General features: G+C 37.0%; 1 protein-coding gene across 2 annotated transcripts; it reads left to right on the forward strand.

Moving 5' to 3' along the window:
* Positions 1–6,137: 6,137 nt before the first annotated feature.
* Positions 6,138–35,917, forward strand: LOC127813546 (SUPPRESSOR OF ABI3-5). 2 transcript variants are annotated; one of them, XM_052354566.1, is made up of 16 exons: positions 6,138–6,432; positions 8,288–8,420; positions 8,622–8,662; positions 8,985–9,750; positions 9,842–9,913; positions 10,001–10,093; positions 10,168–10,247; positions 10,952–11,108; positions 11,698–11,782; positions 11,857–11,948; positions 12,031–12,099; positions 28,643–28,822; positions 32,159–32,351; positions 33,902–34,858; positions 35,068–35,252; positions 35,570–35,917. In XM_052354566.1, exons 2-16 carry the CDS (start codon positions 8,373–8,375, stop codon positions 35,747–35,749), a joined length of 3,198 nt encoding a protein of 1,065 aa, XP_052210526.1. In that variant the 5' UTR covers positions 6,138–6,432; positions 8,288–8,372; the 3' UTR covers positions 35,750–35,917. The 2 variants fall into 2 exon arrangements, with proteins under 2 accessions (XP_052210526.1, XP_052210525.1); XM_052354565.1 differs by having other exon boundaries at positions 6,139–6,414.
* The last annotated feature ends 20,431 nt before the right edge of the window (positions 35,918–56,348 follow it).

Genomic DNA, 56,348 nt, shown 5'->3' on the forward strand with positions numbered 1-56,348 from the left:
CATTGTTCTCCATTTTCCTCAAGGAAAGTCATGGAGAACAAAAAATATCTTGGAGCTAGTTCATTCCAACATTTATAGACTAATTAATAAATCCTTCTTCTAAAGGGGGTAAAAGATACTTAATTACCTTCATTAATGATTATACTCGAAAAACTTGGATTTATTTTTTGCAGGAGAAATCAAAAGCTTTTAAAAGCTTATGAAATAAGAAAAAAATTAAAACTCGTCATATTGATCAGGTGGAGAATACTACTCAAAAGAATTTGGAAACTTTTATGATGATCAAGGTATTTGAAGGGAACTTACAACTGCATATACATTGCAATATAATGGTGTATTGGAGAGGAAAAATAGAACAATTCTCAAAATAGTGAGAAACTTGCTAGCAAGAGAGAACATTACAAAGGAATTTTGGCTAGAGATAGAAAATTGGAGCATTTATGTGTTGAACATAAGTCTTATTTTTTTTTTATTCAAAACATGACATCGAATGAGGCTTGGAATAGGCATAAACTAGCTATAGATCACTTTAGAATTTTCGGTTGCATTGTTTATGCACATGTCCCAGATGATAAAAGGAATAAGCTTGATGATAAGGGTGAAAAGTGTCTTTATCGGTGTAAATGAAGAGTCCAAAGCATATACATTTTATGTTAAGCTCAAGGGTAAGATAATATAATTTTGATGATAACAAAATTTATTTTATTGAGTTAAAAATAAAAATAAAGAATTTCAATCAGTTTAATGTAAAGAAAAAATGAAAATCATGCCTAAGTAACTTAAGTCGACAGATGGTTAAGCTTAAGTCGATTGAAATAAGGCAGTAAGTTGGTATCTAATCTTGCATAAGTTCAGTCGACTTAAGATGACTGAACTTAAGTCTACTGAAGTTAACTAGAATCTTAGCCTCTGATCTTAAGTCAACCGAGCTTCAAAAGTTTCTAGACAACTTAAGTCGACTGAAGTGAGAACTTTAGTCAATCGAAACTCAACAAACATCACAAATAGACTTAGTCTCTTAATTCTTTTTATGCATGTTAAAAAATAAAATCAGATAGATGTTATTCTCATATTCTTCTTTAAAATCATAATTTGATAAGTTTATCTTTCCTATTTTAAAATCTCGATCTACCTTTACATACACCTCGGTAAGGTTCTCGTTATTTTGTTAAGACATGATGGTTGGGGGTTTCCTGAAATTGCTTAAGTATAAGTGTTCGCGTTGATTATTGTAATTATCGACGACGAGTTCTTTCGAGCATACTAACCTGCGAGCTGGGAATACTCTGGGACTACCTAGACCTATGGTCGGACGATTCATTCTCAAGTTATATTTTCGAAGACTTCTTCTGAGTCAATCTCTCAAGCTAAGGTATATGGAAGTTTTCTGAAGTTGTTTTCAAGTTATATCAAGAAGATTGGTTCAAGAATTATTATACCAGGACTTCGTTAGAATTTAAGTTTAATTGGCTTAAGTTCATGAAGAAATATGAGGCAACATACACGAGTACAAAAAATGCTCATTTTTATTGGATCAAGCTCGTATTACAAAAAAAAAAAAACATATGGGAGTCCTAGCTAAGAGGGACGGCTGCTTTAACGGGTTCGACCTCGCCTCGGCAGGCTGGACGATAGTAGACGAAGTCGGTTGAGGTTCGACGACCCCGGCTTGACAGATCTCGGCAACTTCCATAGGATGCGCCTCTACAGTTTCACCAAGCTGAACCTCGACGGCTCCAGATGGCTCGACCTCGACTTGGGCAGCCTGCGTCGCGACCTCAGACTAATCAAGCGGAGTGGCATCATCAGCGTCCTCTGCGGCCTCAGCACCGTACCGTTTCACCTCCTCGACAGCCTGCGCACCAAAGAAAGAGAAATCCATCTCGGGATGGTTCACCCAAAGGGTGTATAGGAACGCCAAACAGGTGTCGGATCTGACTTCTCGGCGCAGAGAGTCCATCCGCGCTCCCACCTCCGCCTTGATATCGTCGATGGTCCTCTTCGCAAGCTGCTCGCATCGGGCAGCTCGATCATCCGCCTGACTCCGCTCCTCTCTTGCCGTCTTCAACTCTGCCTCAGCCGATTTTAGTTGGTCCTGAACCTTCCGCAGCTCCCTTTTCGCTTTATTCAGCTCGCCAGTAAGCCCGGAGTTGGCGAACTCCCACATGTTCTTCGATCTGCAAAGCTCCTCGTCGGGATCTTTATTTTTCTGAACTTCCACCCTCAGGCGCATCTTGGAGCCCTCCACCTCTTTTTGGGTAGTAAGGAGCTCAACCTGGAGAGCTTTCTTCTTGTCCGAGAGCTTCGTTATTTCAGCTTTTTGAGCATTCTTCCCGTCCTCAAGCTTCACTATTTCAGCCTGAAAGGACGTGCTCACCGTCTGAAGCTACTCCTCAAAATCCTTGTACTGAGCTCAGAGCTTCATGGCAGTAAGGGAAGCTTGTGAAAGAAGAAAGGAGAAAGGTTAGCTCGTTAAAAAGCATACTAAGGAACCAAGGTACGAAAATTTTTCACTTACCACCAGGCTATGACGGGCCATGAAATCGCAAAGAGGGATCCTTTTTAGCCTTGAGTCGTTGAGGGGCTTCGAGGTCGTGCCCAAGAGGTCAGGCATAGAGTCCAAGAGGGAGCTAACATAGACCTCTCCTGGCAGGGCCTCCAGGGCTAGCTCCTTCTTAGGGACCCTAGCCCGTTTAGCCCTGATGTCCTCCCTCTGCTGCGGCTGGTTAGGTCTCATCTTCGAACCCGCAGTAGGAGTATCTCGAACCCCCGCTGCGACCTCCTTCCCACGAGCCCCACTCGAACCGTGGTCGCGGGAGGTAGGGGCCCGATGCCCTAGCTGCTGATGGGTTTGCTTTTACTGTTGCGGTTGGTGGGGCAGAGCTCTTTGTCACCGCTCCTGCTGATCACCCTGCGGCTGTTGAGTCTGCTGTTGTTGTTACTGGGGACGCAATTGTGGCTGTGACTGCTTCGACCTACCTCCCCGCAAGCTAGAGCTCGGGGTTGTGGACGAGGTAGTCCCCGATCTTGCCCTAGATTGCTTTGGTTGGAGGAGGTTAAGGTCAACCATAATTCTGCCTTGATCGGTTTCCCCTCTTGCGCTGCTCGGCTCTGCGACCTGGAAGGCAGACGGGAGGATCTTCGCGCTAAGTCCCTAATGTGATCTCCCTTGATAGTCTTGACACCGAGGGGAGGGGCGAGCTCGTTTTTGCAGAGAAGCTCGTCAGAAAGCTCGAGAACCTCCGAACTGGAACCCGCAGCCACAAGCTGGTTGAGCACGTTGGTCTCCTCGACTGATAGAATTGGCTTTTTGCCCCCGAAATCTGCATTAAAGAATGAGCAGGTCAGATTACGTACGTAAAAAAAATAAAAAAATAAAAAAAAGAAGAGGAATGACCCACGCAAACTAGTATTCTCTTACCCGGAGTCAGTACCAAGTTATAGTTTCTGAGAAGGGAAAGCGAAGGGCAAGACATGAAAAACCAACTGGACTTGTAATCGCCCACATTGGACTTCCCCTTCGCTTTACCTTGTGGAAGAGCGGCCTTATACGGGGAAGGACGAGCTGCGAGGTAGTACAGCCCTTCTTTGGCATTTTTGAAGAAAAATAGAAATTTTATTAGTTTCGGCGAAGGAAGAGGAAGTTTATTTTTGAGAAAGAAGACGACCAAAGAAGTGAGTTGGGCATACAAGTTCGTTGTTAATTGAAAGGGGGCGAGCTTGATGTCGTTCAGAAGGGCAATAAGGTATGGAGCTACAGGAAACTTAAGGCTAGACTCAAGGTGCTGGGGGCTAATGGCTACAAAATTTGATGGTGGATAGGCTGCGTGGGAGCTCAAAGCAGGGATGTATACTCGACAACTCTTGGGGAGACGAAACTCCCGAGTACAAGCCATCACCTCGTGAGGTTTGGCTTTGGATGAGAATCTCTTGAAGATCGCGCGTCCAGTACTCCCTTCAGCGACTTGATCTTGGACTTCCAGCTTGGTTTCTAAAGAGGTCAGGATGACGACCTCCTTAGATCACGAGCTCGCACCCTCAAAGTTCTGACCCTCTATGATAAGGCAATCTTCGAGGTTCGAAATGTCGTTTTCCCCTACGATATGGTTGCAGCGCTTTTGACCTGAATTTTCGCGATATTAGTTGGACATCTACAAAGGAAAAGAAAGAACAGTAGGGTCACAAGTCACAAACCAGACCTCAAGAAACTAGAAAAACCGTAAAAATACCCCTTAAATCTTTTAGGCCGAGCGCTTTGCAAAGGGGTGCCGCCTAAGGCGGAGGGGCTGCAGCCGCAAGCCCGGTATTCCACGAGAAACTAATCCTAAGGTCCTTGTGCCCGAAAGCTTAGTGAATACTGAGCCAACCGACTCGCGTCGTTTCCCCAAAAGATGAGGGCGACATCGACAGGATCAATAAGGCCAGAGAAACCACAGACGACTAACCGACAATGGAAAGGCCTCACAAAAAGGAAAATGAGAAAATGAAGTCACAACAAATTTACCAAACGCTGGAGCTGGGCAGGAATGGTCGGCGTTTGAGAGCACGGCAGCAATGGAAGCCTCGAGAGAAGAAGATGAAAGCAAGAAGGCAAAGACTGAAGAGGATTTCAAAATAGCGTGAAATAGTGGAATGGAGGACATCCCCTACCATTTATACCAGTAGCCCGGTTGACCCCAACCGTCAGATCAAAAGATGACTTACCGCATGCTTTGCATCCAGCGGCCGCATGATAGTTTATGGGTCCCACAGGCACAATCATGCATAGTAATGGGGGAACGTGTGCACTAAATGCGCTACAGACAAGGCGTGCTGCGTAGAACGACGAGATTCAAAGTAATTGGGCAGAAGTCGGAGGGATGGAAGAACAACTGGCACGCGTCAGCTCCCAGTGCGAAGATCGCACCATGAACTGAGGGGCTTATGTTATATGTATTTCCTATATCACTCCACATGGGCTAGACTCGGTCCGATGGACTGGCCCAATCACCCGAAACCAAGAAGGCCTAGACGACATCGCCAAAGAAAGTCCAGCTACCATCAAAATTCGAAACTCGTAAAGCGAGCACTTGGCGAACTCTTAAAAAGCTCCAAGCGAGCTCTCGGTAATGCTCTTCAGTTCGCTGGACCATCTAGGTCGTTGGCCTAAAATCTCTAGCTCGCATAAGTGACAAAGTTGTTGAGAAGTCAGAGGTAGGGTCCATTTACTTTATCTGAAACAGCTCATGCTCCTCGTAATGGGGATCCCACTCCCGATTTTGTGTAAACGATAAGGACTATTTGTCCCCTATTATGAAGTTTTTATATTTCTATATATTATCTAAATTATAAGGACCCCTCAGTACAAATAGGGGTTAGAAGGACAGAAAGGATAATGAGACACTGCCATTCTGAAGGAATAATCAGAGTGCGGTCGTGGAGTAGGCATCATTCTGGCCGAATCACGTAAAAATTCTGGTGTCGATTCACGTTCGAGATTTTTGTTTTCTTCTTCTTGGCACTTTAGACTTACTCACCGCGGCCCAAGATGAATCGGAGTTGGCTGAAATTGAATGTCGGCAAATTTTTTCTTCCAAATAGACCTTATATTATTTCCTAGCCTTGTTGATTATTTACTGGGTTTTGTCAAAATAAATAAATGTTAATTATTGTAATTTGATAGCAATAATCATATATATTAAATTTTGATTAAGAATTTGATATAAAATTGAATAAAATATGTATACTAAATTTAAATTCAACAGGATAATAAATATCTAATGGGATGAATATAAGGATGGAGGGCCAAGTACATCAATCAATTAGTACAGGAAAGATACAAATAATAGGATTGGGGTATAAGTAAGAATGAAATAATATGATTTATAGTTTATTTTAGGTTTTGAAGGATAAATTTTAAAAGAATTCACATAGGGGAATGATACATTTAATTAGTAATAATTTAAATTTTTGGAAAATAAAAAAATTAAGGTCAAAATCTTAACATCAAAGTTATGTAATGGTTTATTATTTATATATATATATATAAATACGGAATTATATTATTTATATATATTGGTCAAAAATACTTTATTTTTGCATTTGGCCATAGCTACCCGATGGTCCTATCCCAATACTTTATAAATTTCCAGTCTTCACCGTTTTCATTGTATTCTAGGGTTTGCTAGCTCCACCCTGCGAGTCTGAAAGAACGGCTCTCTCTCTCCCTCTCTCCCCTTTTTCTTTCTGCGACGAACTGTTTTATGCCTATCTATCCTCAGCCTTTTCACTTTGTGTCTACAATCTTCGATCTGACCTAATTAACCAGAGATCGGTCTCTGTTATCTTTTCTGTATATTAGTGAGACATTCGGATTACGCAGGGGCCACGTCGCTGACCGGAGATATCCAGGAAGCATCCGGGCTCGGATTCAGCGTAAGATTGCAAAACCACGTGTGTATTCTTCAGTTTCTTGTCCGTTTTGTATCTGTCCATGCCATGTTCTCTGGTTTAATTCGTCAAATTAGATTCTGGATGAGTGATTTTCCTTTTCCTGGCCCAAGATTATGCAATTTCTGATATTGTAGAAGTGAGTTCGAGTTTCAGGATGTTGTATGATGAAGACGCAAGTTTTCATTTTTCGCTCTTTACGGAAATTTGGACATGTACTTTTAATTTCGATCTCACTAATAGGGGGGCTTAGCTGGAAGGATTTTATGGTGTATTGAAATCTTCAAATTAATGTTAAAGGCGAAGCTTTTAGAGTTGGGAAAATCTTCCTTGCTTGAAAAATATCATTTTAAACACTTACAGTAGTGGCAGGAGATGCGCGGACATGGATAGCCAATTCCATGGGTTTGGGCCTTTTGGTTACTATGAATTAAGAACGTTTCAGGGAATGTTTCCTCTGTTGAAGGTTTTGATTCGCGTGGTCCCTTTCTTTTTTCCTCTTTATCTTGTTATATCTTCCTTTTCCTCTTTGGGTTTGGATGCATGGAAGAGGCTGCTGATTGCTTCTACAAAGTGTAACTTATAAGTTGTTTACAACTCTTATTCATTGGTTGGAGACCATTTGTGGTACAGTATCTGCACTTGGTTGACTTGGACATGTTTGAATTTTCAATGATTATATAACTTTACATTTTTTTAAATGCATGTGGCTCAATGTTAGATAATGGGAATGCTTACTATTCATTTATAATTATCTATGTTACTGCTCTTGTATATAATTTTTATTTAGCACAAGCTTTACAAGTTATTAATACATGGTTAATTTCATGCACGTGAGTTTTACGCATATAACAAATACTTTTCTCAAGTATCTAGGGTGTGCACATTATTGTATTGGAAATGTTTAGGGGCTGCTCAGTTGTGGAAAACTGCCCCAATTTTCCAGAAAATTACTCCACAGAAAATGGGAAAGTGGAAATCTTGTCAAATACAAAAATTTCTAAATGGAAAATGGAGATTTGGAAAATGTGGTTTTCCAAAATTGAACTGAACTTTGAAAACTACAAAAATGAGTTTTCTAAGTTTTCCTTGTTAATTTGGAGATTTAGAAAACATAGTTCTCCAAAAGTTCTCCGCAAATCATCTTCATCTCATTCTCTAAAACAAGTTACATAAAAAAAAAAAATTAAAACATCTCCCCTTTTTTGAATGTATATTCTAATTTTCTGGATTGGAAATTAGTTTCTGTATTTCTAACATTTGAACATATTCTCAAAAATTTTCTACAGAAAATGAAAACTAGAGATTTTATATAAAATTGAAGTTGGAAAACTGGAAATTATTTTCCACAACTAAACAGCCCCTTATTGTTTCCTGTATATATTGACCTTTTATAAATAAATTTACATGTTGACTAAATTTTCATGTGTTAGTTAAATGACAGAATACTTTTTATGTTATATCATTCATTTAAGTGAATGTGTGGATGTAGTAGTTCTGCTGAAAGGTTGTGTGGTCATTGGTTAGGCACTTTCTGCCCTGTTGTTTCACTCTGAATATTATACCTAGCTTGCATTAGTATAGAGTGGATCGAGTTGAGGTATTTTTAAACCTCTCTTCATCCCACTGATTATACTTTGGATTACATTTGATGGTTTCTGCTATCAAGGGCATCTAAGTTTTGCGTTAAGAGAGTTTGAAGATGGATGTTTCTGGGAAGAACTATCTATAAAAAAAAAAAGAAAAAGTTTCTGGGAAGAATTTCATATTTGAGGATTCCAGTAAAGGGGAGGCCATGTTATGCGAGTTGCTTTCCTGTTCAGTAGCATAACTGTATCTGTTTGTGCATCAATTACAGGAAAGTTTTCAAACTTCCGCTCCTGAAATTTCTGAACAATCATCAAGAGCTTTGTAGGGGAGAACAACTTCAGGCCTTACAAGAAATGGATCCTGGTCGCTTTGGTCTTCAGCAAGGATGGGAAAATAACAGCGTAATTGTGGTTTCCTTCTTAATCACCTATATCGGATGATATACCAGATTTAGGGCTCATGTGATTGTCCATTTTTCATTTGGCATCTCATCCTTAAAGAACAATGAGAGAAAGCTGTGGACAGTGAGGATGTGGAATGGATTTGCGTACCTCATACATGCTTATTAGTTGCTGACATAGCTTATTCTCTTGAATCCACAGGCTTTGGAGGGGTATGGTCCAGTCCATGAGCCAAACTTCCGGTGAGTGCTTACTGATGCTTGTGAAACGGTAATTAGCTGGTTGTTGGTAAAAAGCTTACTAGAAAAATCTGCTTACATGTTTTTTTTTTTTTTTGTGTGTGTAATTTATTGCTATTAATTCCATGTTACAGTTTACCTGACTTTTATTAATGTGTGACACATTTCTTTCTTCCTTTACTTGTGTTCTTTCTTTGCTGATGCATGGTAAAAGTGATAAGCTCATCTTCTAATTTTTACTCTCTTCTTTTTCTGTATTCTCCATATTCTGTTACATCATTGTTCTTTTTCTCCTCTTTGTCTCTGCCTCATGCTCTTTTTGCAGGGTTGGTGGTTCATATGATGATAGGAGGTTTATTGATGAAAGATTCTCAAGGGATAGTATCTACTCCCGGAATGCCTTCCATCGTGACATACTGGAGAGGGAGAACTATCCACCCCCATCTGCAATTGGCCCATGGCCGCAAACCAGAAGGAGAAGTTATGAAGAAGGATATTCACTTGAGAGGGACTCTAGGCGACATGAGAAGCCCTATGATTCATATCGGGACATAGATGCTTTCCATGAAGCTGACAAATATCATGAGTTTGGTACATTTCAGGAATATGAGAAGTTCCGAGATGGCTATCATGGTATGGACAACTACCATGATCATGGATATGATAGGTCCACTAGATATGGGGGACGTGAGCGTGATGATTATGCATATGATGATTATGATTATAGATCTCGTAATCCTCATCAAAGTCGGGAGGGTCGGGAGGATAGCCATGAGAGGGATTACGATTATGGAAGGCATAGCTATGATTCTGATTACGATAGAGGCAGTAGGAGAGGTAGCAGCTGGAGTCGTCGTGAATCACGTGACAGAGATCGGGACAAGCGATGTTTGAGTAGGGAAATAGATAGGAGCCCACATAGAAGGCATGAGCGTTCTCGGTCTCGAGGACGCGATGATCGTCCCAAATCAAGGTCTCCTCGGGGTCGAAGTCATGGTCGAAGTTATCGAGAGGACAGCTATGATGATGGCCGTTATGAGAGGAGTGAGAAACGAAGGGATCGTGATCGTCAGCATGAACAGAACTCTGTGGTATGATAGATTGTGCAATGCTAGATATTGCATGCAAAACATATCCAAGTTATTATATTCAAGGGTTTGTGTTAATGCTGTTTTCTTGCAGGTTCCATCAGCTACTGTTGTTGTGAAGGGTCTATCGCAGAAGACAACTGAGGAAGATTTATATCAGATTCTTGTACTTCTCTACCCAGTTGATGCCATTTTTATTTGGAATGCCTCTGCTTTATCTCATTGTTGACGTCATTACTTCTACAATCAACAGGCTGAATGGGGACCCCTTCGTCATGTTCGTGTGATCAAAGAACGGAATTCAGGCATTTCTCGAGGATTTGCCTTCATTGATTTTCCTTCTGTGGTATCAACTAAGCATCCTTCACTATTTGATAGGCTGATTATATGTGTATCTTAGAGCTGAATTTTGTCAAACAGGGGGCTGCACGTGCGATGATGGATAAACTTGGAGATGATGGTTTTGTTGTGGATGGTAGGAAGCTCTTATTTGAGTATAGGTATATAAATTTTACTTTCAGTTTATGTCATGCTTCAATTTTACGCAAAGTTCTTTTCCTAGCATTGTTGTATGGGCTATTTATTTTCTTGTAAATATTTGTTAAATTCTTTGTCTGAAAAATTGTTTTTGGTTACTAGCTAATTAATTTTTAGTGACTTCCCTCAGTTTCCCTTCAGAAAGAAAGGTTTTTTTGGCTGCAAGTTGGCTAGTGGTGTATATTTGCTTATGCTCTCTCTGTGACTTTTTTGGAGGAAATGAAGCACATTGAACAGTGATTTGGGAAAATTTCTATAGTATTAACTATGTAGAATTATAAACTCTGATGCTTTTCTTTATATTTTTTATGACCAAATAATGCTTTCACCTTATGAAATTTGAATCATAGTTATTCTTTTTATTCTCTCTGTGTGTGAGGAATTAGGGATTGTATTCTTCTTAGTTCTTAGGTCAGATTTTCATCGCATGTATGCTTGTGACATTTGATAATATCTCATGTGCTGCTGGGAACTTGTCCTGTGGATGTTTTTTGTTTGTTATCACAGTTAATGTATTACTTGTGTTTTCTGCCCATTGGAAGCAGGATGTTTTCATCAATTGTTCTTTATGCCAACCAAAACTATTTCAGTGGCTTGTTTGCAGCTTTATGCTTTCACATATAAAATTCTGGTTTTTATTGGAATGTATCACTCTGCCATGTTGCAGTAGCAAGCCAACAGGGGGTTCTGGTGGACCATCATTTGGACCTGATAACACATCAAAATCTGGCCATGGTAACCACAGAAGTGTCACAATACCGTCTGATTGGATGTGCACCATCTGCGGCTGCATCAATTTTGCGCGGCGGACATCATGCTTCCAGGTTCTCTCTCTCTCTCTCTCCCTCAGTATACACTTTACGTAACCGTATTTGTTTCAGAGTATATGCTTTGGCTAACATAATTGTTTTTGGGCTTTTTGCTCTCTAAAATTCTGGTGTTTTTGTCTAGTACACAAATATATATGCTTTACGGAACAATGTTACTTATTCAGCAGCCAGAGTTTAAATTTGCAGCACTCCGAAGTCTGGTGCTTGTTTCTGCTTCAAAATGTCCATGCTTTACATACTGGTGTCAGTTATATGTGAATCATTTACCTATCAGTTATTCATGGTTGGTTTGTAAATGAAAACTACTTCAATGAAACATATAAAGAGTGAATATTTCATTTTCTGTTAACACAATAACTTTTACTTGTTTTTGGTATAGCTGGACAAATGAGTTATACACATTGTGACTTGGGAGGTTAACCTTTTGGCTTTAATGGAAGCCATTTTGACATATAGATACTTGGAGCATTTTAATGATTTATTTCATTAAGTTAAAAAATTGCTACCCCAACATTAAATACTCAAGGTACATTTAAGAAGTAATTACAGATGATTCTAAACGTATCATCACCCTTTCCAACAGTGTAATGAGCCACGAACAGATGATGCTCCACCAGCAGATATGGCATCATCAAATCCTACTTCAATGGGGAAGAAAGGGGAGGCAGGTTAGTTTTCTGATGCTTTCACCTGGTATACACTAGGGTTTTTCTAGACAAATTGCTGATTTGTACCTTGTTAGGTCCCACCCATGTTTTGGTCGTCCGTGGATTGGATGAAAATGCTGATGAAGAAATGCTTCGTTATGAATTCTCCAAACATGCTCCAATCAAGGTAAAACAAGCTGGAGTTGTTACTTGAATGTTGTTTGTATTTCATTTGAATGCTCAGTAGTTTTACTCATTTTATATTGCAGGATCTTCGTCTGGTCAGAGACAAATTTACTCATGTTTCAAGAGGGTTTGCTTTTGTACATTTTCGTACGGTAGGTGTACTTTGGTTATTGATTCAGTTGAATATGGGCATGATCAACTGTATTGGTGTTATGCTACAATGCTAACTAAATATGTGGATACAGATTAATTTTCTGATTAACATCAACCTCCACATGCTTTTTTCCCCAAATAATACTTAACAAGGGATGAAAGCAAGGCTATCAATGGTTGCATTCTTAACCTTTTAGATAATTATTAATCTATAGTCCTCTGATTTGCTTATATTTTTTATGTATAAGATTTTATCTTACAATATATAAATGTGATAGTGCTACTACAGAAGCACAGAAAAGAATAAGATTGTCATCCCTTACAATTACATACACATGATATGAGCCTATATGTCAAGCAATTCAAAGCTGACTAATGGAGGGGGTTATTTAGATCCCCCACAACACACTGTACCAAATATAAAAGAATCTGATCTTCCCTATTGGAAATGGTTGTGTAACATTCTGTAAAGTTTTTAGGTCTTTTTTCTTAAGCTGTTTGACATCAAGGAGAGGGGCTGCATGTTTTTAAGTAACTCTGGACGCAGAACAAAGACTTAATTCTCTTTTTTCCTCAACTGCTTGACATCAAGCAGAGAAGCTGCATGTTTCAATTTGTTCATCCTAAAAATTCAAATCTCTAACCTGCATCCAGTGATGTGGATCGGGCACTGACTGCTGGAATATTGAAGTAACTGTAGATGGAGAAGAGATACCTAAATCTCTTGACTTACACTAGTAAATAGATTCTGTTTTCTCCTACACACAGATCAATTCAAGTACTTTGTTATTTCTTTTATTTTTTTGAATCAAATTATTAAAATGAGAATCTTTTTCATGCCATGGTCACTTAAAAGGAGTTGACCAATTTTCTTTTAGTAAGAAGATCAAATTAAAAAGTGCACCTGATGTCTTATGTGATAGTAAGATTTTGTTAAAACGGAAATAAAATTTTATAAGATAGCTAGCTATAAGACTAGTTTTGTTGTATGGCATAGACTAGTTTTGTTAAAATGTTTGTAATGGAGATAAGGATGTGACAATGAACGTGTGACTGTATAAGAAAAGATAAAATAAGAAAGAGATTATTCATAATAAGATTGGAGTGACTCCTATTTGAGATAATATATCTAAGATGTTAACATGATTTGGTTATGTGTGAAGAAGATCAACAGAGGCTCCCATGAGGTGAGTATTGATGGATTGGAACAAGTCTTTTAACAAAAGAGGTAGAGGAAGATCAAGAAAAACTTGGGGGGAGGCTCTTAGGTATGACATGTGTTATAAGGCTTTACAAAAGATACAACTATAGATAGAAATGATTGGTGAGCTAGAATTCATGTATCCTAAACCCTATAGTGGGACTAAGGCTTCAGTTATTGTTTAAGATGACTAATTGCAAGTACTCGTCAATTTTTCCAGAACAATTTTAAAGGAGATACCCCATAATCTTTCTTCTCATAATTTCCTATGGCATACAACTTAAGTATTTTTTTTTTGTCCATTGCAATTTTGTCTAGGGATGGAACCTCCAATTTCAAGCCCCCACTGCAAGCATCACCCAACATGCTTGTAGTATCACATTCCATGATGATCTCTCTTCTTTGAAGTGCTATTTTTGATTACACAACTATTATAGATTTAGTAGTGTTTAGGCCTGTGAGGTTTTGGTGAAATTTAGTGATTTGTTCTTTATAGGGTTAAGAGGGGAAATCAGGGTCAGTTTTTTGGTAAGATAGACAGTGTAACAATAAGCTTGTGGTAAAGATTTTTTGTAGTCATTTTAGAGTTTCCTTTAAAGATATGACTATAGATAGAGAGGATTGGAGTTGAAATTTATGTAGCCAAGCTCGCCTAGTGGAATAAGGCTTGATAGTGCTTATTGTGGTTCTTTTTAGAGTGGCCTCTAATGAAGAAGCTATGGGGGTTGATTAATTTGTGGAGTAGTATGGTCTTTGGGTTTTAGGCAAAATTTTTAGGATTGAGAAATTGACTTGTTGCCTACTTTTCTTTACTTGGTTCAAGCTTGTGTCACAAGTCTAAGGGCATAATTGTAATAAGCATATAGAAGCATAGCTATAGTTGTAATAAACGGATGGTTGCATGTGGCTAGCGGTTATTGCTTAGGCTAATTGTACCTAGTCGGTTACATTAACAAATCGAGGGTGCTAGCCTATAAAAGCCATTGTATAAGAGGATGGAAACTATCAGTGACAAGCATTCGATTCTTTCCCCCTTTCTTTCTTTCTCCCTTTCTACTTCAAATTCTCCCTTCTTTTCCTCTCCAAACCTTTAGTTCTCTTAGAATTGTCCAAGTCTCAGATTGGAGACTTGACAATTGGTATCAGAGCTAGCGACCCTCGATGATGTTCTGCAAGTGGAAGCACGGTGAATTGTGGTCAAAAGATGGCGGAGGGAACGAGACTCAAACAACTAGAGTCGAGAATGAAAGCGCTGGGGTTTGGGATGATGCAGACACACAAAGTTATCACTCAAAGCAGAGAAGATGTAGCTGCAATTTGAGAAGGAATGTGAGAGGAATTGGCGACCTCTCGTGAGGATATGCAACGGGAATTGGAGAGTCATAGGGATGCGATGGATCAGTTCAGCCAAAGGAATAACATGTTCGACGTGTTGTCGTCCCTACCACAATTCTGTTTAACCCCAGAATTTCCCCCTCGATCTGGAGCTGGACTGAACTTGAACGGATCTGGGTATACTTCCAAGGCCTCCAAGAGGAACAAAGTCGGAAGGTGTGCAGGAAATTGAGATGGAACCTCAGGTAAGGGAATTTAATTTCCAATCTGGTAATCACACGATGCCAAGGCTGGAGATACCATTGTTTAACGGAACTAGGCCAAGGTGGTCGATCCGTTTGTGTGAACGTTTTTTTCAATACTACAGTGTGGCTAAGCCACAACGAATTACCTTGGCCACATGGTATCTCAATGATACGGCTAATTCTTGGTTCCAAGGGTGGTTTAGGTCTAGAGGGCTTGGGGTGAGATGGATCGACTTTGCTGAAGAGTTGTGTAGGAGGTTTGGAGAAAAGAACATGGTGGATGTGTGACATGACCCTAGGGTTTAGCTAGGGTCTAGGAAGGAATTTGGATAAGAGTTTGAGGAAGATAGAGCAAAGAAGAGGGAAAGGAAGAACATAACAGAATTGAGGGGGAGAGAGAAAAGCCGTGGGAGAGTATTGAGAGAGGGAATTGAGATTCAAATCATTCATTAAGCCTCTTTTTCTAACTACTCAAGCCTATTTATAGGCTTACAATTGAAGATGCTAACAACAACAACATAAAATGCAACTAATAAGGAAAACATATGACATGTATTACTAATATATCCTTGGGGTCGTGACAATCCCCACCCCTTCAAACAATTCTTGTCCCCAAGAATTGATAGTTGTTGACCCCATTACTTAGCCGATTCCAGCCTTAGCAATCTGGTTTTTTCTTCGCCTTTTCTTGTGCTTATCTAGTATCTTCCTTTTCTTTTGCCTTTTTGTGTCTTTTTCTTCAAAAACATCAGTACTATGACTTGCTGCAACAACAAGTCCAGCCATCCCCCTCATTTTGATTTCCATTGAGAATGGTTCCAATTGTTCCGTTATAGCTGCAACCATATCATTTCCAATTATAGAAAGGAATTCCAACTTCGTTGCAGGCCAAAATCTGATTTGGCATTGCAGCTCTCCAACTGAAAGAGGAATAAACAAAACAGCAAGAGTTTTGTTCCCCTCAACAAAAATTTCATTGTAATGTTCAAACTCCGGTTGGTGTAGTCATATCCTCTCCCTTTTTCACAACCTCTTCTCCTTCCTTATCTTCAATAGAGACTTCCTGGACCTCCATGTCAACTATCCCTTCTCCAATATCCGAATTTCTGAACCGCGTGGCAGCAGCCTTCTTTTCCCTCATCTTTTGAACTTCATGGTTGTTCTCTTGCTTAGTTAGTTTTAATTGCTCCTTTTCTACTAGAATTAACACCTGTAAATAATCTACACCCTTTGAAGTAACAACAAGACTATCACTCATAGCCACTGCAAGATTGTGCAAGTCCTCAGCCTCCTGCTTCTTCTGTTGGTCTAAGTTCTCGTTGTGTGGATGTCTTTCATCATTGGCATGGAACCTATCAGCAACATCATCCTCATCTTCCGAAGCTACTCTATCAGCTTCCTGCAAATATAAGTTGTGATTTTCGCTAATATCCATGTCCGATTTCTCTTTATTGATGGAGTTTTCAGTTATAATTGGCCAGTCCAGCTCCAAATTTTCCTCAAATTCCTGCTGGTCATAATTTGCAGCCTTAGAAGCTCCCTCAATCAGTTGGCTGCCCTTAATATAATTGTTAGGCTGCAACTCTTGCTTTCTAAAAATGGCTTCCAAGGCAAGTTCCTGCAGCCTTGCTTTCTCGGCTGCCTCTTTCACAGTTGTCGGCATCATCATCCTGACCATTGACCTTAGTTTGTCCTTCAAACTACTAACAAATCTTGATACAAAATAGTTCTCCGTCAGAGCTGGCTGATCACTCCACAATAGGGACCTTAACTCCTTAAATCTATCCTAATAATCTGTCACCGATCCCTCTTGACTTAATTTGTTGAACTCCTTAATCACCTTAATCATGTTCTTCTTCATCCCAAATTGGTCATGTAAATTTCCAACAAGATCAGTCCACCTAATCTCCCCCTTCCCTAGACATTGGAGTATGATTAGAAATGTGGGAAGATGAACATCTTACCTGAATTTCCGATTTCAAGGCCGGTAGTTCCTCTGCCTCTTGCAAGCCATAGGTCATAGGAAGGGTGCCTTGGCTGGGCAGAATTGGATCAGCTACTGCCCGAGGAGGAAAATTCGGTGATAACTTGAATTGAGGTGGCGAAGACAACATGTTATACATGTTGATCCGCTGGACATGTTGCTCCATCATCTCCCGATGCCTCTCCAAGTCTCTCTGCATTTCTTCTTGAGAGGCACCTATATCCTCCCTCATGTTTTCTCTGCTGGCTGCATTGTCCTTCAGGCCATGGGTCATTGCCTCCTGCATTACCTTGGATTCCTTAGCTTCCGAATTCAGCCTCTTAAAATGATCAACAACCTCCAAATCCATTGTCGAGTCCGCCTCAAACAATCTACTAGCTCTGAACAGTTTCAGACAACCCATTCTAAGCCATTTTGGAAACCTGCCACGCAACTTTTGAACCCCACACTTCCCCTTTGCAATTACTTTCGAAAATCTTTGATCTAAACAACTTCGATCAGTTTTCAAGAAATGGCAGGCTTCTGCAGTTCGCCTGAGAATTTTGTCTCAACAGATGTCCGCCTAAGTTCCAGCCAATGAACAATCAACTTCCCTTTGAGTTCGAGTTCAGAATTCAAGCCGCCGACTCTCAATTTCGTTGACTCGCCCTTCACATGCCGCAACTTAGATCTGAAATTCTGTTCCTGACTTTCGCCTCAATCACATGCAGCGAGTTTGCTGGAATCAAACTAATTTAAGGCTAGCCCCAGCAGAGTCGGCACCCAATCACCGTCCACTGTCTTGCTTTTGAAGTAACTTCCGTTGCGTAACTCCTCCTTACCTGATTTGATTTTGTCGCTCAGAGCAATAGCTTATGGCCGCATGCAGATCACGATCCTCTTGTTCTATATCAGATTCGTCGCGGATTCTAGCATTGCTTGGATTCTTATGGTAATCGCCCAAGCCTGCGTCCACTTACCCAATCACCGACCTCTGATAGGAATTCTCCTCAATTCTTGATTCGCTCAATGCTCTACTTCAATTCTTCGAAATTCATTGCTCCTTGAATCGCCTAGCTTGCTCATCCTCAATTCCGAACAAAATCACCAGAATCCTAGCCGAGCCAATCCACCTACTTCTCCTTCAAATCCGAGCCGACACTCATCGCTATCAATTTTGACAATTGAAATCCAACCGTTTGGAAATCTCCTTAGTCAGCTTTGGAACTTGCTTCTACGATTCACTGAGCTCTGCTGATACCGCTTGTGGAATTTGCTTCTGAACAAGATCGCTTAAATTGCCACTTGCGAAAATTGCCTTGATCTCAATCGTTGAAGGCTTGCTTCTGACCGCGACAACCTTCCAATTCCGAAAATCAACCTTTGGAATTCACTGCACAGAATCGCCTTTGCTACACGGAATCACACAAGTCACTGCTCAATCAATTTCGTGGCCTTATGTTTCTGAATTCAGCTATTAAAGTCGTCTTCTAATTCCGAGAAACAACAAAGAAAGTCGGCCGAGGAACGGGAGCTCTGATACCAATTGACATAACCCTAGGGTTTAGCTAGGGTTTAGGAAGGAATTTGGATAAGAGTTTGAGGAAGATAGAGCAAAGAAGAGGGCAAGGAAGAACAGAACAGAATTGAGGGAGAGAGAGAAAAGCCGTGTGAGAGTATTGAGAGAGGGAATTGAGATTCAAATCATTCATTAAGCCTCTTTTTCTAACTACTCAAGTCTATTTATAGGCTTACAATTGAAGATGCTAACAACAACATAAAATGCAACTAATAAGGAAAACATATGACATGTATTACTAATATATCCTTGGGGTCGTGACAATGTGATAGAAGAATTCAATAAACTCAAATAAGAGGGACTGTAACAGAGTATCTGGAAAAGTTTGAGGAGTCATGAGCCTTAATGTGGAGTGCTCAACCAACACTTACTGAACAATACTTTGTGTCCAACTTTATTAGCGGGCTTAAGGATGAGTTGAGATTGATGGTTAAGATGATAATGCCAACCACCGTTAGGTAGGCAATAGAGAAAACCTGGTTACAAGAATTGACGTTGGAAGCAATTTGTAAGAGAAATAAGGCTTTCTCTCGTACTATTCCCTTGATTAGTCTACCTCCTAGTGGAAACACTAGGGAGGTGGGAGTGGCAATGGCTTCAGGCCCATCAAAAGGAAATCAGTAGGCCTTGACTATCAGAAATCCCACTATGGAGCACATGAGACAGATAAGGTTGTGTTACAAGTGTGGGGACGCTTATAGTCCTGGCCATCAATGCCGAAGGCAACGATTGAACATGGAAGGAGGTGAGGAGAAGATAGCTAGGAAAGAGCAAGAGGATAGTGAGGAGATGATGGAAGAGACCCTCCAACATGACCTTGTTGACAAAGGGAGGCAAATTTCATTTCATGCACTCAAGGGGGGACCTGCAGGGAAAATCATTAAGGGGGAAGGTAGAGTGGGCAAGAGAAAGATCATGGTATTGATTGACAGTGACAGCACCCATAGCTTCCTCAATGAAGTGACTGTCACTGAATTGGGGTGCACACTCATGGATACTACTGCCTTATCAATAACCGTAGCCAACGAGAACAAGATGTACAACCATTATAAAAGTGTGGGGTTTAAATGGCTGATGTAAGGGGAGGAGTTTTCTACTGACTTGAGAATTTTGGAGTTAGGAGGTTGTGACATAGTCCTAGGGGTGGACTGGATGAGGATAGTAAGTCCTTTGACATTCGACTTTAATAAATTAGAAGTCACTCTGGATCTGAAAGGAAATAAGCTGACATTAAAGAGGAGCCTAGAGGTAGGAGAATGTAAGGTGATCACGGGCAAAAGGCTACAAAGGCTGTTATCTAAAGGAAAGGGCAGATATCTCAAATGTTTTCCATCCAAGCCATGGAGATGGATGGGGGAGAACAAGAGGGCCCTCCTGACCTCTTTGCAAAGGTAACTTACCCTATTGAATTACATCCATTACTCTTAGAATTCAAGGACTTATTTGTTGAACCACACACACTGCCCCCAAACTGACTTTTCAACCATTCCATACCCTTGAAACCTGTTGAGAGAGTTTGGATTGAATAGAAAATCTCTCTTAATTATTCCATGGGTTTGAAACCCTATATATACAAGAAGAATGCTAATAAATCTCCTAAAAACTAGGAGAGGATAACAAACTAATAATTAGGAACATAATCACCTATAATTTACAGATTTATACAAAATACTTAAACTTGATTTATCTTCATGCTTCCTTATCTTCTCATCTTTTAACCGCCATTCCTTATCTTCTAAATGATAAGGCTCTTTATCCGTAACACTCCCCCTCAAGATTGAGAATGGATGTCATCCATTCCAAGCTTGCTAGTCAACTTTTGATGCACAACTGTAGGCAACCCTTTAGTGAGAATATCTGCAATTTGTTCACAAGATGATATATATGGAGTACATATTAAACCACTTTCCAATTTTTCCTTAATGAAGTGTCTGTCCACCTCAACATGTTTGGTTCTATCATGTTGTACTGGATTGTGAGCAATGTTGATTGCTGATTTGTTGTCACAATATAGCCTCATAGGTTCCACCAAAGTGATCTTCAAATCATCTAACAAGATTTTTAACCAAAGTAACTCGCATACTCCTAGTGCCATGGATCTGAACTCTGCCTCTGCACTCAACCGGGCCACCACATTTTGTTTTTTGCTTCTCCAAGTGACAAGATTGCCCCCTAGAAAGGTGCAATAACTGGATGTAGATCTTCTGTCCATCATTGATCCTGCATAATCTGCATCAGTATAGGCTTCAAGTATCATATTCTGTCCCCTTTTGAACATAATGCCTTTCCCTGGTGTCCCTTTCAAGTAATGAAGTATTCTAAAAACCGCTTTAAGATGAGTTTCTTTCGGACAATGCATAAATTGACTGACCACCCCCACTGCATATGCAATATCTGGCCGGGTGTGTGCTAGATAAATTAGTTTTCCTACTAGCCTTTGGTAGGATTCTTTGCTTCTTTATCTTCTGGAACCTCCCCCAATTTGTGGTTAAATTCAATTGGAGTAGTCGCAGCCTTACAACCTAGCAGCCCAGTTTCTTTTAGCAAGTCCACAATATACTTTTGTTGAGAAATAAAGATGCCTTCTTTTGATTGTGCAACTTCTATGCCCAAGAAGTATTTCAGCCTTCCCAAATCTTTAATTTCAAACTCTTTAATTAGGCATTCCTTTAATCTAGTCATACCTTCTTCATCATTTCCGGTCACAACATTATCATCCACATATACCAATCGGAGGTGAGGGATTTAGATCAAGTAGAAATATAACTGGATTTTCTTCGGCAGATTTTGTGTTGTCATGAGAGTGATCAAAATAGGGAGAGTTTTCCACAAAAGTAACATCAGCCGAGACAAAGAACCTTTTGGAGGGAGGGTGGTAACACCTATAGCCCTTTTGGCTGGAGGAATATCCAATAAAAATGCATTTTAGAGCGCGGGGATCTAGTTTGCCTCTATTAGGGTTGTGAACATGAACAAATGAGACACATCCAAATATTTTTGGTGTCCAACAGCTAGACATATGAAAATCAGGAAAATGGCTGCTTAAGAGTTGAAGAGGGCTATAGGAATCAAGAGTTTGAGAGGGCAGTCTATTAATAAGGGTAGTGGCTGTTAGGACAGCCTCTCCCCAATAATTTTTTGGAACATTATGGTGGAAAAGTAGTGCCCTAGTCACAACTAATAAATGTCCATTTTTCCTCTCAGCCACCCCATTTTGTTGGGGTGTGTATGGACAAGATGATTCATGAATTATGCCTTTTTGTTGGAAAAAATGTGCCAGGGATTGATTGAAAAAATCTTTGGCATTATCAATCCTTAGCCTCTTGATTGGTACTCCAAATTGAGTACTAATCATGTTATAGAAGGTGGGAAAAATAATGCTTACTTCAGATTTATTTTTCATAAGAAACAACCACATTACCCTAGTGCAATCATCCACAAATATTATGAACCACCTTGCCCCAGAAAGATTGGGAACAGTTGCAGGACCCCAAACATCACTATGGAGAAGAGAGAATGGACTAGAAGTTCTTTTATTGGATGAAGGGTAAGACACCCTCTTATGTTTAGCAAATTCACAAATAGGGCAATGAAAGTCTTGAATATCACAACTCCTAAACAAAGCTGGAAACATAACTCTAAGAGTAGAAAACGAAGGATGACCAAGACGATGGTGATGTAACCAGATCTGGTCTTTATTAGATTGCACCAAACAAGACACAAGATTCACCTTGTCCTTGTTTTCTTCCCCATTGGATCCCTCAAGGTAGTATAGGCCAGCCCTAGCTTTAGCAAGCCCAATCCTTTTCTTCAACCTCTGTTCCTGAATTTCACAGCAAGTAGAAGAAAAATTAACACTGCATTTGTTATCTAAGGTAAGCTTTTGGATGGATATGAGGTTGGTGAAGAGTTTAGGGACATGAAGAACATCTTTGAGGGTTAGATGGTTACTAAGGATAATATTTCCTTGGCCAGCAATAGTGGTCAAAGAACCATATGCTAGTGTTATCTTTTTTGAGCTTGAACAAGGACTATAGGTGGTAAAATAATGGGATAAAGGGGTCATGTGATCTGTTGCCCCGGAATCAAGAATCCAAGAATTAGATTTGGTTGTTTCCGAAGCATGTGAGGTGAGAGAATTGGAGGACATACCTGTAAGTGCGAGGGAACAAATACCTTTTTCTTTCTTTTCAAGAGAATCTAGAAAGTTTCTTAGCTTTTCAATTTCTGCTCGGTTGAAGTTCAAGCCATCTGCCTGCTCCTTTTGTTCTCCTTGCTTGTGTTCTGTCTGCAGTTGTTGATTGTTGGCTATATAGGCTTGATTTTGGATCCCGATCTGTCCTCCTTTAGATGGTTTTCCATGTAGCTTCCAGCATCTTTCTATGGTATTCCTTGGTTTCTTGCAAAAAGTACACCATAGTGAGTCTCTATCGTTGGAAGTTTTATCTCCTGCAGACTTCCTTTCCTCCTTAGGGCCCCGATTAGGACCTCTTAATGCTATTAATGCTGACTTTTCTATAGGAGCAGTGTCTAGCATAACTCCTCTTCTCCCTTCTTCAGCCCGGATTAGAGAGATTACCTCATTTAGAGAAGGTATATCTTCTTTGCCAAGTATTTGAACCCTGACTGCATCAAACTCCATATTTAAACCTGCCAAGAAATCATAGGTTCTCTCATTTTCCACAAATCTTTTATGTAAGGCTGCATCTTCACTACATTTCATCTTTAGACATTGATAATGATCTAATTCTTGCCATAGAGTTTGCAGCATATTAGAGTACTCAGTAACAGATCTTACCCCTTGATTGGTTGCTGCAATCTTAGTTCAGACTTCATATATTTGTGCTGCATCCTTCACTTTAGAATATGTGAGATTAACAGCCTCCCAAATATCCTTAGCGGTTGTTAGAAACATTACCGTATCACTTATCTCGGGCATCATTGAATTCCAAAGCCAAGACATAACTAAAGAGTCCTCCTCATCCCATGCAGCAAACATGGGATCTCCTTCTTTAGGGCCAGTCCCTAAGAGATGGCTTATCTTACCTTTGCCTTTGAGAAAGGTTCGGATAAGCTGGGACCATTTTAGGTAGTTTCTCCCATTCAACCGGTAGGCTGCTTGGAGATTTTGTAGCTCTCCTCCATTACTTGAGTTGCTGGATCCAGTGAATGGAGCTTTTGTCGGGCTGCTTGTTTCAACCACTTCTGATGGAGGATTGGTTTCGGAGAATGTAGACATCTTAGGGAAACTTCGGATGATGAACCAGACGAATGAAGAAAAACGATGAAAGAATATCGGGTGAAGAAGAAAGTCGTAACCGACTTTGATTGCTTCAAGAAACGAAATAAAGAACAGGCCGGAATGGTATTTAGTCAGGGAAAAAAGGGCAATGAAGGCCTAAACAGAATTCCCTAAATACCAAGCTCTGATACCATGTTGAGAGAGTTTGGATTGAATAGAAAATCTCTCTTAATTATTCCATGGGTTTGAAACCCTATATATACAAGAAGAATGCTAATAAATCTCCTAAAAACTAGGAGAGGATAACAAACTAATAATTAGGAACATAATCACCTATAATTTACAGATTTATACAAAATACTTAAACTTGATTTATCTTCATGCTTCCTTATCTTCTCATCTTTTAACCGCCATTCCTTATCTTCTAAATGATAAGGCTCTTTATCCGTAACAAAACCCAACTCCGAGCCCGTCAATATCCAAGTCTACCATTACCCTCCTTACCAAAAGGCTGAAATTGAAAAACAAGTAAAAAGCATGCTCAATGCTTCAATTATTCAGCCTAGCCAGGGCCCTTTTACATCTTTCGTACTTCTTATAAAAAAGGATGGCACCTGGCGCTTTTGCATAGATTATAAACAACTAAATGACCTCATTGTGAAAAATAAATTTCCTATCCCCTTGATTGAAGACCTACTTGATGAACTAAATGGGGTTGCCATCTTCATTAAATTAGACCTCAAGGCAGGGTATCATCAAATTCGGATGAACCTTGCAGACATATAGAAAATGGCCTTCAGAATACACCGGGGCCTCTATGAATTCTGGGTGATGCCATTTGGGCTCACTAATGCCCTAGCCACTTTCTTGGCTCTTATGAATCATCTATTTGCGCCCTACCTAAGGAAATTTATCCTGATACTCTTTGATGACATTTTGGTCTACAACCCCAATCTCAAACAACACCTAACCCACCTTAAAACCATCTTTGAAATCCTGAAAGCCAACCAATTATATGTGAAACTCTCAAAGTGTTCCTTTGCAAACGGTGAGGTGGAATATTTAAGGCATATCATCTCAGGTCAAGGGATCAGTACAAACCCCAGTAAAATTGCTGCCATGTTGGAATGGCCTAAGCCTTCGTCTAAAAGGGAGTTGAGGGGATTCTTAGGGCTAATAGGATATTACAGGAGATTTATACAACATTATGGGGTAATCAGTAAACCCTTGATTGAGTTACTCAAGAAAGACAACTTCAGATGGAATTCCCAAGCCGAGACTGCTTTCATTACACTTAAAAGGGCAATGACACAAGCCTCGGTTCTAGCCCTACCTGATTTTTCTAATCCCTTTGTGATTGAGACAGATGAATGCAACATTGGGGTAGGAGTAGTGTTGATACAACAAGGAAGACCCTTGGCCTACATTAGCCAGGCATTGGCTGCTAAGCATTGGGGACTAAGTGTGTATAAAAAAGAATTGCTAGCAATGATTGTAGCTATCGACAAATGAAGGCACTACTTGGCCTACATTTAAAAGGGCAATGACACAAGCCTCAGTTCTGGCCCTACCTAATTTTTCTAATCCCTTTGTGATTGAGACAGATGAATGCAACATTGGGGTAGGAGTAGTGTTGATACAGTGAGGAAGACCCTTGGCCTACATTAGCCAGGCACTGGCTGCTAAGCATTGGGGACTAAGTGTGTATAAAAAAGAATTGCTAGCAATGATTGTAGCTATCGACAAATGAAGGCACTACTTGGATGGAGCCACATTCATAATAAGGACAGACCATGAGAGTCTGAGACACCTTCTATAACAAAGATTGCATACACATCTACAAAGGAAGGGAGTATCAAAATTACTGTGCTTGGATTATGTGATACAGTATAGGAAGGGTAAAGAAAATATTGTGGCTGGCAGATGCCTTGTTGAGAAGAGAAGAAGAAGGGGTGTGTAAAGCCATTATAGATGTGGTACTCGATTGGGTCACATAAGTTACTGAGAGCTATGATAAATCCAAATGGATTAAATCCCTACAGGCCTAGTTGGCAATCAGGCATAATAGTGAACAGGGGTACTTCATCTCCAATGGTCTAATCAGGTTAGGTTTAAGGGCAGATTAGTTGGGGGGGATGATAGACAATTAAAATCCAAGATATTGCAGGCACTACATAGCTCTCCTCTAGGTGGGCACTCAGGGGTCAGAGCTACCTATTATAGAGGTCGACAAATGTTCTTTTGGCCAAGGCTTAAAAAAGAGGTGATGGGATTTGTGGCAGCTTACATGACATGCCAATGATGCAAGCATGAACAATTGGCTTACCCGGGGTTGTTACAACCACTGCAACCACTGGCTATGCTAGAGCACGCATGGGAAGAGATATCCATGAACTTTATTGAGGGCCTACCCAAGTCTGAAGGCAAAAACGTGATCCTAGTAGTGGTTGACAAAGTAACAAAGTTTGCCCACTTCATCAGCCTCACACATCCATTCACAGCCCAGGAAGTTGCTCGAGTGTTCATTGATATGGTGGCTAAGATGCACGGGATACCTAAATCCATAGTCTTAGATCGAGACAAAATATTTACCAGCTACTTCTGGTTGGAGCTGTTCAAAGGCCTAGGGGTGGGTCTTCACATGTCATCTACATACCATCTTGAGTCAGATGGGTAGACCAAGAGAGTCAATCAGTGCTTGGAGTCCTATTTAGGATGTATGTGTTTTGCAAAGCCTAAGAGCTGGGGAAGGTGGCTATCCTTAGCACAGTGGTGGTATAATACAAGCTACCACAACTCAATCAAGAAGACCCCTTTTGAGGCTCTATCCGGATACAAGACATCTACATTGCCTGCTATGACTGACTTCATGGAGACACGAACCAATGCGGCGGAATACTTACAAAGCAGAAAGGAGATGCTCTCTATATTCAAGCAAGAGTTAGCTACATCTAATAACAAAATGAAACAAGCTGCTGATCGCAGGAGAAGTGATAGGAATCTCAATGTGGTGGATCAGGTCTTTCTAAAGGTTAGACGATTCCTACATCACTCTTTCTTTGCTACAACCCCCACCAAGCTATGTCCAAAGTACTTTGGACCGTTTCGCATACTAGAACGGATGGGTAAAGTGGCCTACAAGCTATAGTTGCCTTCGAGCGCGGAATGCCATCCAATCTTTCATGTCTCTCTCTCGAAGAAGTATGTGGAGCCTAATGCTACTGTTAGCCTTGACCCGCTGCCAGCAAATGAAGACGTAGAAGGAGAGGTGGAACCTCTAGCTATCATAGACAAAAGGGTAGTCCATCAAGGGCCCTTACCTCTCATTCAAGTGTTGGTCCAGTGGTCACACTGACACCTCGAGAATACCACTTGGGAATACCTACCATAGCTGCTGAAACAATTTCCATGAGCTGCTTAACTACTCACCTTCCTTGGGGACAAGGAAGATTTCAAGGAGAGGGGATTGTCACAAGCCTGAGGGCATAATTGTAATAAGCATATAGAAGCAATAACAAACGGATAGTAGCATGTGGTTGGCGGGGTTACCTCTTAGGCCGATTGTACCTAGTCGGTTACATTAACAAACCGAGGGTGCTAGCCTATAAAAGGTATTGTACAAGAGGATGGGAACTATCAATGAAAAGCATTCGGTTCTTTCCCCCTCTTTTTTTCTCCCTCTCTACTTCAAATTCTCAGTCCTTTTCCTCTCCAAACCTTTAGTTCTCTCAGAATTGTCCAAGTCTCAAATTCGAGACTTGACAGCTTGTCCTACGATTGGGCATGGGAGGTAGATCGGTATGGTCCGTATGGAGCCTGTTGTGGACACCTTTACTGTTCATCCTTTATATGGGGCACTATGTGACAGGGGTCTCTTAGTCTTGTCTTGGGAAGTTGTCTGAAGGACAAGCACCCTACTAGTGTTGCCTTCTTTGTGTGGATGGCTACTCATGGAACTATTTTAATTACTAATAGAATAATAGTTTGAGGAGGTGCATGCAAGTGGTTTAGAGATGTGTGCTACTTTTGTAAAAATAATGGGAACTAGTTGGCCATAACCTTCTCCACAGTCCAGTTTATTGGGAGGTTTGGAGTTCTGTGTTTGCCATTTTGGGGGTGCACTGGGTTATGCCGAGTTCTATGTTACACTTTTGAAGGAGACTCCTATCATCGATAGGGACATTCATGTGGATGACTATTCCTTTTTATGTTTGGTGAGAAATAAATAGGAGAGCTTTTGGAGCCTTAGAGAGTTTGGTTTTGAAAGAAGAACTATGTTGTTTAATCTTCTTTGCTTGGTTTGAAGATGGATTCTTGTTTTTGTATATCTTTTATACAGTTTTTGGATTATCTTTATTTTTGCTCTTAGTTTTTAAGGTATTACTTTTCATCACAGTTGATCCTGTAGCCCCAGCGAAGGAGGGTTGTTCTAGGGCTGACAGCTAGATTAAAAACCTTTGGATCTCTTGTTATGGAGGTAGCATCCATGTAGCCAGTTGCACCTAGTAGGTTGAGGCTAGATGGTGTTTTTTCCTTTTGTACGAGGGACACCTGCCAGTTGCTGTTTTGTATAAGGTTCTCCCCTTTAAGTTGCCTTCCTTTTTATACATGCATTCTTACCTCCCAAGAAAGAAAAGCAAAAGAAAGGGAATTAATTTTTTTACTTTTTTTATATTCCCCATGTACTATTGTCAAGCTTTGGACTGCACAATCACTATGTATGGTTTTACTCTTCAAAGATTGTCTCTTGTTTTTTTGGGAAAAAACTTGCCGCATCTATTTGTATGTGCATATCTCAAGTATAGTTTGAAGGAATCATTACTGTCTACATCTTTCTATTTAACCTGCGAACTCCACTTCTGAAGGCCTTCTGGTCTTTTTAGTCTTCATTGTTTTTATTCTTTTCTATATTTTCTGTTTGTTATAGAATTAGCTTTCTAGACATAGAATTTTTCTTTTGATTTTCTTGTTCTGTAGGTTGAGGATGCTACCAAAGCTCTTGAAGCAACAAATGGAACAACCCTTGAGAAGAATGGGCAGATTCTGCGAGTAGCTTATGCAAAAAGCATTCTTGGACCAGGATCAGGGCCATCAGGATCTTCTCAGTCAAGCAGTCTTGCTGCTGCTGCAATTGAGGCTGCAACATTTGCTCAACAGGTGTGCATATATTGATGTCTTTCATGTTGGCTATCCATATATAGTGACTGGCCTACTCTATATAGTCCAGTTTTTGAAAACTCTGGTTCGGTTCTAACTGGGATGACACCCCTAAATCTAAGTAGGCATCAATATGTTCTCTTGACAAAGTAGTTGTGGGAAATATATGTTATCTGGAATGTGCACAGAGAATGTAGCTATGTTATACACGCAAACAACCCTGACCAATTGACATGACTCACAAAATTCATAATATTTCTATCCAAAATTAATAATAGATTTGCTCATATTACAAAAAATTCATAATAGTACTACCCAAAATTAACAATAGATCTGCTCGCTATTATGAGCTGTTGTTAATTTTGGGTAGAAGTATTATGAATTTTGTGTGCCACATCAGTTTGTGAGGTTGTTTGTGTATGTAGCATTTTCCCAGAGAATATATGCTAAAAGGAAATACAAAAAGAGAGCAGAAGTTTCATACTTCCATTAAAAAAAACATACAATGCTCAACTCCAATAGTTCTGCTATTCCTTTCATGTCACTTTCACCACATTGCACATAGGGACAAGCTCAATCTCAGGCCAACATAAAATAATAAACAAAAATCACTATGAATGCCAAAAAGAGAGAAGCATCCACCAAACTTTCCTTGCCATTGCGTAGTGAAGAAACAAGGTGTTTATGATATTATTCTCTTTACATATAGATCACCAACCTGTCACAAGGTTGCTTCCTGCAATAGGAGTTACTACGAATAAGAACTGGAGCTGTGAGAAGGTAAAAGAAAGAGGTCACCTAGAGGAGGTTCTGTTCTGAAAATTGCTTTCTAAGGAAAACAGAAGTCCCCTGGACACAAAGGCATTGTAGAATGAGCAAAAAATGCCCGTTGATTGTTACCAAACCCATTTATTCTCCTCCTAGCTTACCATGGGATTATCACGATAATGCCTATGGAGCTGGCCAAGAACATAGTGATTGAGTCTACTATCCTTGAATCACAGGGACGAAATGATGTCACATGAACGGAGAATTCACCTTCCATATTTTCACAACATGAAATAAAATGAAACCGAACGTCATGTGTAACCTGCATCTGCATTTTCCCTCTCTATAAGTTGCACCCATAGGGAGATCCATCACTATAATTGCCTGTCCTCCCATTGATAGCCATACTCAAGGATCATTTCCCATCTTCACAACCCAATACCTCTAAGAGGATACTTTCACCATCATTTCTGCAAATTGCCCTTGTTGGAAAAACCCAAGTTTTATATTCCCTAAAACTTCCATAAACAGGGGAAGACTAAACATTATCCCAATCCAGTACATGGCATTTAAAAGTTATGATGGATTCCTTGAAATGAAAATCCTTGTGTCCTGTTTAAGTCTTTATGCCTCTTTGGTGTCTTGAATAAAGAGACATCATGTATGTATGTAGGCCCGAGTGAAGGTTCTTAACAAAGTATGCTCACTACCCTTAAAATGGTATAACATTTTCCAAGAAAACAAAGTTCTCTAGCTAGCCCGGCATTGAAAGAGGACAATCAACAGTTTGACCTTAACATTTAAACAAGCAGCCAACGAGCAGCACTCAGCTTGTTCCCTTGGTGTAAGTTTCACTATTACCCAACTTTATTATGTCCCGACTGATTTTTTAGACAAAGGTAGATGTAAACTGCTATTTACCAAGTCTTGATTTTTGGCCCCTTGAAAAAGAAAACACACTTTATTTTGGGTGTCTTCCAGGTCCTAAGAAGTAGTGCACATGGATAGGCAATGGACATGATGGGAAATATATGGACATGCCAAATAGGGTGTCATAATGTTTTAACTAATTTTTGTACATGTGTATGATGTGTCTAGGGTTAGACGTGCCTTAAGACTCAATGAGGTTCTTAGTAGAATTGTTTTTAGAATGCAAGTACAATAACTTATTTGATGAAGAATACAGAATGTGAAATTCTGCCCAAACTACAACTCCAGGGAAAAAGGTTTTTCATCTTCTTTGATTTGGTATGTTGAATGATGTTTATGGTATTATTATTATAGATTCAATGTTATCTTCATGGTGGGTTGGTGGTCTTTTTTATAATCTTTTTCAATATATTTATTACTAATAGTTGTTGAAGCAATGGTAAGATTGGTCCTTTGGGACTAAAAGGTGATAGGTTTGAATTGTAGAAATGGTCTATTTGGAAAGGTAAGGCAAGGTAGATTACAAAAACAGCTCTCCCTTGCCCCTTGCAAAGTTGAGAGCTCAAGCAACGGGAACTCCTTTTATTCATTGTATCAATTGAATGATGAGTTCATATTAGATTATTGATGTTTTATTAAATAGTTTTAGTATTTTTGGTCATTAGTCCACAAAAATAGGTAATAATATTCAAGGTATATTTTTTTTTGAGGCTCCATAGGTGAGTATCCTATATTTTCTGAATTGTTGTATTCTTTGTCTGTATGTGTTTCGGTCTCTATGTGTGTGTCTGAATGGTTGATTCTCCCACAAAGAATAAGGATGTCATTTCATAGGGGAATTTTTTTTTTTGATAATACTCTTATGGAAATTAGTGTTTTAAGAATGGAAGGGGAGAAATGTCTGATGAACTAAAAAAGGAACCTGGGGTCTTATATGCTTCCTAGGCCCTCATTTCTAGTGTGTGATAGTTTATGTTCAGCGTTTTCCAAATATTTTTCATTTTACTTGGTGTTACTGTGGAAAAGATCAAAATGTCTGCCCCATCATAATTTTTCTCATAGACAACTGCTGTTGTGTTGCTACCTGCTCTTTTTTTTTTTTTTTTTGTCGTCTGTGCTATATAACTTTGATTTCATAACTTTTATAGCATTTATTTTTTGGTATATACATCTTCTATTGTCGTTAAATTAAAAAAGGGAGTAAGGGGATGATTTTTGCTATGCCCCCCTACAAGGTGCAAATGAATCTAATCCTAGAGCACAGCTGGTGCATGGGACAGGAATTGAACTCATGATCACATGTGATTAGAAATCCTATAGGAGCAAGCCTGGGCCTACTTGGCCAACCATCTCAGTGAATGCTGTATGCATCTGTTGCTTGTCTTGGATTAACCATAGTTTGCTTCGTTTGGTTCTTTTACTGGGCTGAGTTATACTGTGATTTAGGGGAAATGATTCCTTGCAATGATAGCTCATGAAGCAAGCACTCTGGAACTGTGGTTGGTTTCGAAAGTGCTAAGAGATGCACATTATACTTGACTGGATTATATTCCTTTTTATTTGTTATTGTACTGCTTAGATGCAGTCATACTTAGTGTGCTTGACAAACCTGATTGAAAGTTTTCATCATGCTTGTAGTATGATGCTGTTGGATGGGCACCAAAGGAATATAATCCAGATGATAAGCAGTCCACTGTTGGGAAGCAGCATGGTGGTGGAGAGGTTTCTGGTCCAAAGGATGCTTCTGCTCCACAATCGGGTTTCGTATGGGATGAAGCATCTGGCTACTATTATGATGCTGCCTCTGGGTTCTATTATGATGGAAATACAGGTTTGATTTGTTAAGAATGTGTTTCTTTTCTTTTTTTTTTGTTTTTTTTGTTGTAATTGTCAAAGCTATGTGTCACAGGCTTAATTTTCCACCACCCGTGCAGCACTTAAGCTTCTCAATTCCTTCACTGGAGAAAACCTAAGTTCAGCCTTACTTTCTCAAATGTAGTGTTGGATTGAAAGAACATGGAAGAGAATGGCAAAATAAACACTCAGGGGTGTTTTGGGAAGGGCTTTGTACACTTTAAAATAGTACACCTTTCTTGGAAGCCTTTACAAATGAGGCCTTACTCTATTTATGGGCACCCCTGGAAAGAATATGTGGCTAGAATTGTGCCATATGTCAATTATGTAATGGTATATCTATAGATATTTACACAACCTACTAGAAGCATCTCAATAGCTTGTACTTCTATAGGATCTTCTACGGAGCCGTAGAACCTTCTAGAGAACTCTAGTGATCTTAAGAATTTCTAGAACCTTCTAGTATCATCTAGAAGATTCTTCATTCTTTTAGATCTTCCTACTCCCTAGGTGTGATCTTAACTAGTTGAGATCGATGTCCATTTATGTGACTCATGACATGTATCTTTGCGTTCATGTTTGTGTATCATGGAATCTAATGTTGCATCACATGGGCTGCAGGCTCAAAGCGCCCAAAATATCAGCATGTTTATGGAGGACAACATTTTTCGTTTGTTCTGCTCATTGAGTTGCAGTTCTACTGGACTTGGGCCATAGCTGGCATCCAGAATCACACAACTTCGTAATCTATTAAATATTTGAATTAATTACTTGTTTGTATTGTGCCATTCAATCTTTTTGAAGGGCCTCTTGTTTGGTCTCTTGTTGTCAGATGACCATTGCATTATATGTTTGCTTGCCCGACTTGGATTTTGGTGTCAGGGTAGGCTTGTTAATGCTCTTCACCCTGTGGATTGATTAAGAAAAAGATAACATTGGTAATTAAATTGATTTTTGTAGTTAATTTCAGGCAGTAATTTGTATTTTAAGACACCACTGAGAGTGATGAATTAGAGGCATCACTCCATATACTTTGTATTGAAGGGGAGAAATATTTTTGACTGGTGCTAGGCGAGCCATCCAATGGGATGAATAGAAGCTGTTCGGCTGCCATTTTTGGTTTTCTTAAAAATGTTTCCACCCTACAAGTTCTGCTGTTTTATTTTTTTTATTCAATTTAAGCTTGTCACATTTGTTGTTTCTTATAAACAATGATTCACATATAACCTTACTGCCCAATTTCAATAGCATTCTATTATGAACAAAGTAGAATGATGATGTGTAAATTCCAGACTCGTTGCACTCTCCCTGTTGAAAATTGTCATTGTAGTCTTGAATTATACTGTCTTTTTTGCTGTATTCTTTTATGCAAGTATTGGAATGTTGAATCTATATATGATAATTCTTTTCTGTACCAAGAAATGAAAGACATGAATTGGTGTATTTACTGTTGGTGGGCAGATGAAGATAATTGATCCATGTTGCAGTTTCTAGCGTTAATTTTGTTTTCATAATTGTGTTCTTCAGGTTTATATTATGATGGTAACAATGGGATTTGGTATTCCTACGATCACCAAAGTCAACAGTATGTCCCCTGCACGAATCAGAGTGACAACAAAATGGATGGAAAACAAACTGAAGTTTCCAAGGCATCTGATGGTTTTAGCAGAAAGGTAGTTATTTCTGCACCAGCTGCAACAATAACATCAAATGAGAAGGTCACATCATTACCAGATGCTGTACAGGCTGCGGCTAATGCAGCAATAGCAGCAGAAAAGAAAGAAAAAGAAAAAATGAAAGAGATTAGGCTTGCTTCAAAGAGCAGTATTCTGGCCAACAAGAAGAAAATGAGTAATGTGCTGACTATGTGGAAGCAGAGGAGCCATGAAGGACAAGCACCTCGTGTGGCTCTTGATGACAATCAGCCTTCTGCTTCGGCTGAAGAACGACCCAGTTCTGTTGGAGCATCCAGTAAGAGCAGGTTAAAAATGGATGTTGCAACCATGAAAGAGAATATTACCACCAATCTTGGATTTACCGCCACAACTACAGTGGCTCCATCTGTTAGTTTACAGGCTGAAGATAGGCCAAAGGCTGTTAGTAACAGCTCAGGAGGCACTTTGATGGGGGTAATTAGAGGGTCTGGAAGGGGTATAGCGAAGTCAGATACTTCATATTCTGGAGTATTGGGAGTTTCGTCCTCATCTGCCACTGCATACAGTACAAGTTCGTCATCAAGTACAGACGGTCACACAACTGTGACACCCTTTAGGACTGATGCATCTGCTTTGGGCTCTTATGTGCCACCTGTGGCTACTGGAAGTGGGAAGAGAAGGTTCTCTGAGATGCCACTGCAGCCAGGTTCTGCTCACAAGGAACAGCCTCAAACTACCTATAGGGATCGTGCAGCTGAGAGGAGGAGCTTGTATGGTTCCTTGTCTTCAATTGGGGATGATGCATCTGATGTTGGGATTAAGGATTCAAGTAAGCTTACTTAAAAATTTATTGTGCAGTAACTTTTGACATCAACTGATGAGGGTCCTTGTTGAATGTGCCTCTTAGATCTCTATTTAAAAAAAAAAAAAAAAAAGCTTGAAAGATCATAGGAACTCAGTGGTCAATTCTCTGTTTGCCTCTTGATATTTGTATTAACTTGTGGGCAACACTGTTTTGCTTATTCCTGAATTATCAAGATCGGGATACAGCATTCAAAAGGGGTTTAGCTGATTCAATGCCTTTCCCCCCTGGTGTGGGTGGAGGACGAGGTTCTGGAGATGCCAATGTACAGAGTTATGAGGTGATTACAGCAGAAAAAGCCATTGATGAGAGTAATGTGGGAAACCGGATGCTTCGCAATATGGGCTGGCAGGAAGGCTTGGTATCATTTTCAACTCATTTACATTTTTGAGTGTTGAATATGTGCTAGAAGCTCTTTATATACCTCTCCAAAGTCCTGACACCCCCCCCTCCAATGGATATAGGATTTTTGTTTCAGTCTTTTTATTCATTAGATTTGTGTTGCAAGTAGTCTTGCACATTTTCTTTGGATGACCTATTGGGTTTTGAAGTTTGCGTGTGGTATAAGGCTATAGCTGGTGGGTATTTGTATGATTTTTCATCTGATGTTGCTTGTTTTTTCTTTTGTTTTTTTTGGGTTTTTGTTTCGTGGGGTTTCCTTCCTGATTGGTTTTGCAGGGACTAGGGAAGGACGGGAGTGGAATGGTAGAGCCGGTGCAGGCACAAGCCATTGACAGTAGGGCCGGATTGGGGAGTCAGCAAAAGAAGTTGGACCCGAGCTTGGAGGTGCAGGCTGGAGACAGTTATCGAACTGTCATCCAGAAGAAGGCGATTGCCAGGTTTAGAGAGATGTCATAGTTTGAGATGAGAGAGGGGCCGGGGGTTAGGGAGGGTTGTGGGGATGGAGATAAAGCTGATTCGGTATCAGTTTAATGTAGAAAATCTCACAGGTTCTGAACTTGCCATTGTAGGTCTTTTTTTTGTATGAATTGTTAGTTTCATCAATCTAGTGAAAATTTAAATCAATTCTAGCGCTGGAACTTGTCGTGGTCTATTAGTTTCTTCCTTTCTTTTCCACCTTAAAAAGTCGCTTAAGGTTGTCCATTTCTTTTAAGAAATATTTCGTTCATGAAGGGTTAAGTTGTCATTGTAACCATTGGTTACGCTCTAGTTGATTTATTTAGAAAAGCAGTGTTCTTCTCTGGTAAAAAAGAATGTTGGAATGCACTATGTTTCTCACTGCGTAAGGATTGGGGATGAATTGATTAATTTTATGAAAAAATTAATGTAATATCTAAAATTTTAAACAATTTTGGATATTAAAAATTAATTTAAAATTAGTCCCCGGGGGGGGGGGGGGGTGTTTGGCAATAATTGGAAAAAAAATTTGGGATTTCAGAGAAATTTAAGAGAATCAAATGTAGATTTATAAAAAAATAAGGCCTAACCATAATTTTTAAAATTGTTCAAATAGGCAACTTTTAAGTTAACGAAGTGAGTTTTATGCAAAAATTTTGACTAGATCAAATTAAATTGAATATTGTAGGTAGGGGTACACCATGAATTTAAAGGAATTAAATTTTTTGAAAATTGTTAAGTGAATTAAAAATTATTTAAATTTGAAGTTGGTTTGAAATGTATAATAAATTAAAATAAATCAAAAGATGAGTATTAAAATAGACATAACTTATAACATAATATATCTAGGTTTTATCAGTGATGGTTGAATTAAAAATAATTGAGATCCAAAGATTATGGTAAAGTTGTTGGAGACGAGGGATAATTTGATTAAATCACTTTTGAGTCTTTATTTTGAGAAAATACCTTTGAATCAAATCAAACTATTTTACCATACTCAAAAAGGTCATAGAAGATACATGTCGATATTTTCGACATGAATTATCGACTATAGATGGGCAAGATATTTGATTTTTTTTTTTATCAAAATAATTGAAATGAATTGAAGAAAATCACTTATATATTGGTAAGTAATACTTAGAATAACTCTAAGGGAAGGGGTGCCATTCGAGGTGCCAACCCCATAATTGTCGAAATGACACTCTAGATTAAATTTTTTTCACGCCATCCGGGGTACCAACCCCATAACTATCGAAATGGCACTCTAGATTAAATTTTTTTCACTCCAACGGAGATGGTATCTAGCGTTGCAAAATGGTAGCAATCTTTTTGTAGTGTCATTTTTCCAACATTTGGAGAGAGAAAAAGAGAGGTACCATTTTCAACAATAAAATCTAATGGCTCTATTTCAACTTCTATAAATACATAGATTATTTAAAATATAGGTTTTTAGGCGAGGCGAGCGACGGAGCAAGAGAGAGCCAGAGAGGCAACAATTGACCAGTGAGCAACGAAGGGGCGAGCCGACGAGGGGTTTTTAAAATAAATATTTTTATTTTACTTAATTGTTAGAATTTAAATAGGTCCTTTGTTTTGCCTATATATATATTAATTTTTGTAATTTAATTTTAATTTTCTAATGTGATTTAATTTTTAAATTTTAAAATTTTTTAATTAAGGGTGATTTTATTTATTTTTTAATTGATTATAATTTTTTTTTTTTGTAGATGGATTCGCAATTTGACGGTTCTTTCACTGATTTGCTTATGAGCGACACAGATTTATATGATAATGCTATGTAGACCAAACCCGCAGTATTGGTGCCAGTACAAAATGAAATCGTTCCAAGAGTGAGAAAATTGTAAAGGATAAGGAACTTCTTTCAAAAAGAAGATAAATTAATTGTGTTTGTGTGGCTTAACACGAGTAAAATGCAATTATTGGGAATGAACAACAAGGTGGTATTTTTGGCATAGAATAGCGTTTGCAAGCTTCTATTAAAAGCAATTGGACTGATATAAATGAAAAATGTGACAAATTTGTTAGTTTTTATAGTCAAATTGAAAGACTGCAACAAAGTGGACACCGAGCAAAATAATGTAATGATGATTGAACTTTTTTAGATAGACATTACTATGATTTAATATTTAAACTATTGACTGAATGATTTCATATATTTTTTAGGTTGATGAAGCAAAATAAATATTTGCTAAGATCATTGGAAGACCATTTCAATACGAGCATTGTTGGAATATATTGAAAATGGAGCGAAAATGGACCAATAATCTCACCAGCAATAAGAGAGCAAAAATCCATTCAACTAGTAGTCTTGTTGAATCTTGTTATTCAACTCCACATTTTGGGGATGACACTGAACCCTCATCCATTCCCAACCTCAATAGGCCATTGGGCAGAAAGGCTTCGAAGAAATAACTTAAAAACAAAGAGAAGCAAACCGAGGCTGAAGATATACTATATCATTACCATTGGAATCAAAGAATGGAAGTGGAACGACAAAAAGTTGAGCGGCATGAGAAAATGTTTGCTTAATAGGAGATAGCATTGAAGCAACATCGTAGATAGTTGGAAATTGAAGAAATGTAGTTAGAAGTTCAGAAAAGATAGGTAGAAGTTGAAGAAAGGCATAATGAAATGAAAATCATGGAAACTGATATTGCTGGCATGGACCCAATTTCTGCAACATATTGGAATAACCTAAAGATAGAGATTATGAAAATATAGGGTTGTACTTTTTAGTCATTATTTGTTATGTTGCTATTATTCATGAAAAACTATGTATTAAGTTTGATTACTATGAAAGTATTTGCGGAATTGAAATACAACTTGAAATTGAAATTGAAAAAATTATTCTTCGCCATGTTGTTCCCACAAATGCTCGATAAGATTTGATTGCAGTTGAGAATGAGTTGTCCTGTCCTTAATCTGACAATGAGTTTGCATGAAGTCTTTAAATTATGGTGTATATGCATGCAACATTTCTCAGGCGGATTTGCATCACTTCCATCAATGTTATTGTTACCAATATCTCCTTCATCCCCAATGACCATGTTATGCATTTTTATGCACGCTTTCATAACATCTGCAAGTGTTTCTTCATCCCAAAAACGTGCTGGTCCACGCACAATTGCAAAACAGGCTTGTAATACCCCAAATGCTTGCTCTACATCTTTTCTTGTCTATTCTTATACTTCAATAAAATGTTTTTTCTTCAAATCTTGTGGACAGGGAATTGTTTTTCAAATGTCGACTAGTTTTGATAAATACCATTAGTTTGATAATATCTCATTGTATACTTATGACCATTAATTGTATAGTTTACTAGATGAGCATGACCATTTGCTAATAATGCAAAAACAAGAGACGTATCTAGAACATTTATGTCATTTAGCGAACTAGGAAGTCCAAAGAATGCATGCCATATCCAAAGATCTTGAGAAGCCACAGCTTCCAAAATAATTGTTGGTTCGTTACAATGACCAGTATACATACCTTGCCATGTGGTCGGATAATTTTTTCACTTCCAATGCATGCAATCAATACTCCCTAACATGTTGAAAAAGCCACGTTGTTCCCTTGTTTGTAGCAATCGAGTAATATCAAGTAATGGTCACAAAACACTACAATAACAACTTTCACAAACCTTCTCAGACTCTGTATTGCAGTGCTTTCTTCAATTCTGATGTATTCATCCACATAATCTGTTGGTGTTCCGTAAGCAAGAATTTTATAAGCAACTGTTATCTTCTAAAGGGATGACAAATTGAGAACTCCAACGACATCTGTTGTTTGGGTGAAATATATATGGATCGTGTTGTTCAACCTCATTTGCAATTTGGAGAAAAAGAAGATGACTCATTCAGGACCTCCTTCAGAAAAAACCTTCATATACATAAGGGGTAGCAAAATAGTTGTGGTAGAGTCTTTTGTGGCCTTCAACTCTACCATGATTAACTGTTTTGTGGCCTGGAACGGAACCACGATGCCTTCTTATTCGTCTATGACTAGACCATTCTAACCTTATGGTTATAACATACAACATATCCAATTCATCATCATATTCTTCCTCAATATTGAGAATCCCTCTTAAAATATTAGGATAACGATTCATATAGATGGATGAATGAAAATATGAGATGATGAAAGAATTTGTAGAGAGAATGTAATATAGATAGGTGAAAACATGAGAAAAATGATCATATTTATAGATGAATTTTACTTTTTTGAATTTTTATTTTGGCGGTTAAATTTTGAAATTTTAATTTTGATGGTTGAATTTTCTCGGACAAAATTTGAAATTTGAAATTTTGACTATAAAAATATATCCGTTAAATTACGACCGTTATAAAAACTATATCCGTTAAAATATAACCATTAAGTTTAATTATATTTTTTAATAAAAAATATTAAAATATTAAAATGACACACCTATTTTGGCATCTACCATTAGAGTAGATTTATAATTTAGAGATGTCATAACACTGTTCAAAGTTGCAAATGGGTGATTTAGCACCCTAAAATGGCAACTCCATTTGGAGTTGCTCTTAGACTGGAATCTGAGCATTAATTGCTTGGATTTGATTGCAAATATGTTAAAGATTAAAATGACGAATAAATGCGATGAAATTTGTGTGAAATCTAAAGAAATCAGACAAAAATGGATGAAATTTGGCTGATGTACGTGTGGATAAACAAATCTAAGAACCCATTGCAACGAGGAGGACGAAAATCGTGGGATTTGGATCATTGATGGAAGTGGTGATGCGACCACACAATTGGTAGATAGAACTGGCTCAACTAACTTAAGGATTTTAGGCGAAAAAATTTGTCGACGCCTTTTTAAGAGTTAATTTTCTTATAAAAAATAAATAATACACGTAAAAATTTCATCATTTTATTACAACAACAACAACATATATAGCCTTTATCCTATTATGTGGGGTTAGCTCCATGAATTCTAGACTTCTATGTGGATTACGCCCCAACAGATAGTTTATCTAGAATTCATATTTGGATTCGACTAAGTTTTACACTGGTTATCGGCTACAAAAATTTTATCATTTTATTAAATTAAAAAAAAATTTGAAGTTCAATCAATTACAAAATACGATAATCTCTTAATGATAGTGAATTTTTAACTAAAATATAACGTTTGAAAAATCAAAAGAAACCAAACAACCTATTACAATAAACAACGAAAAAATAAATATTCAAAGAAAAAGAAACAATGAAAACAAAAAGAACAAGAGTATATGATAATTGTTATTGCTTTTGATTGAAAGATTGTAATTGAGAGATTTTTTTTAGGGCTGCAATTGAAAGATTTATAATTAAAAATAGATTTACATTATGGGATATATTTAAGAAAACATAGTAAAAATTTGAAAGAATGGGAAGAAAGAACATAAAAATTGGAAAGACAAAATGTTGTAAATTGATTGTTGGCCAAATTTACTGTTGAGCTAGGTATCTCTGTATCTATGTGAAATTTGGATTGAAAGTTGAATTTTATTTTAAATTTAATTTTTTATTAATGAAATATTTATTATTAAAAAAATAATAAAAAATATATAAATTGTAAAATTTTGGGGTCTTCGTAAATACAGGGGCCTTAGGCAATCACCTTGATGGCTTTATGGTCGAACTGACCTTGCTGTGGAGGTAACTGATGATGGCAATGAAGTTGTCAGGCACGATGGATAATGGCGAAAGTGATCGGTGAGGCAATGATGACACATTAGGGTTACCAAACTTGGTTATAAAAGCTGAGATCTTTTTTAATTTTGGATGCGCTAGCGAGAGAGCAAGAAGAGGGGAAGAGATTGAGAAAAATTTGAGGGATTTTCGGTTACCAAGAAAACTGGTCTCATGAGTTGGTCGCATCCTATGAAGAATGTGGCAACAACTGTTTTAAATGTTTATCTGGCAGTTTTCAAATGATTGACGATTAGGTAAGCAACAATGGCAAATGGTTTGGCTATGAGAGGCAGTGGCAACAAATGACTGGAACAATGCCAATGGTGAAGGTGACACTTCTACTCTTAGACTTCTGGCTTATTGCACTTAAGACTCACTAAGTTCTATTTATTATGCATATGTCCCATATTTTAGGAATGTATATAGATCAATCGATTGATTTCAAAAATAGGCGACCAGATCTTATGCAATGGTTGTCGACCGATAGTGGTCAAGAGTACGCAATTAGCCAGTCAACAACATATTAGGCCGGTTGACAATTTTCAAGAAAATGGTCAATTGATTTTTAAAGACGATTGATAATTTGCTTGCCTTTAACATCCCATAGGATTATAGGCACAAAATGGTCGATAGATTTACTAACATGGTCAATAATTTTGTCTTTAAATAGAGTGTTCATGATATAAAAAATATTTTGATACTCTAATACATTTGATTTCAAAACAATTTCAAAATAAATATAGAAGATTTTATAAACATTAAAAGCATATAACCTTTAGCATTGATTGGATTGATTATTTTTAATTTTCAAAGATAAAAAATAATTTATTGTTAAATTCCAAATATATAAAGTTTTTCATTATCAAAACATCATCAAAGACAAAACAATAAGGTTGCGTTCTCTTTGCTATTTTGAAGTCATTTTTAGTTTTCGATTTTCTAAAATAATGAAAATGTGTTCTTTTTACTGTTTTTAAAAATACATTTTTGAAAAAAAAAAAAATGTAAAGAAAACTTAAAACAACAAAAAGTTGTTTTGAGTGTTTTCATTTAAAACAAACTCTAAACTCAAAACACATTTATTTATTCATATTTTATTATTATAATGAGAAAAAATATTTCAAAATTCATTAATTTTAAAATGTATATATATTTTTAATAATATATTAACATTAAATATTTATAATTTACTAAATAATCAAATTTATTGAATAAAATATCATTAAAAACTTATTTTCAAAATTTCAAAGAGAACGTGTTTTCTAATTTTCTGTTTTGAGAAATAATTTTTCAAAATGATAAATAGAACACGTTTTCAATTTTCTAAAAACAGACTATCAAAACAAAAAACTGAAAATAAATTCAAAACTCAAAATTAAAAATTGAAAAGTAAAGAGAACGCAACCTAATCTTTTCATTTTTTATGATGACAAGTTTTTCATTATCAAAACATCATCAAAGACAACAATAATCTTCTCATTTTTTATGATGACAAAACGATGATGAAAAGACCCAAAATTTTTCCCCCTTTTGTCATAATTTAAAAAGGGCATTTTGCAAAAAGTTTGAAAATAATTTGTCAATTGCAAATGAAATTGGGGCAAAACAACAATTGGGCTAAGATACAAAATTAATACGACATATATATAACATTTTAAACTCCCCTTAATTAATATGTATACCAAAGTTTTGAGAATAATATAACTACCTAAACCAAATATGATTGAAACTTTTGGAAAAAAAATTGTAAGTAAAACCATAAAAGTAAATGCAAAATTCAAAATCATAAAAAAAATCAAAATTATCATAATCATGGAGAGTTGTAGGATAGAGATATATCACCAAGATTGAATTTTTAGAACTTCTTACTCTTGGTTGGGAAATTAAGAAGTGATATATCACTTCACTTCCTTCTTTCTTTCAATATTTCTATTTCTTTGTTAAGATTTTCAAGAGATATTTTTAAATATTGGTTTTCTCTTGAAATTCATCATTTTAAGCTTTTGAAAAATGAGAATTTGCTTTATTTTCTAGAAATAAAATTTTCTTTTTTAACATTTTATTTTTCAAACTCAATTTCTTAAAATTATGAGCTAAATCATCAAAACTATTAATATCAATGAAGAATTACTCAGAGACATATATCAAATTAGACCAATCAAAAAATTTGAGAATCCTTCAATCATCACGTACTAAATCAAGGATATTCAACAGTTAAGAATTTAAACATGTGATAGCATAAAATATATTTCAACCAAAATTTACCTTTACCACTCTTGGTAAAAGTTGGCGGTACCCATGATAAATCTTACCATATTCATTCCATACCTTTTACTTTGCCATCCCTGATGAGGGAAATCCACACTATGTTTCTTGCAAAATTTTGTGGAATCTTCTCCTTGGACCGTTGAAGTTGAGCCTCTACCATTAGTAATACCTTTTGAATTGCCTTTGGACAATAATGTTCATCCTTTGACCTTCATAGGTTTTTCCTTGGATTTTCTTCCTTGTCTTGTCAACTTGTCCTTTTTTGTTGTGAATTTTTCTTCATAGTTGAAGACCTAGGAGGACATTTTGGTATCCAAACTTGCTTGGGTCTTTGGGGGTTAGTATGAGAAACACCAAATACCTTAGTTCCCTTAAGAATTCATTTCATGTTAGGACCATTAGATAATTTCCTTTTAAAAGGATAACAAAATGCAATGTGGTCTATCTTACAATAATAAAAACATGTAATATCAAGATAGGTGCGTAAATGTGAGATTTTTATATTTTCTCTTTGAACATAAAAATTTTGAACACCTTTATCATAATCACATGAATTTGAAATATTTCTTTTTTAAATTAGGTGTCTCATTCAAGACATTATTAGAAGATTTCAATTGAGTTTCTTTTAAATCTTTTTTCAATAAAAACTCCTTATTGGAAACAAATGAATATTCATTCGTTGATTGTAAGGCTTCCAACTCATTTGATAAAGAGTCAAGTTAATTTTGAAGAGTTTTATTTCTCAAACATAGTTTTTCAAAATGAGAATATAATTCATTAAAAATATTTAATAACTCTTCTTTAGAAAACTCATAATCACTATTATAAGTAGAAGTAGATGTTACCTCATCTTCTTCCTTATACATGAAGCATGTGTTTGAATTTGAGCTTTCTTCTCTTGAGACATAGGAGCTATCTTTCTCCTATGTTTGTTGATGACTCAAGAGATTTTCAACATGCATACTTTCTTCAACATGCTCACAAGCTTCATTAGATAGATATAACGAATCAAAGGTATTTAATATATCCATAGCATTTAAAAACTTAGAAATTTTTACATAAACATTTTCATGTAAGGCTTGATGCAAAATTTTCATGGCTTTGATATTTAAAATAAAATAATTTTTATCATCTTCATTCCAATCACATTTTAGTTTTGAAACAAATTATTTTTCCACAATATTTCACAAGTTAAAATCAATGGATGTTATGAAAATACAAATTCTTTTTCTCCAAAAATCATAGTATGAACCATCAAAATAATGAGTCATATCTATAGGACAACTTTCCTTAAACATGGAAGCCATCACAATTGCCATGGATTTCTCTTTAGGTTGTTAAACCTGAAAAACAAGAAGATAGGCTCTGATACCAATTGTTAGCTTTGTGTAAACAATGACACCTCACACCTAAGAGGGGGGAGTGAATTGGGTCCTTATGATTTTAAAAGATTTGTGAAGATTTTCAAAGATAAATCACAAAATAGTGAAATATAAGCAAAAGACAATCAATAATTGCTAGAGATGCACGAAATTTAGAATGGTTCAAATGAAGCCAACCTACACCATTACTCTAGCTCTCTACTAGAGATTTCAAAATCCACTATCACCTTTTACTTAACAAAGTAAATCCTTTAACAAAATCGCTAGGAATTACAACCTTATACTTATACATAAGTAGGCTCTCTAGTACAACCGTTATAAATTTACAACACAATTACAAAGAGAATATTATGAGAGTTGACATTCTTAGTTACAACAGTCTTTCTAAGAATTACAACAAGACTTCAACAAGATGATACAAAAGATAAACAACCTTGGTCGAGAGAAATATTGAAAATACAAGTACTAGTGAGAAGGAATAAAATCACTTATAAGCTCTTATCACTTCATTTTCCTCCTAGTGAGTTCTTGGACTGGTATTGTAGTGACTCGTAAATAGCAAATTAATTTAATTATTGAGTTATTGTGTTAATCTAAATTAAAAGGAATATTAAAATAATTTGTTGTTATAAATAATAATAGATTATGTGATTTTAAGAAAATAAGAAATTAAGGTAATTAATTAATTATTTTAGAATATTTCTGGAATAAGAAAAAATTGAAATAAATTAAATTGTGGAATTTTTATAAGTTCCAGGCGTTAGTGTAAATAATTAAGGAGGGTGTGTGTGTGAATTTTGAAAGTTGGAGGGGGCTTGTGCGATTTTAGAAAAGGGACCGAAGACCCTTTTAAATTTAATGCGCACGGTATATGGTTAAAGGCGAGCGTGGGCGCGAGCGGTCGCGCGCGAGGACGGTGGGAGGCTGGACGTGGGATTGATCCGCGGGGTGCGCGCTCGCGAGGCCGAGGTTTTGGCTGATTTTAATCAGCCTAGGCGTCCCAAAACGACGCCGTTTTGGGTTAGAGCCGGTGGCCTCCCAGCGGCAGCCACGTGGCCGCGTTCTAGCCGCTTATTTTGGCCAATTTAAGGCCATTTTTCTGCCCAATTTTTTACCGCAACGAACAATGAGTAAATTCCAGAAAGAAGCAGCGTGCGCGAGCTCGAAATTTGGGGGATTTTGGTGGAAAAATTTAGATTAAATTGAGTTTAATTGAAGATTTAAATTGCCAGGTATGTAGAGAAACTAGTAATAAATATTCTGTACGGTCAAAATTTCGTTTAAAGTTCAATTTTGTTAATTTTGGAAAATTATTGGAGTGTTACAGTTTGTATAATTTTTACCGTGTTGGGTCAAAACAAGTCTAAGGATATCTTTGTAAAGGCAAGTTCTTTATACCGTCCTCATCGTTTCTTTCGTTGTCAATTTGTTTAACCTCCCTTCATTTGTTTCGGGGTTAATTAATTATGAAATTTTAAATGGTTTGTTTTAAAATTTTAATTTATTAAACTAGTCTCGAGAATTTTATTCGTTGGTTGCCTACGAGGATTCATGCCACCCCCATGCCTGTGGGAATGATGTCGTACTCACCCGGGGCTAGGTTCTTAGTTGTTCGGGTATTATTATGGATTTTGGTTGTTTATAGGCTAGAGCGGTTGTGTAGTGGGGGCAAGGATTGGCTGTTCGGTGACGGTGTGACTGTTGTACGGTCTATCTTAGGCCGTCGGCTGGTCACTCCTAGTCACTGACCGTTGATCAGTGCCAGGCATTGTTGACTAGCTTTGCTGTTACGTGATTATAGCATGCCTGGTTACATTTTTTTTTCTTGTTGAATAGTTTGGTGTACACATGGGTACGGGCTACACGTTGGGGTTATCATGATTTGGTTATGCTTGGTCACGGACATTCTAGCTTGGTTATGCTGCATCCATCACGGGCATATGCATCGCGTGTGGCTTACTATGTGGGCGGAGCATGGCCTGATGCCTGGATGTATGGGCGCCAGTGTATCATGTTGATGCTCACTACGCCATTGCATCTTTATGTGCATTGCATGGTTACTGGTAGTTATTAGTTCTCGGATGGGAGGACCGTTCCGAGAAAGCCTATGGTTCGGGTGTCGGGAGTATCGACACGGACACACGGATGACGGGAGTACTGACCCGGGACAGCGCGCGCAGGTTTGTGGAGATTTATGTTGCCTTTTAGGGCAGCGGCAAGTTGGTATGGGACTTGGGTACCAGGTGTCTTATGTGGGCCCCAAGGACCGGTATGTGTTTTCTTTATGCTATGCTACTGTGTTGTAGTGTCTCATGGCTTGTGTATATGTGTGGGACTATGTTTGGAGTGATTTTATCTTCTATTCACGTTACAGCCTTCATTTTCTTATAAACTTGCTGAGTCTTGCGACTCATCTTGCTTTCCATCATTCTAGGTAAAGGTAAAACGAAGTCCGAGGGCGAGGATTGTTCTACCTAGCAGCCATCCGTATTGGTAGGGAGTACAGTTAGCTTGCCCCCGTTATCTCTGATATTTTGATAGGATTTTTGTTTCTTATTTTTGACTGTGCCGGGTTGTTCCTTGTATCTCCTATTTGTTGACACAGGGTCTATACATATTTATATACTCCGTGACCGCTGTTCCAGCGGGGTACTCGTGGGCGTGCATGTATATCGTTTTGCTTTCGCTGTTGTATTTCTTATGTATGCATGCCAGGATATTTTTGTCTTGTGTTTTATTCTTTTCCCTTATGTAAGCGCTTTCGTTCGGATAAACCGGGTGGTTGGGATATCCGAGCGGGGGTGCTTACAATGTATTTATAGGCTTCTGATGAGCATTGAAGAAAACTAGCAGTTAAGAGCCGTTGGAGTCTGCAAAAGCTAGTTGTTAAAGAAATTGTTGGTCCCTTAGGTAATGACCACTCAAGAGGGGGGTGAATTGAGTGATTAAAAAATTGTTTTCTTATATAATTCAATTTTATATTGTATCTATGTTACTGTAAACAACAATACAAATATGAAAGCAATAAAGAATGAGTAATGAACACGGTGATGTATAGTGGTTTGGTGTGTCACAAATACATAATCCACTCTCCCAAGATCTCAATCACTCTTAGGGTTCCACTAAACCAATCAATGTTAAGGTTTTCTCTTAACTTACCTTGGAAACTACACACAAACACCTAGATTTTTACCAGATTTAGGAAACCAAAACAAACTACATAATAGTTTAATGATTACAAAGATCATCCTCACAGAGACACAAGTAAACCATGAAATCAAAATATTACAAAGCAATGGTAAAATAATAATCGATTATTACCCTCAGTTGATGGAGATGAAAACGAATCACTTTTCAGTGCTTCGACCTTCGATTGCCTTAGGATCGATGTTGATTGAGCAATAGGGCACGCAAGCTTTGTAGATCTTGAATGAAACAATAAGGATTTTGAGAACTCTTTTTTATGGCTCTTGGAATGTGATTAGTGAACCTTCAATCCATGCTTAAGGCGTATATATATTCATTAGGGTGACCTGCTTTCCTTTTTAATTTTTATGTCCGTTAGACTCGAGTAGTTAATTAAGATGAACTTTTAGTCGACTAATGCTAAATCTTTAGTTGATTAATATAAATCAATAGTCTACTTACCTTGATCTGGAGTCAACTTATGGGGAGGCTTAGTCGACTAATGGAAAAACACTTCTAGGGCAAGTCGACTAATGCTATAAGAGAGAGAACACTCATGCAGAGATGTTCTCTACTTAGTCTATTAATGCCATAGGCTTAGTCGACTAATGATACAATTATGTAGATAATGAATTTTCTCCATTAAAATATATTTGCAAAATGGTTTTAGTAAGTAAAAATACTTTACTGGAATTAAAGCCATAGAGAATATTAAAAAACAAAATTTGGGGGTTGACGATTTGTATATAATTCAAAATTGGTCTTTTTATTAATTATCGAAACTCTAAATAAATTAAATATGTTAAGTTGGCTCAACAGAAATTTGTGATGAAAACGGTCGAGTATTTTTCAAGAATGCATATAGACTAGTTGACTGATTTCAAAAACGAGCGACCAGATCTAATGTAGTAGCTGTTGATTGATGGCGGCAGATTGATTTTTAAAGACAGTCGACAATTTGCTTGCTTTTAACAACACATAGGATTACATGCATAAAACGATTGACAACTTTACTAATATAGTTGATAGTTTGCCTTTAAATAAAGTGTTCATGATATAAAAAATATTTTGATACTCTTAACACATTTGATTTCAAAACAACTATAAAAAATTTTATTTCAAAATAAATATAGAAAATTTTGTAAATATTGAAAGCATATATCCTTTGGCATTGATTGGATTGATCATTTTTAATTTTTAAAAATAAAAGATAATTCATTTTCAATTGCTAAATATATAAAAATTTTCATCATCAAAATATCATCAAAGACAAAATAACATATATACATGGTCATATCAATGCCTTTTATAACTTAAGAGGACAAATAAGGGAATACATTGTTATCAAGGGGTGATTGGAGTTTCATCTAAGATAAATGATGTAGGTTAACTTGATAAATAATAAATGAGGATTATCACATCATTTATCAAAATGGGATAAGTAGTTTATGCATATTATGTATTTGTTTATATACACAAAAAATTATTTTTGAGGCGTCACTAAGTGATTCATCATGTAATTTGACATATTCAAATGTGCCATAGATGATTTTAGTGCTTTAAGGGTAAAAGATAGTCTTTTTTTTTTTCCTAATTTCATATTTAAAATATTTTCTCATTATATTGTTTAATCTCCTAAAATGATTTGAACATTCGAAAACGAGATGTAATAACATAGTTTATTAATTCAATATTTAATTTTTGATATTGCATCTATGTTTCATGAAAATTTATGGGTGTCAGTATAATTAAAAAATTCCTAAATTTTTTAGGCAACGATGTACCAAACATTACAAGAAAAGTAGTTTTTAGTGGCCACTTTTAGTAACGGCCAAAAGATATTTGCCACAAATACAACTATTAGTGGCGATCATAAACTGTTTGTCAGTAAAAGAGCATGCTTAGTGGCGGCCAAAAAAATTGGTCACTAAAGAGCTCATTATTTGTGATGACCATGACTTATGGCCACTAAAAGTGCATTATTGTGACAGTCGGTTGTGAGGGGCGGAATTTACAATCACTAAAAGAAGATTATTTGTGATGGCCATGTATGGCGGCCACTAAAAGTGGATTATTTGTGACGACCATGTGTGGCGGCCACTAAAAGTGGATTATTTGTGATGGCCATGTGTGGCGGCCACTAAAAGTGGATTATTTCTAACAAAAAACAAAGATTATTTGTGAGGGCCATGTGTGGTGGCCACTAAAAGTGGATTATTTGTGATGGCCATGTGTGGTGGTCACTAAAAGTGAATTATTTCTAACAAAAAATAAGATTATTTGTGGGGGTCAGTACGGGAGGCCACCAAAAGTATATTATTAGTGACAGCCAGGGATGGCGGCCACTAAAAATGGAGTATTTGTGACAACCTAACATGGCGGTCACTAAAAGCTTATTTGTGAACACGCTCTAACAAGCTTATTTGTGACGACCGGTGAAGGTCGCCATTAAAGGTTCATTATTTGTGACAGTCAGAGTTGGCGGTCATTAAAAGTATATTATTTGTGATGACTAAAAGTGGCCGCCACTAAAAGTTTCGTAAAGGGTTTAAGTTATTATGCTTATTTGTGAGGGACGAGACTTGTGGCCACTAAAAGATGACTATTTGTGATGGCATAATGTGGTAGCCACTAAAAGTGAATTATTTATGACAACCAAACATGGCGGCCACTAAAAACTTTTGGCATAATATACTTGGTTTGATAGTTACTAAAAGTAAATTATTAATATAAAAAAGTATAATAATATAAAATATAATTAATAAAAAAATATTTTCATTTTTAATATCATTTTTAATAATATAATTAATAAAAAGTATATTTTTATTTTAATATATTTTTATAATTAATTATTAATAATATACTTATTCTGAAAAAATATATTTTTATATTATAAAAATATAAAATATAATTAATAATTAAAAACAAAGTATGTTTTTATTTCATTATTCTTTCAATATTTTTAAAAGGTATATTTTTTACTACTAAAAAATTTACAAAAAAATAAAAAGATATTTTATTTATTTTTCTTTTTTTTAAAATATAAACAAAAGTTTAAAAAATATCTAAAATTTACAAAAACAGAAAAAGATATTTTGTTTATTTTTTTTTCTTTCAAAATATAAATAAAAGTTAAAAAATAACTTTTAAATTTTAAAATTATTTATAAAACTTTAAAAATAAACAAAAATATGCTTTTATTACCCACCCCCATTTCCCTCCATCTTCCTCTTTGTCTCCTTTTCTCCATCGCCTCCGTTTCCTTCGCTACAGCATCTTACCTCCATCTCCTTCTTTGTCTCCGGCTCCAGCTTCGTCTCCATCGCAGCCTCGTTGTTGCCTCAACGCTGTTACTGCTTTTGTCAGGTATTCTTCCTCTCTTCTCTATGTCTCTCCCTTTCTTCTTCTCTCCCCTATTAATGCAAGAGCATCACGGAATTTCTTTGATTATTTAGCTTGAGTATCTTTCGTTTCCATATTGTTTTGTTTTAATTTTTGATCGGCTCCCATCCAACTCCAACTGGAATGTCCATTTTTGCATCACAGAATATCTGAGTGCATGTCCATTATTGGCAGCTTTAATTCATTGATTGAATACTTTGAATCTTCTGAATCCAGTTTGCCCGAAACTATTTATATGACCAGTTTAAGGCGATATTTGTATAAATGTTTCTTTGGCATTAGAAGTGGACTACTAAATTAATTAATTAGTGCTGCTATATATGGCTTTGAATAGGGCTGGTTTTAACTTTTAAGGTGATATGTGGAGGCTTTGCCATGGGTTGGGGGATTTTTTGTAGGAACAGAGGCATTTTTGTTTTCGGTGTTCTTTTAGCAACGCCTGTCCCCAGATATATATATATATATATAACTTTTAAGGAGATATAATTAAAAATTGTCACTTCTTATCCCAAAAAAAAGAAAAAAGGATCAGTTGTTCTACCTCTCAGTTTATTTGACAAATTCTGTCTATTGGTCAAATTGAGTTTTATTTGACAGATTGCATCCATATCAAAACAGAATTTCAAGAGCTAGCTAACAGAGATGTCACTTAGGAATTTTGCAAATGCCTTTCTCATGTTATTTCAAAGATTGCCAAGTGTCTTTTTGTTTTTTTTTTTGTTTCTGTTTTTGACGTTGACATCAAAATAAATGCTAACATGTATATGTAAACCGACTCTACTCATTTAACTCCAGGAAGTTTTGTTTCATACATATGTCTTGGTCATTAGTTTGGTTTATTAGTTTGGTTTCAGAGCCAAACTAAATATTCATCATATGTCTTGGTCAATTTTTTTTGACATGGTGAGATTGATCCAGTCAATGCTTTATTAGTTTGGTTTCAGAGCCAAAGATCATATGTCAAGATTCTTAGCAAAGTTGAAAATTGGCAGAATGTCTAGGCCAGTATTATTAACAAGGCAACAATGACCCCACCAAAATGGTTGAGACCAACAATTACTTGAATTATGGTGCTAATAATTTTAGTTCTTATCAACTGATACAGATTTTTTTTTTCTTCCTGCTAATTTCTGAATGCTTGAGTCTTTGAAGTTAGACTAAGGAATATAGGAGTCTCGGCAACACTTTTGGCCATATTGATTGTGATTTCATCATTTTTACCATATTCTTCGTGTAATTTTTCATTCCCATGGTTTTTGTAGTCCTTATCCATATAAAATAAATATATTGGAGCTGAGCTCCTCCACTATCATTTTGAGTCCAGTCCATTGTTACGATTCAACTTGTGTTTCTTTAAACACCACAACACCCCGCCCCCCTCCCTCGCAGATACACAACACAAGGAAAAAAAAACTGTTTTTGTGGGCCACAGATATTGATGTATGGTATTTGCTAAAGTGAGGCATCATTCAGGGATACAAGACACCTCATTTGCGTTTGCTGTATTCCTAATTCAAGGAGTAAAGAGTCTGAATCTTTTTTTGGTTACCATGAAACACAAATGAAATAAGGAGTAAAGAGTCTGAATCTTTTCCCTCAACAGTTTAATTGTACAAGTTGGTGCTGATTAGATCTTAAAGACTACAACATATAAATGATGTTATTTAAGCGTTACAACATAAAAGAAATGACAATTGGTCATAAATAACAATTCCATGCTACAGATACCTAGTGCACAGATGTAGTCATTCAATCTCATATGTCACCAATAAATCCCACTAAGTTCACAATATGGTGGGATGTTTGCACAAAATTGAGCAGAAAGGGACATGAAATAAAGAAACCTTATTTGTGTTTGCTGTATTCCCTAATTAATGGGTAACTTGAACGTGTAGAGATTCATTGATGGCTGAAACTCAAAGTGCCAACACAATATATAGTATATATAATAATTGGTAAATAATCTCTTCTTGTATATATTGACTTGACTCAACCAACTAACTATTTTAGATAAAAACCCCATATTACACTCCCATAATAAACTAATTTAAACTTCAATCTAAAAAATGTGTTCCCTTTTAATAACATATATCTAGATTTCAATGTAAAAAAATGTCTTTTAGATACCCTCTGGTTAATGCTAACCATTTACCCTTTCAGTGATCACTTTGCTTGCTTCCATAATTCTAAGATAGATAGATAAATTAGAGATTAAATTAGATAAATTAGAGATCTAAAATGTCTTTTTTTCCCCCCTCTATTTTTCTAAAGCTTAGTGTATTTCAGTGTTTCTTTTTTCTTTAGTCACTTTCTATATATAAGTCTATGTTGTAGCCAATGGAGGGTATAGTCGAAACCAACGAACAAAATCTCGTCACACCACCTAATTTTGATCCATCTACAAGACAAAGTTGCGCTGGTAAGAAATAATGATCTATGTTTAAATAGTTTGATTTTCTCATCTGTAAAATGATAAAATAATTATTAGTTTTTATTTATCATATATTTATTGTATAGGATCATCATCATCTAATGCAAGAAAAAGAGGTCGAGGGAAAACAAAGAATAAAATACTAACATCTTTGGCTCCTGGTCAAAAATTGCCATTGGAATTCAATAATTATGGTCAAGCCATTGGATCAAATGCTAATGTGTTTGCAAGTCATATTGGCAAGATTGTTAAAGTATGTGAAGATGCACCAATTTCTTGCAAGCGTTGGGAAGATGTTCCACAAGACAATAAGAATAAAATGTATTCTTATGTGCTAGTAAGATTAATAATTATTCTATATTATACTTATATGATATTGTATTAAATCGTTCTTCATGACTTATAACGTTTCAAACAACTTTTTCTTTTAACTTGTGTAGGAGAAATTTGAATTTGATGAAAACGAAATAAGAAAAAAATGGATCTTTAGAAAGATGGAAAGGGTTTTTGCAAACCATAGATATAAGTTGAAGGCTGATTATTATGATGCATATGACAATGATGATGATCGAATTAAGTTTGCCCCAACAACAGTCGACCAAGGACAATGGAGACAATTTGTCAGTTGGTTGAGCTCACATGAGTTTCAGGTATTCTATACCCTTTACTTTTTTTATGCACAAGTCACTTTAATTGTTTAAAACATGATTATTATATTTGGTCTTACGTATAGGTTTCTTGTGCTCGTAATAAGTCTAATCGGTCAAAGCAAACAATGACTAAAACTACAGGCACTAGAAGTTTTGATCGAGTTAAAGCTGAACAGGTATAATTTAAATCATTTATGCATCTTTCTCACTAACAATATATATTTTTTTTTTTGTTGATTAACTTGTCTATTTAATACAGGCTGAAATATTAGGACACGAACCGTCTGCATGGGAAATGTTCAAGGTGACACACAAGAAAAAAGACGGGTCAATGGTTGATTCCACATCGAAAGAAATAGTGGTAAATTTTATTTTAAACAGTTTATGTTGTTATTGTGATATATATTTTAGTATTATGTTATAACATATCTATTTTATTTATTATCTAATTTCAGGAAAAAATTCAATCTTTAGTAACCCAAAGAGCTGAGGAAGAACCTTCTCAAGCTATTGATGAAAATGAAATTTTTTCTGAAGTAATGGGAAGAGAAAGACATGGACGTGTTCGTGGGTATGGATTCGGACCAACTCCTTTTTCTGTCCTTGGAAAGATTCCATCTCGTCATGAGCTTGTTACAGAACTAAAACAAATGCAACAGCATAATAATGGTTTGAAAAATGAAATGTAACTTTTGAAAGAGAAAAATGAAGCGTTGTCGACAGAATTGGACCAAGTCAAAGAAAGACAATCAATTTTTGAAGCTTTTATGGAAGATGTTAGGCCATGAAGGATTAGAAATAACAATTGACTAGACTTAATTGTTTGATGTCTTTTTTTGATGTAAAGTGCTAGATGTCTTTTTTTTTATGACAATGTGATTGTAAATTGATAGATATCTTTTTTTGATGACAATGTAAATGTAAAGTGCTAGTCAATTATTAATTGACTAGAGTTGTTTTTTGAAGTTTCTTGATGATTAGAATGGTGTTTATTTTGGATATAATGTATTAAATTAATAGGGTTTAAAATATAGAAAAACAAGCAGTGGATTGTGGGAAAATTTTATAAAAATCACTTTTTGTGGCGGCCAACAAAAAGTGGTCACTAAAAATGTCTTTTTTTGTGGCAGCCATGACTCTCACTAAAAGTATCTGTCAAACATTTTTTGTGGCAACCAATATAATGTGGTCACTAAAAAATGTTCATTTTGTGGCGGCCAGCACTATCACTAAAATCTAATCATTTGTGACAACCAGCAAAGACGTCACAAAAAATTCATTACTTGTGACAACGGTGGCCGTCACTAAAGAGTCATTATTTGTGACGGCCATAACCGTCACAAAAAATGACATTAGTAGGGGAGGATTGCGGTTGTCACTAAAAAAATTTTTGTGATCGTCACATTCGGCCGCCATTAAACGGTATTTTTAGTGACGGCCAGCCAATAATCGCCACTAATACTATTTGTGACAGACTTTTTAGTGACAGCTTGTGACGGCCAATTTAGTAGCCATTAAAACTTTTAGTGACGAGTTTTTATGCTTTTAGTGACGGTCTTGACCTC

The sequence above is a fragment of the Diospyros lotus genome, chromosome 11 (assembly GCF_014633365.1).
Source record: "Diospyros lotus cultivar Yz01 chromosome 11, ASM1463336v1, whole genome shotgun sequence".
Taxonomy (NCBI): domain Eukaryota; kingdom Viridiplantae; phylum Streptophyta; class Magnoliopsida; order Ericales; family Ebenaceae; genus Diospyros; species Diospyros lotus.

Coding starts and splice junctions, on each gene's coding strand:
- LOC127813546 (XM_052354566.1), top strand. CDS start 8,373: ATGGATCCTGGTCGCTTTGGTCTTCAGCAAGGATGGGAAAATAACAGC. Junction 12,100..28,642: donor CTTTTGTACATTTTCGTACG/GTAGGTGTACTT, acceptor CTTGTTCTGTAG/GTTGAGGATGCTACCAAAGC. Junction 35,253..35,569: donor TGGGCTGGCAGGAAGGCTTG/GTATCATTTTCA, acceptor TTGGTTTTGCAG/GGACTAGGGAAGGACGGGAG.